We start from the raw sequence: 71,687 nt of genomic DNA on the forward strand, positions 1-71,687 counted from the left end.
TATGGAGTTGGGCTGACATTTCCTACAGCTTCAAGTATTAGGCTTAGTAGTTGGCAGGTACATAGAGGACAGAAAGAAATACTTGTAGGCTCTTTAAGTTATTCATTTTCCACAAAAGTTAAATAAAAGACAGAATGAATTAGCTGAACAGGAGCACACGCTAGTGAATAACTTATTTTCTCTCTTAATTCATTTGGTTGACTTATTAGTGGTGTTTTTCAGCATCGGACACACAAATTACTGTTGATGGAAATCATTATTTCAGGGTCTACACTGCCTTTTGGTGAAAACAGCTATTAAGACCTAAGTGTCTACAGAACTAAAGCTTTTAACCTCCCCCTGCTGTGATAGTTTATCATTATGGATTCCATTTCAACATAGTGAGCTGAAAAAGGTGCACAGATGAAGTGGGATACAATTTACTTTTACACAGCTAATACATTGCTAATTATACCCAAGTAAATATTGAAACAGAAATTTCTGACAACATTAATCATTACTCTCTTTTAAATGTGCTTTGCTGGAGGACTTTTAAGAACTGTAATCACAATTTCAAGTATAATGAGGCATAAATAAAAGGAGTTTTTACTATTTTTAGCTTTCAGTAGCGATGTGAAAATAATAAGCATTTTTTTAGCTGTTTGCCTACTTGAGGCCAATGCTAACATTCAGTAATATGGAGGTTTCTGTCATTAATAACAAATAAAGTCATCATAGACTTGAATTAACTTTTTGTTGTTGTTGCTCAGGGAAAGCTATAGAAAATAGAAAATCTCTCCAGAGGCTTTCTATATAGCTGTATAGAAAACCTACAGAGATCTCAACCTGTCTGTTCATTGTGAGAGCTGGAAAAGAATGACCTTTCTTAAACAAGAAAATTTTGCCATAGCTATGTATGCTAGCCCCAAGCTAGGACCTCTTGTCCATGTTGCAGCTACCTGCTGCTGTCAGCCTTCCCTGGCCAGTCCCTCTCCTACCTCCTTAAGATGGAACACCCCATGCATTCCCCAAGTGATTCTTCATTCCCACATCGACACATTTCCTCAGCTGGGGCTCTCCTTCTGCAGCTGTTTGCCCTCAGCCAAACTCCCCACTGCCAGGAACAATATTTAGAGCTTTTATTTTCTCCAAAGGGGAATTTGCAGCTGAGGATAGTGGGAGGGAGAGCAGACCTCTTTCCATCACCACATAGGTCAGAGGGGAGGAAAGTTATATCCTTCTGATTCCATGCTAGAGTAACTTGGTTATGTTAAGCCACCCTGGCTTGTAGCAAAAGTGCATTGCTCCTGGACATCTCTCTCCTCTGGCTAGTAGGATGCAGAGCACCCTGGAGCCTGACCCGTTGCCTGTGCAGATGTGCTAACACCAGGCATGTTTTGGATGGCATGTTCCAGCAGGGCATCTCCAGCTGTATTATAGGGAGGGCAAGAAAATCTTGTCCTGAGAGCAGCTGAGGCGATCCTTGACATAAATAGTGAACTGTTAGCCTGTAATGCTTTGGCATTACTTTATCTCCCTGCCGCTACCTTCCTGGGCAAGGCCACAAATACAGAGAAACTTTTTCTAGAATGCAGCACATAGACCTGTGAGAGAATGAAATAAGGGGATGAGTTACCTATCCATGCTAGAACAGCTTCTGAAAAAGTCTTCATATATGCTGTGCTATACAGTCTATTGGCAATGCAGACACAGCTGGTAAAGCTCCTTCACATCATCACAAGAAGTTTGGAAGTAAAATAGTTCTCAGTGGGCTTGTGTTCTCTTTGGAAAATAAAACAGTAGCATCACTAAGATGATAAAGAGCTGCTCATTTGTGTCGGGGTTTGTGGCCCAAGGGCTGTTGTATCTGCATACAGATTGATGCATGCATACCCTGAAGGTTATCTAGTAGTTTTAAAAAAGGCTTCAAAATGCCATGTCCTAATTTATGACAGCAAAACTCCAGGGGAAATGACTACAGCCTTAAGTACAGTATAATCTAATATTTTGTACAGCTTCGGTAAATCAGAGACTTTTTTTTTTTTTTTTTTTTTATAATTCAGATTCAAGTTCTTGTGATAAATACCACAATCTTTCAATACACTTAAGCTGACAAGGTGGGAATGTCAATGCTGCTGGCACAAAAGTCCTGCTTCAAATTTCTTGTCAAGACACAGACACACAGAGAGCAAGTACTCCAGGTATAATTCTTCTGAGTAATTATCAGATATGGTCTTGATTGTATTAAACATTAATTAGGGCCAGCAGAAGGAGAATGGAAGGGAGTGGAAAGGGAACGTTGCGTTTAAAAAAGTAACTGCGGACCTTAGGGTGTTTCCCTGGCTCTGGCTGCCATCTAGTGTTTTGTCAGGCACGGTGAAGCACAGCTTAGTTTGAGACTGCGTGAATCTTCTGAGCCTGAACTCCATTCGTGTACGCAGACAGGATAAATAGTACAGATCCACCTCTCCAAGGGACAGCAGAGGAGGAAGATTTAACACAGCAAGTGAAGGAAGAGCTTCTATGACATTAGTTGCCAAGTATTTAAGGTAGCATCACTTCCTCTGAGTTAGCTGCCTTACATGATTGCAGTCATGGTTTGACTGAGCTAAGGCCAGACATACCAAAACGTAAAGTTTGATCTTCCACTGCTTAAAAACAGGGCAGGTTTCTATTCTTCACTACTGCTGTTGTGCAGTAGTTGCTGTTGCATTTTGTGCTTCCTTTCCTCTTACTTAAATGGGAGTACCAATGGCCTGATTCCTAACTGAAGAAATGTTGGTGTAGAAAAAAAAAATAGTGTAAAATTCTTGACCACTACTGTGCAAACCAAGTCCAAGTATGACACACAATGTGCAGCCTCAACTTAATGTAGTAGTAGCATTCATCGGCATAAGCATTAAGCTTCTGGAACAGGATGGACATACACCATCATTTTTAGCATCTTACCAGCCTTAATTGTGGTAGGAAATGATTTTTGCTCTACCGTGGGAGACAACCATCTTCCTCCAACAGGCAAGAGTTTGTAGCTCTTTAATACAATGGCACAATGTTCTTTCAGCAGAGCATGCTCCTCCAGTTTGTTTGTTCTGGAGGCTGCACATGGCTTTGAAGTGTGGCAGCTTTTGTTTGCCCTGTTGTTGCAGCAGGCAGACAGCAGACAGCAGGCGCAGAGGACATTTCCGAAGCTCCTGCTGATCTGAAGCCACAGAACCGTGCGTGAAGATTGTGCAAACTGAGGAGTGATGTGACAGACTGCATTCACCGTCACTTCTGGTGCAGGACAGGCACTAAGCCAGAAGCCGAATGGATTATGTTGTCCTGGAGATGTGGCTGGCTCTGGCAGAGGCTCTTGAGGTGTCACATCACCAACAATAACCTTCTGATGCCTGGAGCTTGCACAAACAATGGAAGCCATGCCAACTTCTGTAAATCCAATGGCAATGTGCTGCTGGAGAGTTGCCTGTCAGCACTGTAACAGCAGGGTCAGACTTGTGAAGCAATTACTTCACTCACAGGTAATGAATAGAGCTGAATTAGCAGCTGTGTTTGAGAGGATGGGAAGAAGTTCAGGAAAAGAAAGAGATCTGTACTTAAGTTGCTTCATACTGAGTTCACAGGTTGACATTTTGTGTCTGGTCAGAGTGTCTATCTAGGTCAGCTGTAGGCATTAGACTCTGCAGAAGCTCTGCAAAACCATAGCTTTTGGTCACAGATATTAGGAATAATGATCCATATTTGATTTGTTAGTGAAGGGAAAAAAGCAGTTCTTTGGAGCTGCTTAACAGGGCTGGAAAAAAGCCTGAAGCATCTTTTGCTTTGGCAACATTTTACACTGGGAAAAGCTCTGAAGGATTAAATTTACCAGAACTCCCTGCTTTGAAGAAGCAGAGAAGCTCTGTGGTTTGTCATAGACAATTATCACAATCTCCCCCTCTACTCTGGTCTTGTGAGATGCCCACCTGGAGTGCCGTGCTCAGCTCTGGGGCCCCAGTGTAAGGACATGAACGTGTTGGAGCACCTCTCCTATGAAGACAGGCTGTGAGAGCTGGGGTTTACCCTAGACAAGAGAAGGCTCTGGGGAGACCTTACAGTGGCCTTCCAGTACCTAAAGGGGGCCCTACAGGAAAGCTGGGGAGGGACTCTGTGTCAGGGGGTGTCGTGATAGGACAAGGGGGAATGGCTTTAAACTAAAAGAGGGGGGACTTAGACTAGATATAGGGAAGAAATTCTTCACTCAGAGGGTGGTGAGGCCCTGGCACAGGCTGCCCAGAAGCTGTGGATGCCCCATCCCTGGAGGTGTTCAAGGCCAGGCTGGATAGGGCTTTGGGCAACCTGGTCTGGTGGGAGGTGTCCCTGCCCATGGCAGGGGAGGTTGGAACCAATTCATCTTTAAAGTCCCTTCCAACCCAAACCATTCTATGATTCTATACATGGTGACTGGCTTTCCTTTCTGATTGATATGAATTGCTCAGCAAAAGCTACGTTGTAGGTATATAACCTTATATTAAATTTTTAAACGATTACCAATTTCAAAATTATTAACTTTGTCACTCTTTCAGAACAAAATAGGTGCTTTATTGTTTTGCAGATTCTGGGAATACCTCATATATAATATCTCAAAAGCATTTTGATTACACAGTGATCATAACTTCTCCACGTTACTACAACTTTTGTCAAAATTGCACACTAGCACAGATCTAAAAAGATAATGCCTCTACACAACTACATTCAGGTGTCCTTTCATGTGACTAAAAGAAGTGGTCACATTAGATGAAGACTTATTTGAGAGAATTACACTTTACCAAAGTAGCAAACAGGGATTTCTGATCCCCCTGTAAGGGAGATTGAAATTAAAAAGAAAGCAGACAATTCATAAAAGTTGACTTTTATGGAGTCCACAAATAAATAAATAGATTGATCATGTTGAAGACCAGGGTACAGTGAGAAAGCAAAGATTGAAAATGGCACTTCAAAAATTCTCCCTCAAAGAGCATTAGGAAAGCTAATGATGAGAAAGCTACGTGCTTCAACCAGCTGAGGGCCTCAGAAACAAATCATAAGCAACGTATCTGCAGTTTGAGCTCTGAGGACTGACATCATTACTGTTATCTCATAGGAAGATGTTGGAATAGCCTCCCTAAAAACCTAGTGCAGGTGTATACACAACCCCACTTCTGTAAAGGCTCCACAGCTTACGATCTTTGTGCATCAGAGCCTAAGAAGAGGAAGTGTTGAATTCAAAGAAAGCTTTAAGCCCACAAGACCAGCTTGTTGGGACCCTGCACCAAACTACAAGTCATACTTTTCTTCCTAGTAGCTGGTATGGTGCTGTGTTCTGGATTTCAGAAGAGAATGCTGATAACACCCTGATCTTTTAGTTGTTGCTGAGCAGCGCTTACACAGACCCAAGGACTGGCTTCTCACACTGCCCTGCCAGAAAGGAGGCTAGGGGTGCACGAGGAGCTGGGAGGGGACACAGCCAGGGCAGCAGACGCCAACTGGCCACAGGGGTGTCCCATAACATATGGTGACATGCTGAACAATGAAACCGAGAATGAGGGCCACTGCTTAGGATCTAACAGGACATCAGTCAGCAGGTGGATAACAACTGCATTACACATCAGTTGTTCAGTGTATTTCTTTAGCATGATTATTTTCCCTTCCATTGTTGTTCTAGTGAACTGACTTTATCCAACACGTAAGTTCTACCTTTTTACTTCTCAATTCTCTCCCCAACCCCCATGTGAGCAAACAGCCGCATGGGGCTTAGCTGCTTGCTCGGTTAAACTACATCACCACCTCATTTTTCTTCTCATTTATTTATTTTTTTAAGGTATGCCTCCATTTCACAAATTATTAGTTTAAAAAAAAAAGTTCTGCAGGATTTGCTCTACCACAGAAACGGTATAATAAACATACTTCAAGAAATAATGATGATCCCACATCATTTACAGCAATAAAGTTACAGTGAAACGTTCAAGCAGTTCCTTTCCTTGTCAAATAGGTACTTTTAAAAGTAAAATTAAGGTGTGTTTTTTTTTGACAAGACCTTCAAGTATCAGGCAATTGCTGATCTCATTCATATTAGTAAATTGGCATTAGATACTATTTCAAATTAAATATTTCTGCAAAATCTGCAAGAAAAAAATCAACACATATAGGAGACTCAAATTTACAACAATAGAGCCGTTGGAACTTACAAGACAGAGAATATTTTCCGAAATAAAAATAGTGGGACAGCAGTACAAAAAGCCAGGTTTTCTAAAGCATTGCTGTGATTTCACTGGACCATCACTATAAGATAATTTTCTTTTGGAAACCTCAGACACAAAAATCAGTCTAAAAATTGAGCTAAGTTAAATAATTTTTAAAGTGCATTAAATAACCAGTAGACAGATATTTTTAAATACAAAAATGAAAAGAATCAGTTTTAGAAGTTTAGAACAATGAACATAAAGTATTAAATTACTAACACCTCTAGATTTATAAACACTTTAGGTTTATATACACTTCTTTTGTGCCTGTACACAATGGAAACCCGATACTGCTTGGTCACTGCTTTTATAACTTACAAAAAGATGCAAAAAACCTGGACTATTGACTTACTTTTTGCCAGATGAGTTGCTGCAAATTCTCTTGAACTTTAAGGATTCCTTAGGTTTTTAAACACATTCATCCATGGAGAAACCCAAACAAGAATAATGACTGTTATAACTGCCAAGAATGAGCTATTTCAAAGGCCAAATGCAAATCATACTTCATCGTAATTTGGAGGAAGTCCATTTGTCGAGAGGAGATATGCTCTGAACTTATTCCTGGGAGAATCCTGTGTTTTTTGGCACAATATTATTTTTCCAACTGTAACGAATTTGCAAGTATACTGGCCACATACGAGGCAGAAGAATATATTGCGTTTATCTACCATAAGAAAGGTAGAACAATGACTACTAAAACAAAGACAGGCAACAAAGGCTTTAAATTAAGAGTCAAAACTACACGCAACTAAAAAGGTCTGGAAACGCGTGAACTACCTCTAGAAAATACATAACAACACTGATAACACTGAAGAAAGCAACAAACAGGAGAAGGAGGGATAGAGACTGGAAAACAGTACTGCCTTGATCTTTTTGGGTTCGGGGTCAGGTGTCATTACGTGGTGTTTAGCCAGTGAATTTTGTTTTGTCACTTATGGAACTATACATCAAAGAGTTTCTTGCTATGTCTTCCAGTGTAGTATAAAACTTGAAAACTGTAGCTTTATCTATATGTTTCTTTTCATAACTCTATGTGTGATTGTGATGTGAAATAGAATACCTACCAATAAAAGCTTACTTAGATGTTGGTCCAATCCCAAAACACTACTTCACAGTCACATCATGAACTACCAGTACTGAAAGACTACCGTCTATTTATCTACCTTTTTATCAGGTTTAAGGTGTAGAACAGCCACCACATAACAGAGACAACCATTGCATAATTACATTTAAGGCATAGTTTTGGTATTCAATTAGTTGCATCATCCCTTTTCAGAGGAATTATTTGAAGTGCTTTGGCTATTCTCTCAGCAATAGCTCGACTACTTGCTGCAATTATTCTTCGAGACATCAAGTCAAACGGTCCACCTAAAAATAAAAACAAGCAAAGTAACTATCTTATGGCTGGAGAAAAGTTAGAAGTTGGTAAGAAAATAAGCATTAAAAAAAATGTGAATGATTCAGGACCAAGTTCTGCTCCTGGATAAAAATGCATTTAACTCTACAGATACAGCATATGAACTATATTTAAGTTTTCTTCATTGTGTGTTTACTGCCTTTTTCTTCCAGGTACTTAGCCAAGAGGGTAAAAGGTTGCATTGCAGATTAAGAAAATTAAATTGACTCTCTCCATTAACTGGATGAGAACTCTGTTCAGTAGTGGTAACTCAGAGGATTGAAAAACCTCTCTGCCATTTCAGCTATCTTTTGCTCCAAATTAGCTATTTAAAGGGATGACAGAGTATCATGCATTCCCCTGTATTTACCTGATACATCTAGGAGCACACCACCTGCTTCAGTAATAATGATTCCAGCCCCTGCCATATCCCAGCAGTGAATCCCCATTTCATAATAGGCATCAGCTCCACCCGTTGCCACAAGGCACATGTTCACAGCTGCTGTACCAACAGCTCTAATCCTAAAGGAAACATAGTTGGTTTTTAGTTGAGAACAGTTTGTAAGAAAGTCACAATGTCTGTGTACACAGCACAGAGAACACAAAAGCATCATACACAAATGAATTGAGATAGAGAAAGCATCATGGAATGCTGCAGTGAAGCAAGTATGTGCAACTAAATTCCCAATTATTTTTTTAGTAGCTTGAACAGCTCTGTGAGTATAGAAAATTTCTGGAAGTAACATTTATAAATTTCATTAAATAATTTGGTTTACAGTGAAAATATATTTTGAATAATTTCTTAACCTAAAAAAAAATATTATGGAAGATACCTACCCATGAAACAGTAAGAGATATTGTACTTCACTTTTTGAATACAAGAATTCAAGTAGCATGTATATTGTTCTCAAACTGCAAAAGCAGTTACTTCAGTTTTTCTGGAGATGGTCAGTAAGCGTCTCTGACTTGCAAAATACACTAACAGCAGTAATCACAAAAAATAAATTACATAGTATAAATTCAGTCTGGATAGCGATCAAAGCATTTTTGGTGTTCCAAATACCAATTTCTTTTGGAAATGTTGATGTAATTAATAACTGGCTTGTACAAATAATTATAATTTAATTACCAGTAAAATTTACATTAAAATGTAACTGTACAGCTTCTTGCTGCAACTTGCTAAGCAACTTAAATTGACTTTAATCTACTTGACTTTACTCTTTAGAAGTAAAATACCAAAGTTGAACTGAAAACACACCTAAAATACATTCCCTACTTACAATTTAGCATAAATTCTTTAATGACATCAGAAAGCTTTCTGAAAGTACAACGCATCCAAATGTTAGATGTCAAAACAAGAATCCTGAGAATCTCAGCATAAAACTACAATTGCTTTTAGATTAGAAATGAGAGTAGAAACGTGGTTGAACAACAGAAAACCGTCTACTGAAATCACCTTTGTACAAAATAATTTGTGGAAATATAGGCTTCAGCTTATCCGTAAAAGAGCAAACAGAATACACTGAAGTAAGACCAGTTTGTAGCTAATTTAAATTACTTCAACAAATTCAAAAAATTGGTACAGCACTGAAAGACAAAAGGGAGATCTACTTTTGTCTTCTATATTAGAAAATTCAAAAATGACTATCATTACTACAGGGAAAGGGAACTAGAACTTAATACAGCTGCTTTAATCTAACTTAGCTGCTCCAGTTTTACTCCATGTGTCTTTCTCAAAAGAATGTGTAGAATTTTTTTTAACCTACAAAATACAATACTTTTTACTCCTACAAACCCAAACATGCTTCAATTCTCACTACTATCTGATTGTTAGGGTTTTCTTATCTATGTCCCAGTCTGAAAAAAGTTGCAACACACTTGGATAGTTTCTCTGCAGAAGCTACTAGACAATAACATTTAGATCACATTTCACTTTTATGTTATATGGAATGTAACTGACCCATCCTAAAAATGCCAGTATATAGCACTATCAGTAAAGATCAAAAATAAACAGTATCTTACCCATGAATAGGAATACTGAGAAGTCTTTCCATGTTAGAAAGAATTATTTTTATAGTCTCCGGATCACGATTAGATCCCAATTCTGTTACTAAAAGGGATTTTGTAATGTCTGGAAAAGAAATAAAACCTCACTTTTCCAACAGTACAACTTAGATACCTAATTACAGTTATTATGCAAGTTGAATTTGAACAGAGTTTACCTCATTAATCTCTTATACAACTAAATAACAGTAAGGTATTTTAGTGTTAATATTCCATATACTGGATGTAAGTATCTTTTCTTGCAGGGACAATGGCAGGATAAAATAAAATAAAGCCAACAAATCTTGAGATTGTTCAACTGAGTATATCCATTAATTTATGTCACTTACTGAATTAAATTCTACTGCTAGAAAAATTGTAACAGTTTTCAGATTCTTAAAAGCCTCCCACTTTACATGTGGATTTTGTTTTGCATAGGGTATAGTATACTAGAGTGATACTGATTTACACCCATGCTAGTTCACACCTGGAAGAAGTCAGATTTTTTTTGATAGATTTGTTACAGTTTCTAAAGAACAAATGGAGAGGGATTACAGACATATAGGGAATAAAATAAATAATAAAAAAAACACAGACACACAAGGAATAAAATCTTCAACTCCTGAGTGCTGATCTTGCAAAGATCATAAGCACATTAAATGCATAAAAGAGAACATAAAAGCCGTTTCTGAAACCTGAACAACCCACAGTCATAAAAGCCTATCTTTGCAAAGAAAAACATGGATATATTCCAGTTTTTTAGCACAAGCCCAAAAGTGTGGACGCATCACTTTCAAAATAAATTGAATTATTATAAAAAAACTACTTTGTTCCACTTACCTTCTTGGCCTGATACTTGCAGTTTCTGACCATTGCAAAATGCACCTTTTCCTTTTCTGGCAGTATACATCTTGTCTTCTACACAACTATACACAATTCCAAACTCTATCTGCAGAATAAAGATACCTTAAGGTTGGTGGTTTTTTCCCCCTCTTTTCTTCCTATTTACTATGAAAATACAAACCTTAGTAATAACTAGAAACAATAAACTATTCGGTTTTGTTTGATCAGATAAAAAGTAATAAAAAGTATACCTTTTTGTTTACAACAAAGCCAATTGAAACTGCCACAAATGGAAACCTACAAAACAAAACATTTCACTAATTTATAGTGAGATACTATACTTCTTTAATTACCATGCTTATGCTTAACAAAAATGATGTTCACTTAAATGTAACATATTTGAAAAAGAAACACGAGAAACGTAAGAAACACTGGTTTTCTGGGATTTGCACCATTTACTACAAAAATAGACCCAACAACACTATTTACCACTGCAAATACCAACTTTTCCACCCACTGAAGTAAGGCATGTTACATCTGGGCTTAGGGACTGTCACTATTTTACAGCCAAAGAACACAAGGAAGCCTCTATGCTACTAACAGTTGTTTTCAAAGGGAACAAACTGTCTGGCCAAAACGGTTTCATAAGAATAACCAAGTCATCTCCCCTTCCTCCCCCCTCCATCAAAGCAATACAGAAGATATTGAAATGTGAAGCGAGAATGCAGAAGGAAGAGGGAAGGTGGTACAAGTGTATACAACATACTGGGCTCCATCCCAGTTTTGCTAAGTCTTTTAACGATCAACCAACTTTTAAATTTTATTTTATTTTACAATTTACAGTTCTAAAGAATTTGCTTTAATTAACCTCTGCAAAAATTACAGACTTAAGTTCTTTTCTTGCAGCTTGTTAAACGTGTTATTTAGCAGGATTCAAGAGCTGTTTAAAGCTGTGGCCCAGATAGTAACAGTCGTTTCAAAACTAGAATCAAGTGTGTTCAGAAAAGCTCACCGGTGCCAAAATGTATCATGTTTCAATGATGAGGGAATAGGCAATTGTCATTACCCTGAAAGTACCATCATCACCCTGATGAAAAATACCACTAGGCAGTCACTGGTGATAATTCTGCTTTCTTTCATGGCAGCAGATCATAGATCTCAGTGAATTTGAGATTTGTTAGAAATCAGCACTGGGAGCTGTTAGTGCCTTTCACCAAAACCTCTCTGAAGACATAACCCAGAATTCTGACTCATGCCGCTTTACTTTTAAAAATCTGTCCATTTATCTTTGACGCCTGTGCCAGCACAGTACAGGCCTCACATGGAATTTCTGCTCTTGGTTACAGTGAGACTACCATAATCGTTACAGAATTACGAAGATGATAATGAGAGGTTTGCCCAATGTCGCTCAGTTAAATTCCAACAACAATTTGTAACCATTAAGATTTACACAGTATCTCTTTTAAAACTATTTAGAAGTGAAAAAGCCTTACTTTCCTGAAATTGAAGAAAGAAAACAGTTTATCAGTTAAGCAGCTAACACATCTTCAGCAGCTAACATAAAAAAGAAAGGTAAACCTGTGTACGAAGTTGGTAGTTCCATCAATAGGGTCTATAATCCATGTGGGGTTATCTGTTAAAATGCTGCCCTCCCCAGCAGCAACAGATTCTTCTCCGATGAAGCTGAAGTAGCAAATTCATTAAAAAGATACAAAGAAATTGTTTTAGAAGTCTGAATCACAGTATTGTCCTTGAAATTAAAATTCTTAAAGCGAGATGGAGGTTTCTGCACCATCAGTGCAATATGTAAGAAGTTGAGAAATGCAGAACTTAGCTGGAAAGCATCAACTGCATCTGATCAAGCTTGCATTGAAATTTATAACGTCAGAAATGAACCCCAAATATGGGGAAATAAACATTACGTTTTAATATCCCTTACCAGAATTTACCATTAAGAACACTGAAGTTTTCATATTTTTTCCAGTAACGACATCATTCATTTTTGGCTAGAACACTTGCATCTATTTATACCTCTCAGTTTATTTGTACCATAAAGCATGGGTTTTTGCCTGTATTTTAACTGAAGAAAGCTACTGTGGTCAGGTACTGTTGGTTAGACCGCTGCTGTAACTGCTAGTCTGATTTCAACCCAAATACGACAAAGTTATAAAGTCTCAGAACTGTTTATTTTTACAAGTGCTATGAAAAAAGGTAACTTGGTAAAGGTATGAATTCCAAATCAGAGCTCTTCCTGAACAAGGGCATAGTGCACGATCAAACTAAAATATTTTTAAATGTTTACGAATGTCATAGAAGCTTATTTCATGGTCATTACGCACATCTGTACGCTTACACTGATTTGGTCAGGTTACTGACATCTTTCATCACTTTAGTTCTTCTAGCCCTATACATATTATGTTTCACATATACTGCTACATTAAGAAAATTTCCAGGAAAATGCAAGAAAAATTAGCAAGTCTGGTTAAAAAAATAATACAGAAATTAGTATTTTGTAGAACAGACTCCCAGCTACGCAGAATCAGAAGAGCCTGCCTTCTTTCAGGGACACTTGATGTTCTTACACTATAGGAGATTTGCCAGAGGTACACCCAGTACCACGGAAGCCATCCAGCTTAGACAGTGAATGCATGCTAGTTTCAACAAACAAGAAATTTGGTACCCTGGGGCCACCCTTGATTCTCCAACACAAACGATCAAGAAGTTATTTACAGCTGGCTCAGTCTGATGTGTCTTTCAGCACAAGCCTTGAGCAGGACTAAACTTACATCACTAGACTCCGTGGAGGCCCTGTTTTGTTACTACAGCTCTCTAACTTAATGATAAAATTAGTGAGCAATTAATTTAGAAGAATTTGGGAAAAACTACTTCTTTAAAACATTCAATGTACTAAGACTAAGGGAGATTTCTATAATTTTCCAGCATGACAATGATAATGAAATTTTACCAAGCAAAGTCTAAGTTTTCCATTTTGTCACCTCTTCAACACTAACAAAAGTGTACTACTGATGAGAAGCCGTACCTGTGAGAAGGATACTTTTCTTTTATCAAAGAAATAATGAAGCTTTCTACTTTTTGATCAGTTTCAGTCACTAGATCTACAGGTGAACTTTTAGTCATAATGGATTTTTCTTCTTTGAGTGCTCCACAGATTATCTGTTAACAAATGGGGAGAAGGAAAAAAAAAAAGCTTTCTTCATTAACAGTACGGAAAATTAGTTTGCACAAGAATTTAAGCATCATTTTTACCATAACATTCTATACTACACATACAAAACACAAACAGTGACAAAACCTGGATTTAATTGCAGGAGCTGAGACTCATCATTGCATTTTTCTCCAGTCCCTATTCTGCACAAACTTTTACATGACCTTTACAATGGTACATGAAATTGAGCTTTATTTTATTAGGACAAGTGGTGAATTTACAAACTTAAGTACCACAGTGTTGAATGAAACACTTAGGACTGAGCTTATGTCATGCATTTTTAACTAGGCCTTGCATTTACGATCTTAAAATTGTCAGAATCAGCTTGAATAAGTATCCATGCCTCACAGCCCACAAAATTATTTTACTGTAACTTAGAAAGTTTTTCTGGAGGAAGACTTTAATGGGACAACGTTCTGCAGAGTTTACACCTGCAGGGGACAGAATTAATATATGTGCCATCTCCTCTGGCTGCAAACAGATGTACCAAACAGAACCACCACGAATAACTGAACATTTGCTAACCACTCTTACGACAAGGGTCTGTTGAAATGGGCAAGCTTTTTCTTGTTCTAAGCCCTCTTAGATTGCGAAACAGTACAGTACTGCCACCATAAGAGATACTTCTTTCTTGCAGATGCAAAGCAGTCTTCATAAAGAGAAAACAATATGATATCTTGTGCCAACAGAACAAGACACCGCTGTGTAAAGTTGACTGAGGTGCTCACGAAAAAGACTGTCAACAGCTTTTAGGTGCTCAAAAGGTAAGGTGGGCAGGTATGGCTTAAGAGAAAAAACAGATGCTCTTTGTTTACCCCTATTCAGAAACCTTTTTTTTTTTTTTTAAATACGTATTTAAGAAATAAAAGATACTCCTTAGCCTTTATCAGACTGGTCCAAAGGAAGATGCAAAGTTGTCTTCTTGAATTAACCAAGCTGAAAACATGACAGATAATCTTGAACTTGAATATCATTGAACAATTGTTTTTTTTTTTTTTAAAAAGAAAAAACTCCTCAGAAGAATATCTCAACAACAAAGCTCACTCAAAAGCTACATACATAGCCTCAATAAATAACATTAGTAGTTATACATAGTTTGTCCTTACCTCCCCAGCTTTTCTTGCTAAAGTAACTGCATAATCCATACATTCTTGCCAAGGATCCGCCATGTTTTCCTTGATGGATAGCCTACCAAAAGGACATATTTACACAAAAATTAGTATGACTTTAAATATATATATTTTTTTTAATAAATTCCACTTCTTTTACTCCACCTGTTCTGGGCTGCAATGTTTTCTCCTGACTGGAATACAGAAGTCTGTTCTAGTCTTCACCCTAGAAAAATTAATTTCAAAAGTATGAAAACTTTTGTCTAAGTTACACAATGTTTTCTACGCTTTGTGATTATAAAGGTATAACATAAAAACATTATCAAGTACAGAACCTCAGTCTCAAAAGACAGATGTATATACAGGATTCTACATTTAGATACTGACCTCAATGCATATGAATGCTTTGCAAAGTAAGTGTGGTTACAGACAAGCACATTTTTAGATGCAGTATACAACCCAGGGTCTGTTTGTTTAAAAATAGAATCTTCACTGTAATTTACTACAAGACTGTTGACATACAGCTTGGTCTATTTTTAAGTATGGTTTAAATGAATTTATCTATCCTAAATTAGAAGGGAACAACCCCCCAATTTATTTTTTGATGTTTATTCTGCTATGCTTTTAGGGTTTTATTCCAAACACAAATATGAAACGGTTTTGATTCTACATAAAAATGCAGCATCCCACAGTCATTTTAAAGTATCATCTGTATTCTCGAGTATTATTAAATAATACAAGCTACCAATACCTAATTTATGCATGTCTATTTGGCAGAAACCATGTGAAATACAAATCAGAATATCATACATTATGTCTGACACACCCACCACAGAACCACAAGTTCATTCAATGCCACAACGGTATTCTGAACTTCGCAGGTTTGTTTCCTTTTTGCAACCTAGCCCTTTCGTAAGCCTTCCAGATAACTTCCTACTTGAGTGGTTTCATCTTTGAGATGGGATGACCCGGACAATAGTTGTGTAACTCGCTGCAGACGTGCTCATAAAAAACAGCACTGGGAAGTGTCAAAAAAAATGAAATGCAATCACCACAACCCATGAGCCCCCAGTACAACCATCCTGATCTAGACGCCCTTGCTTCTTTTAGTCTTGGTCCTAAGCACCTGGAGAAGGCAAAACCAACCAAACAGATAGTTAAAAAATGCAAACAGGAGGATGGTTCCACTGCATCGATAATGCACTTAAATCACACGGGGGCATTCCTGCCTGTGACAGGGGGCTGGAACTAGCTGATTTTTAAGGTCCCTTCCAAGCCGAGCCACTGCATGGCTCCACACAGCCCTCTAAGCACAGGGTCTGTCGCGACAGGCACCCTCGAGTGCCTCCACACCCAGCACCACAGCCTCACGCACCGGAGGGAAAATAGTCATTTACACGTAAAAACTTGTCAGAACAGCAAGCCTACACACATTCTAACTAAACATCGACACTTGCAGTTACAAAAAGAAGCGTATTTTCTCCCAGCTCACTCTCGCCCCGTGACCGCTGTGTCCCGCAAGCTCAGACCCGCACGGAGGGCGGAGGTGCGGCGGCGGAGCAGCCACGGGTCCCAGCAGGGCACAGGGCACCGGCACCCAGCCTCCCCGAAGGCTCACAGGGCTCCGAAGGGCTCCGAAGGGTCCCACCGGGCCGGCAGGGCTGGAAGCGCAAAGCGCCGCTCAGCCGCAGGGGCGGCAGCGCGCCCACAAAATGGCGGCCGGGGGGCTCGTGGCTCACCTGGCCTGGCAGCGCGCCCCGAAATGGCGGCCGGGGGAGTCGGGGCTCACCGCACCTCAGGGCACCTCCGCTCCCTGTCAGCGCGCTGCCGGGGCAGCACTGCGCCTGCGCGCATGGCGGAGGCGGGGCTAGTCCTTCCCCTGCACGGCGGGAGCCGGGTTCTGCTGCGCATGCGCGGTGGGGTGTGGGACCTGCCCTGAGGCGGGTGTGAGGAGGGGCGCGGTGCCCGCCGCTGGGGCGGTGCGAGTCACAGCAACTGCAAAGAGCCGAGTCAGCCAGTTGCCTGCGGGGCTTGTTCTTCTTCCTTACGTCTTGCTTTTTCCCTAAAAGCCGTGAAACGGCCTCTTTTGCTTCCTCACTGGCTCCCCCTGCTGCCAGGTCTGGTGGTCAGGTTAACATCAAACCAGCAAACTGAAAGACCACTAGTACTGTACATTTCTAAAACGCACAGTAAATACTAACTTATTTTCCAGAAAAATAGCTTTCAAACAATGATTTTTTTAAAAAAAATTGCAGTTCAAAGTCTGCATTTTCACAGTGACTATAATAAAAGTGGTATAGAGGGGGAAACAAAGATCATCGCTTTCCGTTGTAAGGTTGCATGAACACAGTCTCATTTTTCTGTGAAGTCTTTCGACCCTGTTGTCCTTCATCAAGTAAAGATAAAACAATGAGGTGTTCTTTTCATAGAATCACCGGATCATACAATCACAGGATGGTTTGGGTTGCAAGGGACCTTGATCTCATCTGCTTCTAACCCCCCTGCCATGGGCAGGGACACCTCCCGCCAGACCAGGTTGCCATAATGGCCCTAGTCACTTCACCTTTCCGTGTTTCATCCTTCCCATTTTGTAAACAGGCATAGTCATAGAGAACTTTATCAGTATATAACAGTCTTTAAAGAACTGCATAAATACCATTCTTTCTTTTTTTTTGTAACTATTTTGCACATCATTCTCTGCAAGATTATAGTAAAAGCATAGAGCCAACTCAAAGAGTTACTTTGGCTGTGATTCAGCTTTTGTTGAGACAAGCTTCCAAACAAGCGTCAGTACACACTATACAGAACTGCAGCAGTATTTTTAAAGTGGCTTTTTTTTTTTTTTTTTTTAAGTGTTAATGGCATACTGACCATCACAGCAAGTTTTACCAGCTCCATAAGGGTATTTCAGAATCTGCATTGATACAGAAATCACCATAATTAAAACAAAAATGCTTGAAATTATCTCCTTGTGAGTTTAGGAATTTACCTAATCCATATCACAGCAAAATGGTAATTTCCATTCCACATGAAAGAAAATCTTGTTGTTCATGCAAGAGACTGCTAAGAGAATTGAGCTGCAGGGCTATGTATTTTTACGTGACATCTGATAAGCAAGATGAACAGAGGTGATCTGTTGACAAAAGTCTTCACACCAGACAGATCACACTCCAGGGCACACACATTTGTGTCTTTCTAAAAGACATGCAAAAGGAAAGTGATGCAAATAAAAGTATGAGAGGTAACTTTCTGCTTTCTCAGTGTGATGTGGTATTGTTTGCTTTGGCATTGCCCAGCTGATCTAACAGGTAATGTACCCAAGCAGAGTTTAAAAATAAATTTAGGTCTTTCCAAACTTTGTTCTGTATGTCACCAATACATGCAAGGAGATTTTGTGTGTGAAATGGCACAAGGCCTGGATATGCGACCAACAGCACCCTCAGTGGTGTAACATTTGCAAAGCCCCGACCTGCATTCGCTAAAAGTATATAGCTAAATAACAAACAACAAGCTTGATGTTCATCTATTTAACTTTGAGCAAAAGTACTGTTAATTATAAATTCATTAAATATTTTTCTTGACAAATTCGTTTGCTCAACTGAGTAATTTTGAGTAGATCCTCAGTATAGAAAATGTATGCAAAGTGTTTTACATCTTATTTATTAATTTTCAAGCAAGAGCTAGTGATGTAAAACTGGGAGGAGTAGCTGATACTCCAGAGGGCTGTGCTGCCATTCACAGGGACCTGAACAGGCTGGAGAGTTGGGCAGTGAGGAACCTCCTCAAGTTAACCAAGGCAAGTGGGTCCTTCACCTAGGGAAAAATAAGCCCATGAACTAGTATAGGCTGGGGGCTGATCTGTTGGAGTGCTGCATTCCCAACTAAATGAAATCTGTTCTTGCAGATTTAGAAAAGATGCTGCAAGAGTGTAATATGTTTCCTTCCTTTGCAGAACCAACACACTCTTTTACAGAAACCAACATACTCTTTCAAAGAACCAAAATACTGTAAGTTTCCATTTTCACTATTTGTTTTTAATATACACTTTTCCCATAATTTACACAAATATAAATAAAAATTTAGGAAAATATTATTGACATCTTACAGTTAAATAAAGCGCAAATTTATTCTAGATAGTATCTGTAGTATTAGTTAATATAATAACTAATATTCCTTTTAGGACATAGTTCTTCTGCCAGTTATGCAACTGAGGAATTGATGGGACCTGTGTCTTCACAAGTGAGGGCATATTCTGGCATACTAGTGATTTAAAAGGAAAATGGCCTTGGTTTTAATACCAGAATTCTTAAAAAAAAAAAAATCTTTTTGTTGTTTGCAATAATTTACTAATTAACTTAAGTATGACTCTGTATCTTCTATAAATAGAACATCATTATCAAGATACTCCAAAATTATATTTCCACCATTGAATAATGGACATTCTTTATCAGATAGCCATTTTTCCAATGCGTCCTCAAATGGCAAGGCTTCTCCAGAGGTAGTATGGCATAACCTCAATTTCTGCAAGACAGATAACGCAGAAATTAACATCAGGATTTGCCTAAGATGCAAGAAGTGGAGGAAGAGGGAAGAAGGGTTAAAAAAAAAGAAAAAAACAACCTGGAAAATGTTTATCATCATCACTGATTTACCTGGGCTGTTGATCTGTTGTTGTCATTTTTAAGGCTTGCTAAGGAAGCTGCGAAGTCTACTACTTTGCCAATACTCCACTTACTGCAAAAGAACATGGGCTTGCTTTTCTCTTTGTTTCCCTTTGGTAAAAATACTTGAAAGTAAATTCTTTCCGTCTAGAAAAACATAAAAAATTAAGCAAAACAAAAGTTACAGAAGAAACACATAACTACAGACATATGCATTTTTCAGTTAAAGGTAAATTTCAACCCCCCAAATTCTAAACTTTAGTTGTTCTATTCCATCAGGACAAAGGCCCCATTCCTATGCAGAACAGAAGAAATAGCTCAGAATGTCAAGTCCAATCTCCTCCAACTGCAGGCACGTATATGATGGACAGTAAGTTCAGAAAATTGTAAAGAATATCTTTCAGACTTCAAGAGGTATAGAGTATTATATACAGGCAGATATGAAAAATGTCTGTCCTGTGTTTATTAGATAGAAGTGACTGCTTTGAGGACAAAAAGGTGAATTTAAACAGGCAGTGCTGGCTTCCGGCAGCAGTACAATCTGTCTCAATTTGGAATGCAGAGCCTATTAAAACAGAATAATTCACTGTTCTAGAAATGTCTGTTTCACAAATGAACACTTCAGTCAGGGCCACCTACTCATTTATCCTGTTTTTTATCCTTTTATCTACTAATAGTTCTTTCAATATCTGCTAGGCTGAACCATTTGTTTAAGAAATTTCAAGGGTAACCTATAAGAATGATTCTGAATGGGACCGGGACAACCCCTTCTTCAGGTTTATTTCTTCTTGACACTCATGCATAGACACAAGTACAACTGGTATATCCATCAGTTGACTGCCCTTTATGAGTCCAAGCCAGACAGTATCAAACAAGAAAGTCGTATTTTTTTTAAGATTTTTGCCTTCCCTAGAAAAATATGGATCTATCCTCCTCCCAGTTGTGTTCATAAAACTAAGAATGAATTTCAATCTGTGAATTTTCCCAAGAACTTAAGTGCTCTCCACACACAAAAATCTGTAACACCCAGGAATATTACAAAGGGGCAAGGGAAGCAGGACATGAATTTTCCTAAATTGTAAACAACCACAGCTTTTGAAACAGGTAGCACAGACATCCTATTACAGACACACGCTAACAACTCATCTGCTAACAGTGCACTGGTACCTTCCTCCAGTTCTAAGGAGGATGAGACAGTCTCCCACAGCTCACTGGAACATAATTCACAAAACTGCTCATTCTACTGTTGCACCCCTAAGATGGGATATGCCTCCTGGAATTTCTGTGCAATACTCAAGAGATTATCAGTCAATCAAGGACACAGTAACTAACACTACTTTGCAGCATGGCCCTCCTGTTTTGAGCCAGTCAGTCTTGAAAAGGTATACCCGAAGGAAGCAATTAGCAGCAGAAAACTAATCGCAACAGAAGAGGTCAGAGAAAAGATGTATCCAATATAGCCTGATTCTCCTGATCACAGAGTAAGAAAGGTCAGGAAGCACTTCTGGGGTCATGTGGTCCAAACCACGCTCAAAGTAGGCCAAATTTAAAGCTGGACCTAACTACAAATCAGGTTGCTTCAAGTCAGATTCAGTCAAGTTTTGAACATCCCAAAGATACCACGTATTTTCAGAGCAGCTTATTCAAAAGTCTGACCACCCACACTGCAAATGTTTTTCCTAGTATCTAATTGGAATTTCACGTATTACAGCTTGTGCACATTGCCCTCTGTCCTTTCGTTGGGTGCACCTCCAAGAAACATTTATCCATCTTCACTATATAGTGATGAGAGAGCTAATGTGCCTAAGAGGCATTCCAGAAACTTCCTATTAAAAAAAAAAATCTGTTAAACTGGAACAAGCTGGGCAACAGAAGACAGTAAAAAATGATAGCCAGAAGGAGTCTAGGAAGCAATTTAAATAGAGAGAGGTGCTGGAGGATAACAGGCTTATTTATCAGTGTTAAAATTATCACCGTTCTACATGGTTGAAGAATTAACATCCACATAAAAGAAAATTAATGAGAGAAATTAGCATATAGTAATTTCTGCTACACTTGTTAGAGCTTACTGGCTTTGGAATTAGGAAGTAACTTTTTTAATTTTCTTGTAAATACTAAGGGCAGATTTTTTTATTATGCTCCGCAATGTTTGAAATGAATCACTCTCCCTCCAGCATACATTTATTTAAATGGCACTATCTGTGATGAGTGGTACAAGCAGGTCTTTGTATTATGTCATCTGCCTAAGTAGAATTATCTAATTTTTCAGGATGACAAAGTATAGAAAAGAGAAATTCATAAGAGGTCTCGGTAATTGAATAGCTGTAGTTGTTGTAAAAACAATTAAATGTACCTAACAATAAAATTATCACGTAGAATGTTTTCAATATTATAAATTTAATATAAGAGGCCTAAATTCGGTGTGCTCCAGCCCAACAGCATGGTCTAAAGTAATTTAAAATAGTTATTTTAAGAGAATGCCTAAGTAAAGATCTAAAGTGGAACTCTAGATGAAGGAATTAAGTTGTTTCCAAACCAAACATAATCCGCAAAAAAGATCTAAACACCATATTCAACTGGCCACTGTAGTGAAAAACACTAAGGAATCTCTGAAATACTTCAAGATTCAGAGAAGTTAAAGGCATAAGATATACGTAAAGCAACTGTCAAGACCCTCTTCCAATACAAAGGCAGGAACAACTGACTTCAGATCCCTTCCTACCTCAACCAGAAACATAATAAATGTGGCTTCAATCTGAGCAGCAGAAATAAGAACGAAGCTTTGCAGAACGCAGAGCTCAGTTTAGTATGAGACAAGTTCAATCTGACTGGTACAGAGCTGTGCAAACTGTATCCTGTGTGAGTCAGAAGCCTCTCAGTACCCATCACAAAAAGTATCTCACGAAATGGGTTTGCTGTGTGGCAGGCAAACACGTTTCTGCTATAAAGGAATTTGTCTTGAATGCTCTGAACTCTACATAGGTATCTTATAAAGGACATGAGACTAGTGAGATTGATTTTGGATGCCAGCCTGAGATCTATGTATAAATGACCAAGGGCTTAGAGAATTAAATCCAAAACCAAACTGAGGGAACTAGATGAAGAACCAGAAATTTAGAAAGCTTCTCTTTCTTTTGAGAAGTCAATCACTGAAAGCAAGTACAACTGACCTGAGGCAAGGACTTGTCCCCAGACGCGTGCATTTTCAGTTTCATTAATGCCACTTTTGCTGCTGTTTCACTGTTTTTTGCTCCTTTACGTTTTTTGCTTTTTGCTTCTTCATTTTTTTTAGAATCTGAGAACAATATTATTCCTGTTAGCATGAGTCACATTTCTCCTGAACATATTTTGGAGTAAGTCTATTGGGCCTCACTATATTTCTAAGGTGTCAACCCCTGTCATGCCCTCCTGAGGCCATGATATTAGGTACTCCCATTCAAGAATATCTGGAATGGCTACAGTCCTAACAGAACTCCTTTGCACAGAAAAGCAGATGAGCACCGGAACCAGGTAAACAGGTTGCAAAAGCCTATGCTTCCAATGCTTCTGTACCTGTGGCGATCATGGTATTCCTATGGCAACAGGTTCAGGTCCTCCCTTCTACACTTAATACCTAATGTCCAGCTGTTCTCTTTCCTGCCCCAAATCTTGCTTAAAAGTACAAAACATTACATCACGGAGTCACATTTTTTTGCCAGTTTGGTTACATATGTATAAACTCAGCACACTGGCATGTGCACCCAATACAACTACATTATTTGCATATGAATTAATATGCAAATATAAATGACTAGCTACAATTATAGTACTTGTAGAACAAGAACAAGACAATCATTCTGAAACTAAGCCCCATTTAATCTTCAAAGACTCTCTTCCTAGACATCTGCTCCTGCTGTCTTATGTGAGTCTTGATGAACACAATTACATGTTGACAGGGGAATTTAGGGCTGTTAAAACAAAGAACTGTCACCCTTTCTCTTCTTTTGGTCAAAGCTAGACCCTTACAGAAGGTCATGAGGCTTCTGAAGAAAATTCTAAGATATATATCCCATTGTACTTGCCTATAATATGTGTAACTAACTGTTGGGTGGCAGCCATTCGGGGTTTTGGTGTGTCCAGTTTCTCACACTCATGGTCTGATTGATGCCGGTGTCTGTAAACAACAGTGAAAAATTTGTATTAATTTTTTCCCCTATGCATTAATGAACAAATATTTATGTTTAAACACTTTGTTTAAACCTAAACACCTTAGGCAAACACCTCACCTTAGGCAAAAATGTTTTTCACAGTAGGGACAGAGAACTGGTAAAAGCTCCTTTGCATTGCAGTCCTTATATGAGCATGGGTAAGATCTGTGCTGATCTGGTTTCACAGAATTGTTTCTTATATTCACCTAAGAATTAGCACAAAATATTCTGTCTAAATAAACAGCTATTACAGACAAATCACCACCACAGTGTCCCAAAAGAACTGTGCTTGCTCTCCATTCTATGGGAGAAAGTAGTTCAGTAACTCTCTCCTACTTTTCTTGCTCTGGTTAAGTTTAGCTCAGATAGAAAAAGAACCATCCCCCTCCTCAAACTTAATTAAATTCTGACACACAGTAAAAGAGTACATTAATTTCTTAAGCTTGTCACAGTCTAAGTTGAATAATTCATACTTATATACTGTGCATATAAGTCTAATAGCTAGTTAAGCTGCATGGAAATTTAAGGTAGTCATTTATTATTACATTACCTCAGAACACCCATGAGCATCCCGGCTCCTGTGCTGAAGGCTTAGTGGCAAAAGAAGAAAATACCACACCATCATCAACATTTCAAGAGAAAAAAACATTTAAGTGTCTTAAGAGCCATCTGACAAGTTTTATCATGGCAACACAGTTAAATTTTCTTAGAATTTGTTCTAATCTATTGATTTCGCAACTTGAATGGATTGGTTACGCTATTCCTCATTATATAATTTATCTCTTAGGATTTCTGCCCCATGCCAACAAAGCATTTCAAAAGAATAAGGTCATTAGCATGCTTATGAATTCATCTCAAAGCAACTGAAATTCGTCCATTTTAATGGTTTTTGGATCACCTTCCACAGGATCAGAAATGCCTTCTAACATTTTAAAGAGACATTTCAGATCTGCTCTCAACTTTAGGCTGCTAATTTTAAGTGTAAATCACAGTGCAGGCTCTGATTTGAGACTGTGGAAGAAATTTAGGTTTTCTTCCTACACGGAAACAACAAAAGCAAAACAACCAAACACAAATCAGTACAAACCAAGCTCCCATACACAACTTCCATAATAAGTTATCTGTATTCTAGATATTCCCTCTGATTTCAAACCTCCACAACAGCCGCTTGCGAGCAAAGCTGCGAGGTCAGTAAACAAACTATTTTTTTAACTGAATGTATCTACATTGAATTACAGTATATTTCATACAACATTTAGGTCTAAAAAAAACTGCCACACTAAACTCTCAACAGGAAAACTCACCAAAAGACACCTGAACAGCCATCACATACAAAGGGGAGAAAGTCTGAAAGAAGAAGAGGTTTGTATTAGTTGGGCATCATGGTTGTTGTTTTGCCCATAGTTTTTAATTTTTACATGGTTAACTTTTGCTTTACATGATTTACTTTTCCATGGGGCAGTTATCTTTACAAAGACACTTAGCAACTGCATCTGCACAGTACTTAGGCTTTTGTAACACAGTTACACCGCTAACTCCTCTAGCTAGTATTACTGAAAAATACACCAGGAGGTAAACTATATACATTCTGGAATTATGCTTTAAATTCCTAAAGAAGTGCTTCTTTCCCCCCTCCCAGTATCAAATTTAGAAACTAGAACATTTAGCTAGCCATCAAACATTTATTACTTACACTAAAAACTTAATTTGTCTTGAGACCACTCAGAATACTGTTTACTGAATGCAGATGCACTGGACAATTTACATTTTTATTATACGGCTTGCCAACTGGAGAAGACACCAACCCTTCTAAAAGGCAGCATCTCCTCCATTTGATGGTCCTGATTGTCCTACTCCTTCCTATCTTTTACACCATACATACTGTTCTTGTGTATTTAAATTGCATGTAACTTCTTAAGTTTGCACGTTCCCCATCTACTGTATTAACTGTTACAGATAAAACCACTTCACCATCTGCTGAACTCAGCCATGTCAACTATGACAACAAATGCCCACTTTTAGGCCATTACTCGAGTCTTCCATCCTTCAGATTTGAACTTGATGAACCGGCATGCAACTGGACTACAAAGCTCGGGTCACAAAAACTTTGGTCACTTTATCTGTGAGACTGACTACCTGCCTCAGAAAACCTTCAATAGGAGTACTTTTGCTGCCAAGTTAAAAAACAAACAAAGAAACCCAGCATTTTAGTGGTTACATTTTCATTAACATCATCTCCTGAAAGCAACAAAGGCTGGTGAGAGTGAAGAATGGAAAAAATGAGCAATAACGATTAGCAAAAATAGGGATTAAACAACTAGTGATGGCACTGAAATAGCAGGCAATGGCAATGTATCATGTAGGGCTGCTGCACGTTGTACCAACAAGACCTGGCTTTGGGAAATCAACCCTAACAAATAAAACCGGATTTTTTATTTTTATTTATTTTTTATTATGCAGCTTTTCTCATCTTTTTGACTGTTCCTCTCAATAAAACCCCTCTCAGACCCGCTGCCCAGCAGCAAAACGACCTCTTGGCTGTATACCTGCCCACTACAAGCATTAACACCAGGAGCCAAGACACAGCACGAAAAAAACCGCGAAACCCGTGTGAAAACCCCAAAACCAAGAGAAGCGAGGCCCGGAGCCAGCGCCGGAGACACCCCGACAGGGAACTCTCGCATGGAGGCCCTCACAGCTGCTCCACTCCTCCCTCTGCCAGCAGGGGGAAGCCGTGCCGTGCCGTGCCGAGCCGAGCCGAGCCATGCCATGCCGAGCCGAGCCACCCCAGCCGCCCTTACCGAGCTGCCGGCAGCCCTCCGCCTGGCAGTGCCGCCCGACCTCCAGCTCCGCCATTTTCTTCCCGGACGGGCGGGCGGGGACAGGCGGGGCACAGCATGCAGACGAACCGGGTGTCCCCGCCCCGGGGCGGTGCTGCTACCGGTGCCGTTACCGGCCTCGGTCCCACCGCCTGCTCGTCCCTAACCCAGCCCCTAACCCGCCCCGCCCCGCTCCGCCGCCAGGTGCGGAGCTCCGGAAGCGCCGTGGCGGCAGCGGGGAGCCCCGGTCCTCTCCGACCCGACCCGAGGCCGCCGAGATGAGCAAGATCTCCAAGTTCTTCAAGGGGGGCGGCTCTGCGGCCCACAAGGGCCGCGGGGGACCCACCCCGCAGGAGGCCTTGGCCCGGCTGCGGGAGACGGAGGAGATGCTGAGCAAGAAGCAGCAGTACCTGGAGACGCGCATCGAGAGGGAGCTGGAGGCGGCCCGGCAGCACGGCACCAAGAACAAGCGAGGTGAGGGAGCCCCGGGAGAGGGGAGCCTCTCTGCTGGCCTGAGAGCCCGGGTTGTGCCATTCAGGAGAGACCTTGGTGGCTTACGAGGCTTTAAATCGTGGGTGTCACGGGCATCTATTAGTGCCTGATGCACTGTGGATGTGTTATGGCAGGCTGATAACAGGACCCTTTACTCGTAACTAACTTCAGGTCTGCGGTTCGCTGTGCGATGCTTGTGTCCGTGCTTTGCACCGCACTCGCCGCAGGTGCCAGCTGGATAAATGGTGCTGCAAGGTGCTGTTCGGCACAGCAAGGGGAGCACAGCGGGGATGCTGAGCGCTGGTAGTGTGGATATGTGGGAAATTGAGGCACGCGAGGATCTCGTGTAAATTCGTGGTGGTGTTCACGTTATCCCCACTGGGAGAGCTGGAGAATGGACTGCTGGCAACTGAGGAACACAGTGAATAAATGTTTTGGCTCAAGTTACATGTGATAAAACTGAAAAACAAACAAAGGTTCAGAGTATTTGTAGTTGCTGCTGGTCCTGTGCTTCTGAGGAGAGGGTACTAAGGGATAATAAGGTTTGGATCTTGCTTACACCGATATTGTCATCTCTGGGAAGCAAATGATTGAAACTGCAGGTAGGCAGTGTCTTAGGGGCATACAGGCCTTTGCGAAGCAGGATAATTACTTCCTAAAGTCACCTGGAATCCTGTTTGTCTACTCTGAGATTTATTGTCCCTTGAATGCTTCAAAACAGAGGCAAAATGTTTTGAATTCAAGATTCACAATGTAACAAGAAACTAGCTCCTTCATGCCTTCTTTCTATTGCCGGATACTTTAAAAAAGTTAATGGCATGTAATTTAGAGCTTGTGAGGAGCTGCACTTTAAAGGTGTTCCGGTTAGCCCTTTAAGGTATTTGTAATACTTTAGCACTTACTAATCATTAGCAAAAAGCATTTAGTTAGGATTTAAAAACATCAGTAGGGATTTTAAGGCACAAACAGTGTGAGGGAGTAAAGCCAGTTCAGCAACCGACCCTGCCAGTCTGCAGCACGTGAGCTGTCGGGTTGTCGCGTTTTGGGTTGTCGTGGCCCCAAACTCCTTACTTCTCTGGCTTCAGCTCAAGCGTCTCTTGTCCCTTTGTGCAGGCACTGGCACTTGTGAGCTGGCCCAGCAATTTAGATCAGGGAGGTGACGCAGCTGCAGCTCTACTGCAGGACTAAGTGACCGGATGGCTCCCGGAGCTGGGTCACCCTGCAGTTGCACGAGTGGCGGGCTGACTCAAGAGATCAGGCTCCTTCTGGTGTTTGTAGCAACTCCTACTGAGGTCCAGACACGCTACTGTAGAACTTGATGCCAAGTCTGCCCTTTCAGGCTGGTGTTGCTGCAGGAAGAAGCAGTGTTTCCTGCCTCATTCCTGCCCCATGCTACTCCCTTCTGTTGACAGAGCTCCCTGAAGGGTGTGTTCTAGAAAGCTGAGATGCAGAGTTAAAATGGCTTGGTTTTTCAGCTACGTTATTTTTACCCAGAGTAGGTTAAGTTTCTCTGGCTCCACAGCTGCCAAAGAGCTTGGACACCTGTGAAGGTGCAGAGGCTGCAATGAGGACCCATTACTGGGAGAAGGTGGATCTGCTTTAGGATTCCCCTTTAACCTGGCTGGCCTATGCTGGTTCCAGGTGTTAACCTATCACCTTGTGCTTCAAGCATGCAGCATTTGACACGTGACGTTTTTCGCCCAGGTGTTTGTGTCCACTGCTATGCCCAGTATGCAATACCCCTAGTTTTATCTATATAGCTTTTTGCAGAGTTGTGCTACAAACTGGATCGTTGGGCTGATTGTGGTTAAAAATAACTCCCTTTTTTTTTTCCTTTCTTGTCATTTGCACAGTGACCTACAGTTAAGGACAGTAAAGAGACAGCCAAGCAATAAGTACAGAGTGGGAATTTTTTAATGAAAAAATTGGCTTTGACGCCAAAACTGGATGATGAAACTACAATCATGAGAAACAAGAGAAACTCACCTTGCCATGCTGAAATGATTGAATTTGGCAGGCTAGTGAGTGAGCTTAATTCCCCAAGGATACCCCTCATTTGATACGACATTTGTGCTAGTTTAATCACTGTTGATTAATGTATTAGCAGCTTTACCATGCTGTAGTTCAGAAGAAAGCTGTACTAGCCTTAAGTATCATTATGTAAACATACATGCAAATGAGAGAATAAAAGTTTTAACTTAACACTGCTTTGTTAAAACAAATATTTCAAAAGGACCTGGTGATTAATCTTTGATATGTTCTTTCCATAATTGCATCTGTGGAGAGAAGCTTGTGGAACCTAAAATGGGAGTGTCTGGGACAGAACAGGATGTATCCAGGTATAGAAAATGCACCAAATTAGTATGATCTCATTTGATTTTTAGGCGCATGAGTGTGAGTCAGTTACACTGACACAAGTGAAATTATCTTCAAGGACTAGCAAGTTTTCATGAGCTCAAATGATTCTTGGATGGGTTCATGTGACATCAGAAGACTTGACTTAAAGCTGTAACATATTAGCTATGCAAGTACACATGAAACATCACTTAAATATCTTTGGCTCCTCCTTTGTGGAGTGTGCATCTCTGTAGTTCCTGTGCCTAATTTGAAATTAGCTATGCTTTGGGGGTGATACATTTCCAGTTTTCCCTATTAATATTTTACGGTAGCTAGACTACCTCAGGATTTTCTGAAGAGTGATTTGTGTTGGAATTCCCCTTGCAGAGGTTATACCATGATAAGCAGTATTTATTTTTTTTTATATCTCTTGCTGTATTTTTTGGGGTATCTCTTGATTGATTTTGTCAAGTGCATAGCTGCTAACTCCAGCAGCAAATTGGCCTTTCATCTTCACTACTGTGAAGGTCGTGCAGGAAACCTTAAAAGACAAAGTGATCCCAAATATCAAAATTGATGAGGCTTGAAGCAAGAAATTGGGGCTAGTGCTAGGTAGATGCAGGCTCTTATGTTTTCTTTGTGCTTCTACAGAACACCATATCCAGGTTAGTAATGACAATAGCAGGTTTCTTTATGGCTGTGGGTTAGGACAATAGCCATCACAATGCAGATCACCATGTAGAGAAGTGTTTTCATCCAAAACTTCCCACCTTCATGGTGGTCATTCACTTAGCGTGTGGAAGGGTACTGCCTCCACGTGCTGACTGAACAATGACCATAGTGGCTCTTTGCTTATTTGTTTAAAGCAAGTTTATCAGCAATGCTGCATTTATGGGTAAGCACAAAGTACAAGAAAATATTACTACAGGGTAGTCCTGGGAAATGTTTTTCCTCTGTTCTTCAAAAGCTGCCTTATTTTTATTTCTTACTCTCTCCTACAATAATCCCTATGCTTTTGAATCTTCCTTCCCGTCCCATCTCACACCCCATACACACGCACTAAGCCTTTGATTCCTAGTTTGCTGTGTGAGAACTCTGTTTAAAAGGAAATAAAGGAAATGGGTTTCCTGAAGTGCATCTGTGCTTGTGAAAATAGCATAAATGTGCGTGTTGTCTCAGCCTGGCATCTTTCACAGATCCTAAAAAAAAAAAAAAAAAAAGGCTAAATGAAGAGAAATTAGAAGTAAGTTAAAAGAAGCCATAGTTTTTGTTTGTTTGTTTTTCCCATCCAGAGTAGGAATAAAGCTTAACCATGGAGAGCCACATAATACTACTGAGGACAAAACCTATGCAAAAAGTTGGGATAACAGTAGGTTTTCGCAAGTAGGTGCTGTAAGTATGCTGTGTGGTGCATTTGGGCAGGGTTGGTGTAGCCGTGTAGCATTCCTTTTCAATGAGCTAGTTGTACCCAGAACATTACTGAAACTAAAGAGTGATGCAGTAGTTGCGTGGTGACACAGACAGGGCTGTCATCCCTGTAGCGGGGTGTGTGACAGGTAGGGACTGAAGGCAGGGAGATATGGGGAAGCCTTTAAGCACATCTTTGTTCTGTGAGTTACAGCCATTGTTCTCTGCTCTTCTTGATCGCATTTAAAGTGTCTTGCTGCCAGCCGGAATGGTTAAAATGAGTCAAGAGCATCGTTATTAATGAATTACTGCCTCAGTTTTAACTGTATATGCCTTCCCCCACGAGTTTTTAAGGATTATGAATGCTGATAATGTAAGGTGGTATGATTTTTGTGGCCTCAGCAGCATTTCTTCTGGTTGTTGCTAGTGTGAGATCAGATTCTGTAATCCGTCAGTCCTTTACAGGGACTGAAGGAGAGGTTTTGTGAACTGTATCCAAGGATGAGATCCAGTATTTTCAGTGATGTTATGTCTTCTGAATACGTAACCAGTTTTTCCCTGGGAATTTTAAGGTCTGTTGGATAACATTCTTATTTCTACTTCATAATATGAGATGAGCAATTCCTGTGCTGATGGATAGTGGTGGTGGTGGGCTTGACAGGTAAAGGTGTTAATTATCACTGTGCTTTCTCATTTTATTCTGATCTGTCATGAGACCGTGATGAAGGTGCCCAACTCTTTCTGTCACTATTTTTGTTCTTTGTTTTAGAAACCTGGATATTCAGTGTGGTCAGAATTACTATTGCCATTGCCAGGAATGGCCAGGATTGGTCATTTCTCCTTCCTTACTAAAGCATAAGTATAGTGGTGACTCTGGAAATGTGTTTGTAAGTTAATAACAGTGGTTCTTTAATACATGTGCTTAAACTGACATCATAGTCTACTGTTGTTCCAGCCGCTTAACTTGAAGATAAAATAAAAATTCAGTTTAAAAACAGTGGCTCCTAATCTATGAGCTCTATCCTGCTTGCTGGAGTTGGAAGTAGAGCACAAGAAAAGTGCTAAAGCTCAAGCAATTGCTGACTGCTCAATTATGGAATGCAGGAGTTGAATCTGCTTCTTTGTAGCACAACGTTGGGAATGTCTGAGATGACTTGTTTTCCTGGGGAAGACCTCTACCTCTTCTTGGTTAAATCGGTATTCCTCTTGCTTCCTCAGACTCTGCCCCTGCTTAGACTCTTCCTACCTGGGCTGTCTTCCTTTTCTGAAATCTTGGAAATGGGCATACCTTCTTTCAGTGCCATTCTTAGACGTTCAGTGAAGTAAGTTGATGTTCTCCCCTCAGTTTTTTTTTTTTTTTTTTTTTTTAATAATATGCTGTCTTTCAGTGTGGTTATTCTGTGATAATTTTTCTGTAGCATTTAGATGTAGTTCTTCTGAGAATTGGCACACACTTTAAAATGAGTGTATACACAGTAGAAAAGCACTTATAATGAAATTCACTTTGATTCTGTACAACAACAAAAAAAGCAGACTGCAAGTAACAAGGAAATTCTCCTTTCTCACCTGTGGGAGCTATGATTGCAATAGACCATGCAAGGAAAGGGATTCCTTTAATATAAATGAAAAAATCATATAAGATATTCCTACACCACACTATACTTTGCTTGATAAGAAAGGAGTATGAATTGATTTGCTACCAAGTGCTTTGTTCTATAAGTCACTGGTAAGACTCAAGAGAACTAAGTAAAATGATGTTGCAGTACAATAATTAGGAAAAGCTGTTTATGAATAGGGGAAGTCTCATAGTTGACCTTCTTCTGAGGTTTCTTAATTTGGGTGTGGTTTAATTAAATATTTATACAGGAACCTTCAGGATTTTGAAAACAACTGCTGTGCATGTAACTGAGGAAGTCCATTTTCTCTTTGAGCAGTTGATAAGAACAGCACCATCACAGAGCCCCATTCCTGAAAAAGACTGGCTGGAAATATTTTTCCATGGTAGCTGTTTCTTTCAGTTGAAGCCTTTCTGCACCACCCAGTTAGAGTTCCTCTGTCCACAGGGTGTTGCAGTCCTCTCTGGTACAGCCACTCTTATGCAAATTCATAACATTAAGTTTACCTAGAATATCTGGCCTAATCTAAGAATACAGGATCAAATTTTGATTGAATTGAAGCTGAGGAAGGAAGTGTCTGGTGTCATAACAGTACCAATAATAACCATATATAAGGAGGGAAGATAAGTAGGTAGAAAGACTATTTGGGATTAAGTCAAATTGATATACTTTGGAATTGCCACAACAATTAGAATTTTTACATTTGCCATTTGCATGACTTCGTCTGGGGTTCAGGCATATTTTCATAGTATAAATGTTCACAGAATCATAGAATGCCTTTGGTTGGAAGGGACCTTAAAGACCACCTACTTCCAACCCCCTGCCATGGGCAGGGACACCTCCCACCAGACCAGGTTGCCCAAAGCCCCACCCAGCCTGGCCTTGAGCACCTCCAGGGATGGGGCATCCACAGCTTCTGGGCAGCCTGTGCCAGGGCCTCACCACCCTCTGAGTGAAGAATTTCCTCCTTATATCTAATCTAAGCCTACCCTCTTTTAGTTTAAATCCACTCCCCCTTATCCTATCACTGCACTCCCTGACAAAGAGTCCCTCCCCAGCTTTCCTGTAGGCCCCCTTTAGGCACTGGAAGGCCGCTGTAAGGTCTCCCCAGAGCCTTCTCTTCTCCAGGCTGGACAACCCCAACTCCCTCAGCCTGTCTTCACAGGAGAGGTGCTCCAGCCCTCTGAGCATCTTTGTGGTCCTCCCCTGGACTCACTCCAACAGGTTGCGGTTGGCTTTCTCAGCTGGAAGCATGCACTGCTGGCTCATGTTCAGTTTTTCATCAACCGATACCCCCAGGTCCTTCTCCTCAGGGCTGCTCTCAGTCCACTCACTGCCCAGACTGTATTTGGTGCTTAGGACTGCAAATCTTGAGAGCATGCCCCAAAAGCTCGGAAAACGTTCAATTTGAATACCGTTTTATCTATTGGGGTTGTGGTTTGCTGTCACTACAGGTGCTAAAGACATTCTGTATTTCAAAGTCTCTGCAAATATCTGCCCTTGTGTGACTAATGAGCAGCAACTGTGACCTTATTGATTCAAACACTTGTCAGAAAAGCAGTCAGTATTTTAGTATGTAGCTACATACTGTAAGTCAGTGTCCCCTCTTTGGAGGGATCCTAGCTTCATTTGGAAACCCTGTTGTCTAGATTCAGTGTTACTGCATTTGGGTAATTGTTTAAACAGGACACTCACAGTAATTGCTGCTATCTGTTTTTCAAGTATGGGGGGCTGCAGTTGCTTCCTGGCTCTGAACCTGATTAAAAAATTAAAGCAAGAGATAGGAAGAAAGATCCAGGTATTAATTAGCATTGAAAAAACCATGGGTTAACTCAGTCTCTCTTTTTTTTTTTTTTTGCCTGGCACGTGTACAGTTTGGAAAGAACAGAGGTCAGGAAATACTTGTGGCAAGATTGTGTGTTCCACACACAGAGACAGTGAAAGCCTTTCTCCTTCTGCTTGTCACATGCATTTATGCTGGTAATGATTTACTCTGGGCAAAGTATTCTGCTTATAACTTATCAAATACAAAACAGTAATCTCGCTGATTTACAGAGGTAATCGAGAGTTGCTAGATTTTATTGTGGCCCTTTACAAAGGCTATGTATCTTCTATATATTTTCAACTTCTAAGGATTAAAGATCATGCTCCTCAGTGACTGTTATGGAAAATACAACTGAAAGCCAGAGGAGTCCTTCCTCTGATCTAACCCACCTGCGAGGTTAGGTCATTTGGGCTTTCCATTATACTTGACACTCTGCTGCTGCAACAAAACTTAGAAAGCAGTATTCATGGAGATGTGGTCATCATGACAGATCTTCTTGCTCTGTCTTTCTTAGTTTTTACTCAGGTTTTGCAACCTCTTCCTTTGATTCTCTCTCACGTCCTCCTTTCCGATTTCTCTTTGATGTTTTTCTTTTCCTTTCCTGTCTTCCCTGTTTTGTCCATGTGCACAGGATGGAATTCAAGATCTCCTGTAGTGGAGGAAGAAGCTGCTCTTCCCTGTGGTTCTAAAAGGAGCTAATCTAAACGAGGTTCCCTGTTCATGCAAACTGCATGTTGGTGGTCTGGTGTGGTCAAAGTTTGCCTTTCTACTAGTAAGGTAGGAGGGTGAGAATTATAACTTCTCCAGGTTGTATTGTTAATGAAGTACTTGTACTTGTGTTTTGCTATGAAAATACACAGTGTACTGTGCTCCTCTGCATTACAGCTGCCTTACAAGCACTGAAGAGGAAAAAGAGATATGAGAAACAATTGAATCAAATTGATGGGACGCTCTCAACCATCGAGTTCCAGAGAGAGGCGCTGGAAAATTCACACACAAACACAGAAGTGCTCAGGAATATGGGTTATGCTGCACAAGCTATGAAAAAAGTACATGAAAATATGTAAGTCCTTTCTACTAGCTTTCAAGATGAGCTTGGCAATAGCTTTTAAACTATTTCATTGCTATGTACCAAGTCAGCCAGTTTTGACTTCATTTTGGTTCAGGCATTTAATGTCAGGAATGCTATTGGTGCTGTAATGTTGTATTTGGCAGAAAAATACCTTTTCTTAACAGCAAGTCTAGAAGGAAGTCCAACTACCTTAGGAGATCCAGCTGGTACTAGTTTTTATTAAATCTGCCTTGGCTTCTGCCCTCAATTTTTACAGAAGAAAACTTAGTTGAGGAAACTGTGTACTTCTTCAAAATCCATAAGCTAGACTGTGATTCAAAGTACCAACTGGACTTGAATAAAAGGGAAGGTAATTTTTTTGCGTGAGTGTATTATTTTTAATGTCCTATATTGTTTCATGGGGCATTTTCCTGCCTGAATAAACAGAGTTAAATCAGAAAGGTTGTTCTGGCAGAAGTAAACAGGAATTGAAACAATACTGTAGTTAACAATAAGGGGAAGCATTTAAATGGGGTCCTGTTAAGCTCCCCCTAGTTCTGATGAATGCTTAACATCAGAAAAGATCCATCTAACAAAGATGCTGACCTTGGGAAGGAGATATGGTCTGCCTAGAGAATGTGACTGTTGGCCGATGGATCTGTGAGAAGCACAGAGGTGGGGAGAGGCACAGGCTGCTGCATTATGACTTTTGTTATAATCCCAAAGTGGAAGAAATTGGAGTGGCTAAAACATACAGAAGCTTGCCAGGAAATATTAAGGTTTAGGTAAGGGAAATTATTCCATGTGAGTTCTATCACTTAAACATCCATGGGCTTAAAATAAAATAGGGTCTGTTCAGCTGTTTCTGAGCCTCTTCTGTAGGATTTGATTTACGTACCTTTAAAAACTTTGTTATTTTGCCAGGGACTTGAACAAAATTGATGATTTGATGCAAGATATCACTGACCAGCAAAATGTTGCTCAGGAAATTTCAGAAGCTATCTCAAACCGAGCTGGATTTGGTGATGAGTTTGATGAGGTTAGTACTTTACTAAAGACTGGGAGTTTTGACTATAAAATAGTTATTTTGTGGTGCAGTGGCTTGTTCCAGAGATTGCAATTTCACATCCTCACCTTTTGAGAAATCATTGTTCTAGCTTACCGTATCTAGCACATTTTATATTTATTTATATATTTATAAAAAAAAAAAAGAATTAAATATATAAAATGAAAATGAGGGGTTTAGCTGTATTCCTGTAGTTAGTATTCTCAATTGTAGTATTTTCCATTGTACCATGGAAGGAGGTCACTAAAGCATATAATTTGTACTTCTCCAAAGGGACACTGCAACATATAATTTGTTGTACTCAAAACAGGCATAGTGATATTCCTTTCACTACACTGTGAACTGGCTACCATTCACAATTTTGAATATATGGGCCAAATTTAAGGGGTTTTATTTTGTGCTTGGAGATGCTGGTCCTTTCATTATTTTCCAAATTTTCCACAGAAATAAATTAATGAGGTAGAAGTAATTGCTGTTAGAAGCAACAAGAATTCTGTCCTCAAACACTTTTCTTCTGAAAATCTCTCAAAAATGGTATCTAGGACCTTCTGGAAACTTGTTGCAGTAGCTTTCATCCAATATTGCTGGACTTGATTTTGTGTATCTAAGGAGGACATAGTGTTCAAGGACAGAGTACATGCAAAGAGACTTTATATGAGTATACGAGACTGTACATCCTACAGTCTGTGGGATGCAGAGCTGAGGTTCGAACCCACTATCACAAACAGTTTGGTTTTGTATTTTAACTGTGTGTTAAAATGACCAAGCGCTAGGAATCATATGAATAATGCCTTAAAGAATCAAACAGTTCCCACCCTTCCCAATTAATTTATTCTTACATACCCAAATGGACAATAGAGAAAAATACATATGCTATATATTTGTGCTTGATTAATATTTTGCCTTTTCATTCACAAGTTATCCTTTGGAGTTTTTGAAAATAGTAGTGATTCTTTGTATTTTTCTCCCTATTATCTGCTTTTCTATTTTTGTACTTTGAATGAAAATCAACTTTTCAAGAAACATTTAATCAATACTGACATAAGGAATGGGATTTATCTGGTATAAACTGGTCTTCAGACAACTGAAAAAACATACTGCCATCCTGAACAGTGTCACTTTCTTTTCATCCATGCTTAACTTATTGAGTCTAGACTCAGTAATGATGTTGCAGATTGACCTGAAAGTTTCTAAGAGATGCTTGTTTGTCCAAGTTAACGGACGTGTTTCCTGTTCTGGGAAAATAAGCCACTATCACATGGGCTATCACTGTACCAGCACCTACTTTTGCATGAGAGCCTAATAGTTACCGTACTTGTTCGGTCATTGGGAAGCCTGGATTGCATACCACTTCAGTTTAAGAGTGCCAGAATTTGTGACTTAATCCCTAGTTTTTGAGGTCACTTGTGTTGGAGGAGGATGCTTAGTTTTTATTTATTTTGAAGAATTTTTTGACCACGCACTTGATTGCCTCTTTACATGTGTGCCATGGGTGTAAGGAGGTCATTGAAACATGTAATTTATACTGCTCAAAACAGACATGTAAACACGGGGTTCTTTCTCCCTGGGATGACATGGTATATGTAAGGAAGAATGCAAAAAAAAAAAAAAAAAAAAAAAAAAAAAAGCTCCATCCTACCTAAGTAGGATGCTCTTGGGTGAATCCTTGCCTGGAGACATGTTTTCTGATACTCAGATGTGAAATACACACATTCCAGTGGGTGAAGTCTAGACCCTGAGAGTTTTGATCCTCTCCACATGGTATCTGCCCTCTGCTTCCTTTTTGGCCTAAGTTCAAGAGGAGAAAGGGGATTATTTATTGTAGCTACTACAATACTCCACAGCCTAGTTGTACAGCAGTTCCTGAGTTATGGGAAACACAAGTTAGATCTATGGTTGAGGAGGAGGAGAACTTAAAACTTGAGTCTCCCACTTTGAGAACTAATGTTCTAGCCATTGCATCACTATGTTAAAGACCATGGCCACTGTTTATTCCGCTATTCCATCTCTCTCTCTCTCTCCCTCTCTCTATATTTTTTATTTTTTAATTTATTTTTTTTATTTAATAAAGAGCCTGTCATGGCCGATACTACCTCCTTGATATTTTATGTATTCAGCAGAGGCTGCTGAGGCTTAATTTGGTGTTGGAAAGGGTTAGATGGTCGTCTAGAGGTCTTCAGGAGTACTCGTTTCCATTGACTACAACAGCTTGGACACTACCTTCTGAAGATGATATTCACACCACTGACTGAAGTACTTAAAGTACAGATACCTTTGCACCTAACTAAATGTGTTAGACAGCCATGGGGCCCCACCCTGCACGTCTCTGAGAGAGCTGCCATCGATTGAACATCTTCAGGTGCAGACCTGATGCTGAAATTTTTAGATGATATTCTAGAGCTTGCATTGTGAACTAGGTCAGACTTGTGAACTGTAGCATTTTTTGGCCTTGTATATATAAAAGAAAAACTTAGGTAGGCCTGTGCTGGCTACATAATCATCATTTTAACGTCTACATTGGTGATAAGCAAGGTATAAATGGGTAGGCAAAGCCCATTTTGAACCGTAGATCTCACTTTGTTCCAGCCACTCTTTTGCCCAGCCACATTTGCCCAACAGTGGTTCTTTCTGAACCATTTTATCAATGTGGCAAAGATCTATTTCTCTACACTGTGATTGATATTTAGCTTCCTTTCTTTGGGAAACTCCGACTAAGGAATAAGTCCTTGGTTTTTTAAAAAATGTAAAGCATTTTTATTTTTAGTATTATACAATGAGATTTGATCGTATGTCCAAGTTAGCTTCTGCAGCTAAAAGCCCAAGAGTGTTACGTGCTTCAAGAGTGAGTAACAGGGCTCACGAGATCAGTGCTGCTTTGAAATTAGATGTAATCCAGGACTTAGTGTGATAGAGCTGAAGCACAACACTTAATGACAGTCTGTCTTATACCCAGTGGAAGTTGTATGGTTTTTAAAATGGGAGAAGTCACACACTATAATTAGAATCTGCTTAAAATGTACAGACTTTAGATTTGGAAAAAAAATGATGAAGGCAGTTGGACTTTTTCCTCTGTTTGATTTTGACATGAATACTAACTACACTGGCATTTTTCTTTCTAATTTTAATCCTTGTCCTGTTTCTAGCTTTCGTTGTCCTTGTTTAAACTTTCGGCTAAGTTTTACTGTTTTTCCCCACAGTTGGTGAAAATTATACTTGCAATATGCTGACTTTTGATATGACTGACTTCTAACTTTGTTTTCAAGCATAAGCTGTTATTTCAGTAATGCTTTGCTTTATAGTGGTTACAAGTGCTCTTGACTCAAATTGCTGTCAGGACAATGAATTTATTAACATTTTCCTTGAATTTAGGATGAGTTGATGGCAGAATTAGAAGAACTGGAGCAAGAAGAAATGAACAAGAGGATGGCAGATGTCAGACTGCCAAGTGTTCCATCCACCTCGCTACCTTCTCGCCCTGGTAAACTGCTTACTTTCCATTTCAAGTTTCTCTTTACTAAGCCATGCTGTGAGTAGGAGGAGGGGAAGAATGAATCATAGATATGTATTTAGCTCTTTTAATTTTTAAAGCATTATAGAATTCTTATCCTAATTTTTGCGTATGTGTATTATAAAAAGCAAAGTGGAATTCCAATTTGCTGTATGAAAGTATTTAGGACCAAATTTTCTGTAGATTAGAGGAAGCAAATTCAGGGGACTTGAACTTTCATGTACTGTGATGTGGATCAGATAGGTCGCTGGGGAATGGGAAGATCTTTTTTGTCTTCTGGCAATTTAAATCCTCAGTCTTTTTTAATTAGAGCCTGACCTAGATTCAAAATGTTTGCATGAGGAAGTTTCAGCTTTATAGAGTAGTAATTTGATACTTGCCACTGGTATTTTAAGTAGAGATGAATGAGGTAGCAGGAAGTACAAATTTAAAGAAATACTGTCTGTCATTCCTTTACTTTCTTTCTATAGAACAGACATTCCTGGCATTAAGCAGTAGTCTTGATTTGCTGTAGTTCTGCCCTGTTTGTTTTGAATTAAGCCAGAGACAGTCAACTTTTAATTCTATCTCTCACTGTGTCCCTGTTGCTCTTTATCAACTGAAAGACTTGCTGTATACGGATGCTTGTAAAAAGAGTATAAATATTTGGTGGCAAGGATAGCACGCACGCAGCATGAGCTCCGTGGTGCATTCTGCTGCAGAACAGGTTACCTAGATCAGCTCATCCTGAAGACTCTTATGCGTGTTTTGGCAGTCAACACTTAAATCCCTGAGAAGCAGTTTAAAATGTTCCTGGGACATTTAAAATGTTCTCAAACTGGGACCGTGGCCTCATCTACTTATGTAAACTGTAGAACAGCTAGTAAAAAGTGGATTTAGGAAAACTCAGTGCAAATTGCAGTCTGGGCACTTACGGCTTGTTCATGCATTCTTTTCCAGAGCCAGCTGTGCCAGCTAACATTTTTATTAAACCCAGGCCATCTCCGTGTGCTTCTCACTATCTCAGATTTGCTACCTCATCTCTCTATATGACTGCTTCAGGCAAAATTAGTTAGCTACGTTTATGCAGTTTAAGGCCTTGTAAAACTGGCTAATCTTTTCTGTAACTGTATGCTTACAGAACACAGAAATGACAAAATATGAACAGTTAATGGTTCTGTAATGCTTCTAATCGGACATGCACGTTAATCTCCTGATTTTAGAGATGGGGAAAACTGAGGTGGAACAAGGCACAAATGACCTTCTCCAGCTGCACAGTAAGCCAGTGGCACTTGCAGAGTAGGGACTGGACCCAGGGTCTCCCATGTCCTTCTCCCATCTTTAGCCCCAAGAAGTGGTACTCTGTCTCCCTGGAGATGGTGGTTCCCAGCAGTGGGGCTGCCACAGGCAGGAGCCAACTGGCTGCTGTAAAACATACACACAAGGGTGGTGCCACCCAGTAACGCAAATCCTGACGCACACAGCACAAAGCTGGGGAGAGCCAAAGGCTGAACCTGGGCAGTAGGGCACGTAGTTTGTAGGTTGCTGAATGAAGGCTGTTTATATGAGGTTTTAGTTCAAGTAACATGAAGATGTGCGATAGGAGATTTGGATTAAAAAAAAAAAAGTGAGAAAGCATGTGTGGGACCTAGAACGGAGCTGGGCATTGCTGCTGCTGTGACCATAGCAGTTATCTGAGTAGTCACAGATACTACCCGAGCAATGTAAGTTCAGGATTTTTTTCCCTTTTAATAAATGGTAACTCTTGCTAAAATGTGTTGATTCTATGTTGAGACTGGACCTGCACGCGCAGAACCCTTTGGCACTATTTGGAAAGGTAGCAGGATGCACAGCTGGCAAGGGGCAGGTCATTCATGCCTGCTTGAATGAATCACAGAATTGTAGCAGTTGGAAGGGACCTGGATGTGAGAGAAATGGCGATGTTGTGGTGTGTGCTTACTCTCTGTGTACAGGTTAAATAAATTTTCTGTGGGAGTCTTTCAGTAGGAGGTAAATCAGGCCTATAATTGTTAACATCAGGGTTATGTGTGAGCTAACGGTGGGAGCTAACGGTGAGCTAACGGTAGTCACAGCATCATCACTGTTACCTACATTTAGCTTGCTACTCAGTAAAGTGACTTGAGATCTTCAAACTGAGCACTATACAAGTCCTAATGTTAACAAATAAAATGTTTCTGTTTCTGCTGCTATTAGTTGATGATTATTGTTAATCTCTTTCTGTGCAGCATCAACCAGGAAGAGAGCGGAGGATGAAGATGATATGAAACATCTAGCTGCCTGGGCTTCATAAGAGCATGGTGCTTTTATGGCATGGAACATTACAGTAAAGATGCAAAGAGCTGCAATGCTGTTGTTAATTTGTAATAGTTACAAATTTAGTGTGGTTGTGTTTCATATGGACTTTTTTTAATGGCCAATCTTGCTAAAAGTGTGACTTCCATATTTCAAAATTAGTTTAAACACAAACAAAAATAATAGTTGCCAAAACCTCCATAGTGTTTTTTTTCTTTTTTTTTTTTTTTTTTTTCCAGCATAGGCCGGAGATTTGTTTTGCTGTCAGTATCAGGTTTTATTATGTTACGTCTTGTGGTTTTGGTGAGACCTGTGTCTCACTTGTGCACAAAACTGGATGCATCGTCGAAATGAAAAAGTTAAATAATTGATCAAAGCCCTATCCTTAGAGGGTCCAAAACAGCTTTATACGCGTCCTTTGCACCCAAGAGCTAACGGCCATTCATTTGGGCATGGAGATTTATCCAGTTTGCCTGGAGCACCTTGTGGTGTCCTAGATATTAAGCGGAGACTCTTCTGTAGATCTTCTGAAGTGCGATAATTTATTAATTTTTTGTTATTGTTTTAACTTTGGCAACACTATCCTATGCACATGTATATGGTCTACTTGAATCATGTGTCAAACTATTTCCAACTTGGTTAAATAACAGCTTTGCTATGACAATGACTATGATTTTATAGATCCCTGACAAACAAAATTGATTTCCACTAACCCTGTCAAAAAGCCAGAAGAGATCTAGCTTTTCTGTCTTCCACCATGACTTTCTGGGGTGAGTCTTTACTTTGTATGAAAATACCCATTCTCAAAGGAATTAATAACACAATTTTTAATTCTGCATTTTCAAAATAATTTTCATTTCTGAGCATTTGGTTTCTGAGTGGAAACTATCAATGTGTTGTCTTTGAAATGCCTTTTTAGCTCTGTTTAAAAGCTGATTCTAAATTATTTGTAAATTTGTAATATTATTGTCCAACTGATGGCTTTTTAGCTTAAGGAACAAATGCCACTGAGTGCTGAACTACTATATGTAGGGAGAAATCACTGTTCACATATAAAAAAAAATGATATGCTGCTTTGTACAAAGAAATTTTATTAAGTAAGACTTAAGCTCTATGCTAGTAGCTTGCTATAAATCACAAGGATGTAGTAAAACACTGGAGTTCCAAGGAAAGTGGGAAGCAGAGTCACATTGATCTTAATTTCTTATTTTCAAATTAATTTATATATATATGATTGAACCACTTGGGGAATGATGGGAGACTTGGTTTCTGTAGATCTACAGCATCAGAAGACTGATCTGTGGGGCTTTAGCCTGTGATTTGCTGGGTGTTCATAGCCTACAATAGGCTCTAGCCTATCGTATTTTAGGTTAAGCATAAGCTAACGTGTGTTTATGGACATGGTATTCTGGTGTGCTCAGCCTGTTGAGTTGAGTTCTGTGAATGAAACACAAAATTTACTAGCACATTGTAAAACTTTTAGGACTTCATTCTTTGTAGTGGAATTGCTTTTTGTTTACATCTATTTGAAAGAAGAACTAAGCCTTGTCACTTGTGGAGAAAAAAAGTTTCTGATTCTACTACAGAGTTTGGGGGTACCAGGAAAATTATCCCTTTCTGTTGGGAGTCAAGTAAAAACTGGAAGTATTCCATTTTTGTTTAAAACAAAAATTAAAGCACTTCCTTAAATTTGAAAATGTATTTTGAATTCTCAGTAGGAAACCAAACACTAACAAAATGTCATTCAGTTTTAATGCTTACTGAAATTCAGGATAAGATGCCAGCTGAAAACTTCCTTGATGGGCATATTTAATAAAATAATAAATATTCAGAGTTATCTAGAATCAATTCCCTAGTCCTGTTGGCTGAAATCCCATTTTCAAGGTTGAAGCAGTGTATACAATTCTGAATTTGGTACAGAAAGTGTTAGTATACACTGATTTAGGAAGTCTGCAAGGCTGACTGGCAGTGTACTTCTGGACACATCTTGTATTTCTTAATATAAGTCCACGCCAACATAGTCCTGTGCTTAGCTCTGGAAAACTGTATTATAGCATCTGTTCTTGGTCGCATTAGTAGTTTTCCAATGCTTAGCATACTTAAAGGGTTCTATAGCCTAACCAAAATAGGTGTCTAGGCTTCCATTTTAAAGTGATTTTTTCAGTCTGCTCTGGAAAATGTGTACCTGCAGGATTTTATGCAAGAACTTTCCATGTGAACATCCTGCAGGGGAGAAGAAATTCTAGGGAAGGCCTTCTCCTTTGCAAACGAGTGTCAGACTGCTAACCTCTGGCAGTGTTTTGGCCACATGTTGATCCTTCTGCTTATTGACTTCGGACCAGGCACTTAAAGAACAAAGTTTGTGGAGGATGAGGAATAAAAAACATGGTCATTCAGGTGAGCTTCTCTAAAAGCTGGCATGTAGTGGCTGCCGATTCTGGAGGACAGTCACATACCAGTTCACGGGCTAGGACGTGTCTGGTCTAACCTTCATGGTGAAGCTATTCTCAGAAATACTGTAGTCATGTACACAAATCAAAATACAGTATAAACCCCCAAAACTGGAGTGTTTCTTGTATTTGTTTGAGAGACAGTAGATGACTGATTTTCTTCAAAAGCAAAGGAGTTTTAGGGATTTAATTCAGCTGAGGAGGTGGCTCTTTCCTGTGTAAATTCAGATGAAGCTGTGACAAATGCTTCTTTCATTTTTTGAACATATGTCTCTCTTCATGCCAAGATGGTATTTGTTTAGCACATAAGCAGACTAGAGTGAATAGTGTCAATGTGTTATTGTAAATGCAATTAACTACTAACTCAAACACATTTTTACAAGAGGACTGTGGAAGCAGATGGTGTACTGTAGCTGACTTTATTTCCTGATTCTTATTTATTTTGAGAATGTTTTCTTCTCTTAACAGGCTTGGGCATTTTAAACCTGGATAGCTTTACAAAGGGGAAATATTAAATAAAGAATAAAAATTAATATATACATATCCTGTAAATAAACATTTTTCGTCACACTTGTGCTACCTGTATTATTTTCCTATTAGGGAAAACTTTACATGCTCTTCTTACACCATCATTAGGATGCAGTACTCTCTTTAGCGAGTGCAAAGATTGTTGGAAACACTTTTTGATGTATTAGTCTTTCAACACCAGCTTAGAATTCAATAATTCTTCAAAGGTAATCTGGCTTTAATTTAGAAAAAAAAGGGGGGGGGGGAGAGAGGATAGAAAGCAGAGTGTATGCAACAGTGTTTGAGCTTCATTCATTTGCACACAGCATTTGTGTTACAAGAGATTATTTTATTTCAGTGTGTCCAAAAATTCTACTTTTTTTTCCTTTGCAAAAGATCTCTTCAACGTTTCAGAATTGTGTATTTCTCGTTTTCTAGATCTCAGTTAAAAGGTGAAAGGGTTGAGTCTTTGTAAAAAGAAAAAATACTATAGGAAATGATGAATTTAAGTAAATAAAATGTTTTATTTTCTTATGAATATGAGAATCTCCTTTAAACTAAGTTCGTGTATAGTATCTTGCATTTCATGTATACACATGTACACACGTACATATAAAGTGTTGGTGCAGTACTTAAGACCATTGCTCATTATCTGGTCTGGAAAGACTTCCATTGCTTGGGCAGCTGATCATGTCAGTTTGTAAAGCGTAAGGCTTCATCATGTAATACCAAGGAATTGCTCAGTATGTACGCATGCCCCATGTATGTATAGCCATCAGGAGAGAAGGACATAGGCATGTATAGGGAATAGATTACTAAAGAGCAGGGACTAGCTTGGACATCTGAAGTAATGCCAAGTATCCCAAGTCTAATCTTACGTAGCTGTCATATTTTCTCACATCTGTCCCGATTGCAGAGACTTGCAAAGGCTGCCAATGCAGCACTGTTCAGTCTGGTGTATATTGCAGGCAAAACCTGCCTAGTTCATGTGATTTAAATCAAATTGGGATCTGAGTGATTTACTGGCTTATCAACAAGTAAGTAACTGGCAATTCATGATACACTTGGGACCAGTGCTGGCAGTGCAACAGATAAACTAGCTTTTACCAGAAGTCTCCTGGTAATCTCTTTGCTGCTGTCTAATCCAGTTGATGGTTGTCTTTGCTTTACCAAGACGAGTTTGGGGCAAACACCCTCTCACCCCACCCTTACCCCTGCTGTGCTGTCTGACCTGGTGCTGCCCCAGCCCAATTTGAGGCTGTGCCGTGCTGGCGCCCCCACAGCTGGCCTTCTCAAAGAGCAGCCACCGGCCTCTCCTACATTTTAGTGGATTTTAACGTGTTTAAACTGAGGAGCTGAGCTTTGTGAGCAAGTAAATATAAGAAAACCAGTGGAGGTGTAATCGTTCCGAGCTAGAGGTCTGTTCCCACACAGGTGACAGATCTCGATACCTCTCACTAGTATGACATCAGCTTGCAAAAAAATAAAATGTACACTTCATATACATCTATACAAAGATATATACATCATATTCTGTATATACCCAGGCATATGTGTGTATTTGGGTTGGACTCAGCACACCAAAGGGCACAGCCGCTGAAGGAGCCGCAGTCGGCCGGGCCTGCCCCTGTGCCGCCCATGGCAGGCGACGAGCTGCGCCTCAGCGGCCTCCAGGCGGAGCTCTGGGCTCGGCGTTCAGCGAGACGCCACCGAAGGCTCAAAGGCTGCGAGTCTCACACAAGACCCGGCTTCAGGCTTTCTTATTGCTCGTAGTGGAAGGAAAAAGGCCTGCTAGAAAGTGATGCTTGAAAAGGAGACACCGCCTCCTCCTCCCCACCCCCCGCCCACTTCTCCCCCCCCCCCCCCAGTTCGGCAGATTGGCCCCATCTTCAAAACTGGCTACACAGTAGAGCTGGACTGGGTTTGGGCTCTTTGACCACTAGGAACGAATTCTGCAGTTTGAAATCTAGTTCTAGTGCAAGAACTATGTGCAATTAAGGTCATTTACAGGCTTCTCCAGAAAAAGCTTCTCTAGGCTTAAAGAAGTATTGCTATGCCCTGAAGCATCTTAAGTATCCCAATTCAGGTACCACAGGAGTAGCTGAAGTAGGGCACTACACAACATTCATCCTGAAGGATTATAATAGTCTGGAAAGAGGAACTCATAATAGGAGAATACCAACAAGGAGAATAAATCATACATATAGTGCTTTAATTCTTTCGCTGTGCATTACAAGCGTACTTTTTACACTATATCCGCAAGAGTTTGAGAGAACAAGCCCTTCATCTGCAACAAAAGGCTGTTGGAGTGTCTTGCTGTCATGGTTTAACCCAGCAGGCAGCTAAGCACCACACAGCCATTCACTCACTGCCTCCCAGTGAGATGGGGGAGAGAATCATGGAAACAGTAAAACTTGTGGGTTGAGATAAAGACAGTTTAATAGGACAACAAAGGAAAGGAAAATAATAATAATTATGATAAAGGAATATACAGAACAACTGATGCACACTGCAATTGCTTACCACCCGCTGACTGATGCCCAGCCAGACCCCAAGCAGTGGGCCTCATCCCCAGCCAACCTTTTCCCCCCATTGTTCAGCATGTCAACATATGTTATGGGACACCCCTTTGGCCCAGCTGGGGTCAGCTGCCCTGGCTGTGTCCCCTCCCAGCTCCTCATGCACCCTCAGCCTCCTCTCTGGCAGGGTGCTGTGAGAAGCCAAACAGTCCTTTGGAGTGTGTAAGCGCTGCTCAGCAACAATTAAAACATTGGGGTGTTATCACCATTATTCTCATCCTAAATCCAAAACACAGCACCATACCAGCTACTAGGAAGAAAATTAACTCTATCCCAGACAAAACCAAGGCACTTAACTAAGGTAGGAATCATGGCTGTTGCAAATTTGGTGGCAAGAGCAGGTAGCTCGGGGCTCCTCAGCAATGCTCTGAAACCACCACCCTGTTTACTTTAATCCCTGTGCTTGACTTTCTTCAGTAGTATTATGAAGGCAAAGAGTTAGAGCGCTCCAAAAAATGATGCCCTTGGTTTAGGTCATTTCCTGTAATACAAACAAAGGAGACCATGTATGGATGACCTAGTTAAATGGGTTGTGTTATTAATGACTTTCCTATGGCTGTAATAACACTTCAAAAGTTAATAGCTGAATGTAGGTAGCAGAGATCACCTCATATTTCATGGGTTAAAACCTTCAGCTCCTAATGCCTTGGAAGCTCTGCCAGAAAACAAAACAAAACAAAACCCACCACCAACAACAATCAAACAAAAAAACACATCTAATTGAATAAGCTTCCTGAGCTGGGAGAAACAATCCTACTTTGTGGACTGAGAAATTCTAGAAAATGTTGGTAATATGGGATTAGCTTGACTGTGGATCTTATCTCTGTGTTGTATCAGATACTTGCGGTTGAACACAAAGGGTTTTGTTTCACAAAAGACAGGAGAAAAAAATGATGGGGGAAAATGATAAGTAGTCAGGACATTAATTTATGTAAACTGAGAATCTGTCTAGAGCACATATTGTGTCTGAGTAAACTGAAATCTGAGCCAACATTTGCTTCACCAGAGGCAGAACAGAGAAGTCCCTTTGTTGAGAGAAGAGATCTTGCGCTCTGACCTTTGGATTATCATGAGTCTTTTGTAACTCGTCATTTGGGAAGTGAATATATTGGCCTTGTCATGGATTTCTAGATGCAGAACTGAAACATTCGCGGGGCACACAGAAGGTGACTCCAGCATCCCAGGAGCAAAAGATAAAAGTAGTCATTTGCACATGCTGTCTTTCAACTAACATCAAGATTGAACTTTTTTTTTGTTAATACTCCTCCTTAACACATCAGCTTGCCATTAATTTTGCAACACTCACCTTATTTTTTTAATTGCTCCTTTAAGTAGGGATGATTAAGCTGGATCTCACTGGTGACTGAAAAAGAAATGATTACCACAAGAGGCTTGCTTATCTGGGCCCTACTTGCACATGCAAGCAGAAACACCACCTCTATAGACACCGTCACCATTTTACTGATTGTCTGGTTTTGATTTTTCTTTCAAAAGATTACACACAATGACACAGTTTTCTCATCTGCTTGTTACCATGGAAGTTATTATCCCCTTACTCAACTCAAAGAAGAATTGCATAATGGTTTAATCAAGTTAACATTATCCTACAAGCTAAGTTTTCTATAATTAACACATCAACACACAAAAAAAAATAAACTCAGGGCAAGACTCTCTCTAAATGTACAGAGTAACTGCCATAATAAGGCAGATTCCTTACCTGATGCCTCTGCTTATCTCTGTAACAAAAGTATAGGTACTACAGAATGAGGGAGCCGTTCCCATTATGAGCTATCCAGTAAGACGGTTATTAAAACCGCTGAGGTCTTCTAGGGAAGAGTCACAGGAAATCTGAAAACATAGATTCTGTAGGACGTTTGCCATATAGTGCAGATCCTTCCTAAACTGCATTGTTAAATTTACTTATTTATTGTCAAACATGCAAAGCTGCGATGAGATCTTGAAAGGTCAATGTGCAACCTTCTCCCATTAGGCACTTGCTAGATGAGCAATACCTGACAGAACAACATTAATTGCAAACCAAATGACCGAGAAGCACTTCATAGTCATCCTCAATATTTCCATAAAACAGCTGCGATTTCTTCTAGATGAAAGGCATTAATTCCTAGGGGATTCAGAGAGCAGAGGCTTCTTTCTCCACCACATTAAAGCAAATTCCCTAGCGTCCTGTTTAATGTGATGGAAGAAAAGAGTATTATAAAATCTAGAACAGGCTAATAATTTATGATCTGGGATATTTAGATTTACTTGAAATTCAGTCAAGACATCCCAAGACACAGTTCCTTTATACAGACAGTAGACTCACCAGATCAGCGAATCATCTAATTTTAACCTGCTGACAGGTCTACGGGATCAGCAGTAACACGAGGACAACACCAACTGGCTTACTATGCAATTAGAGTGAATCATGTAATTGTTTTCTTCCTCATTTTCAAAGTAGAGGTAATACAATACCTCCCAGATACAGAGCTGGGACAAATTCCTGTTTTGAAGAGCACTTTGATGACTCTTGAGTCACAGGAGTGCTGAGCATGAAACAACAAGCATTTAAGATCTCCATGAAGATTTTAAAATGGGCAAAAGGGTAAAGGCCTCCTTGAAGATTGTGCTGAAAAACATGAAAACAGCTCAAAATACTACTCCTGAAGGCTCAACAACAGCTTGTGCAGAACCTACCAAACTTTCAACATAGCTGAGACTCAGCCAGCACTGGGAGTTGAGCCCAGAGTCCCATTTATTAGGCCAGTGCTTTCATCAGGTGAGCCACGGCACAGTGCCAGGTGAAACCCACCCTGACGGTTTCTGCACTGAGGGGGTGAATTTCTTCTCTGATGTTACAATGACCCACGTTGGAAGGGACCCACAAGGGCCATTGAGTTACCCATTCTCAAAGTTCAAACAAAGAAACATGGATGTGAGGACACAGTTCAATACCCTAGCATCCCTTAAAGTATGACTTATACTTTATAGCAATAATACTTATCTGGTTTTCCATGTTGCCCATGTTGCATCTGCCCAGAAATCTGAATGCTTTCACTCTGGGACAAAGATTTAACTGAAATGAAGAAAGGAATGATAGGAATAAAGATCCCCTAGACCTAGTATTCTATGAAGGGATGGTCTCTTGCATCTTTCTTCCCTTCCTTGGTGGTTCATGACTGTGGACTAGTTCACAAAACAAACAATTATAAAAAATTAAAAAAAAATCCCCAAAACAACTGCAATAGCAGCAACTTCAGAGCTCAAATCTTCAAAATTACTCCCTGCTTATTAGTGTTTGCTGTACATAGAAAAACAAAAACATCTAAAACTTCTATAGAAAGTTTCTCGTTATCAGTGCTACTACTAGAAACTCATATCTGCTAGGATAATTGCTATTTCTTCACAGTTGTATTTCAGCAAAGAAATAGAAGCCACATATAGAAAAAATCAAGCTGCAGTTTAATGAAGATTTACAAAGTAGAAACAATTTGGGACAGACATACTCATAGAATACTAGCTTTCCACATCCCTTTCTTCTGCAACCATGAATCCCCAGAGCAACAAAGAGATGCTTAACACCAAAAGATGAGGACAGCAGCATACTGGAAAACAGACTGGATAGGCTATTCTGTCTTCCAACTGTCAGGTGTGATTTTGAGAAGTAGCGAATTTGCTTCCTTCCTTAAGCTGGTTCAATGAGAGTATTATACTCACAGTAACGCATGGGAACAGTGGGAAAGGTATGAAGTGGGAGTTTTACAGGGACTCATTCTTGACTGAATACAGTCAGCATTTTTATTAATTTGGGAGTATACAAATCAAAAGCAGAGAAGTGGTGTGGGCAGGCTGCAAGTGCTGTGGAAGAACAAAAATGCTGCAGGATTATTAAATTTTACTAGTAACAAAAAATAAAATGCCCAGTTTAAGACAATCACCTTTGGAACGGAACAGTGTTACTGCTTGCAACCCTTGTAATTAGTTCACTCTGCTGCAATTTCAGCTTGAGCACTCCTTTGCTCCTTGTAAAGACCACAATTCCACTGTTACATTCTAATGAATGAAATGATTGAAAGCTGGCTTCTGTTGTACTAAAATCATGAGGAAATGGGTGGGAAATAGTGCCAAAAGAGGCACTAGAAATAGGACATTAGAAAAAAAAACATCAGTACAAGACAGAGTTGGAAACCATCCCCATCAGAACGTTAGAGGCTGCCATGGATCGCACGCCTCAAAGAAAGAATTCTGCATTTCCCTTACTGGGATAACCATTCAGTAACCAATAACATAGGCTAAGCACTATGACAGACTACTAAGCAGAATCACATTTTCCACCTCAGGTTAGGGAAACCTTGATTTTTAACTGAACAGAAATGTCTACATATGTGATAATAAATGTTTTGAGACAGCAAAATATCTTATAAGCTTTAACAACAGCGCAACAAAATGCACGTTGCTTTGTCTTCTCATGACTAAACTGTAAGACGTTTATGTTGTTTTATCCTTAGTGACTAGATTTGCGTGTTTACCTGCAGTACTTTAGAACAGCCTAACATATACGATCCAAGCAACTTTTCAAGATTTTTTGAAACATTTATAGTTGTAAAGCTAACGCTACTTTAATATACAGAGTTCAATTACCATCTCAAATATACAAGTGACATCTGACAAAAGATAACATGAATTTTCGATATGGTGATATAACTTTATTGAGTTCACTCAACGTCTCTGAGGATTCAGGTAGACTATAAAAACGATTAGTTCCTTTTATATTTTAATCTTCAACAGAAATACAGTACGTTTTTTGGTGTCTTGTTACAACATTCTCATTCATTTTCACGCAAATGATTTTTGGTACAAACAGAACTCAGACTTAAAGCTGAGTAACTGTACGAAATTATGTGAGGTAAGAAATGTCTCTTTCTAATAATATTTTTATTCTTTTACCAGGCAAAGCATTGAACATTTTTTCTACAATGGAAAAGAGAAGACAGGTGTTTTGTCCATAGTTTTATTTCACCAGGAAGGTTCATACAGTTCTGCATAAAGGTCATTGTATGCACAGTCTGATGTACAAAGCTCCCTTTGAAAACTCCAGCACAAAGACACTGCATATTAACAACATTAAACAACAATGTGGGTGGTATGGGGGGGGGGGATTAAAACAAAACAGCATTCTTCCTATCGGAAAAGCAGAATAAAACAAGGCACTTTCAGTAAATAAGTGAAGAACAGAAACAATCTGTATCAAATATTCCACAAAGCTGAGCAAGAGCACTGTAACAAAATTCTGCAGTAATGAACAAGTAAAATACAAAAAGGCACTACATAATCCTCTCCCTGCAACTCCCCTTTCTCAACCAATTAGCCAACTGAACTTGGCACAATGGAGTCTTAATTATAAAGTGCATCTCCTGTCTCAATGTTTTGAAAAATAGGCTTTAGAACACATGTAGCGATATCCCCACATGTACAATACATTGAAACAAAAACACATTGCAACTAGACTCAATCTAGTACTGAACTGTGCAGAGAAAAATATGGCTTCTATACAAGTCTTTCATTTATCTCCATATAATCTGGAATATTTTTAAACAAACATGAATGCATTAGCAAGATGATAAGAGGTAGTATTCCAAGTAAAAGGCAAACTCACCGATTTTATTGTTACATGGATATACGGCAAAGGTATCCCAGGTTTTAAAAGCAGCATTATCAAACTAAAAGTATTACAGCATGCTATCTTGGGATGAAAATACACAGTGTTTTGGGGGTCTCGTATTAGTTCCTTCAGCAAAAATGACCGTTTCTTTTTTTTTTTTTTCTTAAAATGTCATACTATAATGTTGTTTCGTAAGTATTTTTCTCTTGGTTAAGTTTTCCTATTGCATTGCATTAAAATTTCCAGAGAAATATTCTTCAACTTTAGAATTTAAAAACAACATATGCTACAATCTTATTAAACGTAAGATGAGTCCATCTTTACTTTAACAATCATTAATGTATGGCTATTAAGAATATGAAAACACAAACACCAAACAGATGAACACATTGAATGTGTCACATCAGTGGCAACGTATGACATGCTAATTAAATGTGTTTGGTGATTTAAAGTTTATGCCACTCAGCTATGAAAGTCAGCCAAATTGTGTAGGTACACTATCTAAATTTTAGCTGATTTTAGCCCTTATTAGACTTTAATATATTAAATACATAAAGGCTAGATAAAAACTGAACTCAAAGCAGCACTGGGTATATTTCTTATGTTAACAATTTGTAAGGATTTATGTAAACATTCAATATGTGCATTCTTGCTCTTTGCTGTAAATTCTTTACAGCTACTATACGCCCCTACCCACAGAGTATGTCCCAAGCACGAAACTTTCCCAGATAACAGCAGATGCTACTGATCTATTCTTCTTCATCAGCAGTATATGCTACTTCAGCGACTTCAATTTCTGGTACAGAATTTTCAGGCAGAGAGCCACTCCAGCATGCCTCGTGGTTCTCTTTATCCGAGCTGCAACAACAGATCAATAAGCTTTGTCAAATGGAAACTAATAGCACTCTCTACAGTCATTTTATGCCTGCAATCCACCAAACATTTACAAAGCTTGTTCAGCTTATCACTTACACTAGATCTAAGAACTAAAATCATCCATCCTGATGGCCTTTATGAAACATGGGATAGCTACAGAGAGGTGCAAAAAAATGCTGAATTCCTCAGCTGTGCAGAATAAGACCAACCATTTAAAAACATACTTTAAGAAAAATTAAAAACACATTTTAAGTAAAGTAATAGTATTTACCAGCCATTCTCACCCAGGGTACCCTGGTCTGCTTCTACTGCAGAAGACTCCACCTCACCACTGCACTCACTTTCTTCTCCTGATATTTGACGAGTCATTTTTCCTGAAGATAAATCCCTGTAACAAATAACAACAGAGTGCCACCAATCTATTTATAACAAGCATTCATCAGCAAAAAGCTGTTTGTTTCATTTTAAACTTTACAGTTTCTGGAAACCTATCAATCTCACTCCTAACATGACCCATATTCTTTTTATTACTACAGAGGTGCAGGGTTTGCACTGGATAGCTATTTAAACAAAATTCAATCCTCTTCTTGTATCTCAATTTGGTAGCTGTACAAAATAATTCAGGTCCCGGAGAAGTGACTATGACTTTAGGTATGAAATTAGAAGCATATGATCTAAGCCATGTTCATCTTGCTTCAATGGCAGAAGGAACAAAGCCAAAACACAGAAGGAAGACAGACAAGATGATAAAAAGATGTCTTCAACAATTTCACAAGTTTCTCCATTGTAACTTTAGATGCAAGTTTGCCAGAGTAATACAACCTCCTATTAAAGTGATAGGTAATACTTTTTTTCTTAACAGCAACGTAAATTGATGGTCCAACTAACCTGACTAGAAATGGAAACTTGGTCATGTAAAATTATCTACAAAAAACAAAACCAATAGAACCCTAGTCTCCAAAATATTTATCTGTATGGAAAACAAACAAATTTAGTGTTGAAATCCATCACTTGAATTGGAAAGTGTTGTGAACAATTTCACGTTGAAAATAATTTTACTATATTCACTTTTAAAATACATATATATATTTGAACAAGTATTGTTTCGATACCTTTAACATGATTTTTAAGTAATACTTCAGCATTAATTATCTAATTAATTATTGGTCTATCTTTGGGCCAAACCCAGCACGGTATGTAAAAGCCTGTAAGTCTGATACTTCATCCAGTTTTTCACAAGCGTTTTAGGCACCTGGCCTTTAGAGTGTAAAGGCAGAAGATGCTTAATTGTTGTTGGGCCATCAGATCAAAACATTTCAACAAGGCAGAAGTAATGTTCATTCCTTTTGGGTTCCACTCCTATCAGACGAACTGATTATTGTTTTTTAAACAAAGTCACAGCATTACTTGGTATCTTACTTTTACAGCTAAAAATCACAGGTGTTATTTTCCATCAGCACTTCAGCTACTACTTGGCTGATTTTCAATACTTTTAAAGCATCTTGAAAACAGACAGGGTATATCCGTATTAAAATAAAAAAAAGAACAATGAAACAAAACATCTGTCTTCCAGGAAAACAATAAAGAAGAGAAGTACTTCTTGTTACTCATGGTTTCTTATTTTAGTTTTAATCATACAAAATTTCTTTCCACAATGTTTTGGCCAAATACAAGTTACTTAGTTTTCATTGGCTATTTCAGCATTTTTGCCAGTACTAAATCATGATTTTCTTAAAAAAGAGGAAAAGCATCCTTTAAACTCTCACACAGTTACTTGTCTTCAGGAGTAGAGTTACAAACTAAATATAGTATCAGAAATCTCAATAAAATACACCAATTCCATTTAAATCCTTTTCCAAATCTAGCCCACTTAAACCATATATTCAAAAATGTAACTTGTTAGTCAACCTGGAAATGCCAGAATCAGCAACCTAAGCAATATTGAATTACACATACTAAAGCATCCATGGGAATTTAGTCCTTTGCTAAGGAAACCCCACAAAGACTGGCTCAGCAGGCCTAGCAGGACACTGAGTATTAACTCCCCTGCACCTGCTGCAAAATTTAGCAGACATGCGCCACGAAGCTTTCCTATGAAAGGCCACTGATTTTTTTCTTTGGATTGAAACGGACAATCTCCAGTGATATTTAAAAGCTATCTGTGGCAAGATTCCAGGCAATTCAGAACTAAGTTAGACATTAAAACAGGCATATAGTCGCTTTATCATGATGTTCTGTCAAAGCTTTGAGTACAGGGGAAATACTATAACTCAAAGCAATTTTTCCACTGCTCTCACCTCTATCACGGAACTTCACATATCCAACATTTCAAAAGCAGAATAGAATCTTTACCTTTTCTTTACAAGATTTAAAGGATTAACAAACATAGTCCTAGTTACTTTAGAGGGAGAAGACAGGACAACACTTTTGCAGTTATTTGTATTGAACAAAAGCTTTTAGCCAGAGAAAGATTACTGAAAATACTGCCTTGTGTGCAGTTATGTGGGAAAATTGTTTTCAAGAATACATTTAAAGCTGGTACTTCCAACTATCCAGAGAAAGTGCCTTCATGTCAAAAAACTCCTAAAAGTCCTACAGTTTCTACATACCTAATTCTTCTTTCAATAGCATCTATATGAAGTTGTTTTTCATTTAACAATTTCTTCAGTGATTCCACCTCCCTTTGTTTTTCAAGCAGTTCTTTTTGTAGACGGTAATTTGTTTCCTCCAGAGTTTCACAGAAAGCCTAAGAGAGATTTAAGAACATCTTCAATTTTACTTCAGTGGACTGCCTTTGTTGATTTTTCTTTTATAAATATCAAACTGCAACAGAATTGTAGCTGCTTTTCTTTGTATTGATTACCATAAAAAGCAACATACTTTAAAAAAAAAAAAGTGTCTTTAATAAAACATGCCACTTTGCTTTGAGCAATGAATTTATTATACTATATTGCAATACAAATACTTTACTGCATCCTTTGTTTGTGTCACAATAAAATAAAAGGTTTTAGAGAAAGAGGTTTCCCTCTTCTGAATTGCACTCCCTAATATTGAACCTTTTTGCCTATACAGAACATCAGCTGAAATCACTTACTCCCTTTGTCCTTCATATAAGCTTTGGTTTCACATAACTTTGAAGTCAGTTTCCTAGATCTAAGTAACAGCGATGCTAAAAATATTCGGAAAAAGTGAATATTCTTCACTTATACCAGATAAAGATAGAAAGTTACAGTTGGGAACCAAATAGCTGTTGCAAATATGACAATCATAAAAACCCTAAGACCAATAATTTTTTTTTTTTAAGAAGCTTAAAGAAACGTTAAGAGTGCTACTGACTCAGTCATAGCAGGTATTTTGCATTACTCCGCCGAGGATGACATGTACATAGCACACCCTGAAGAATTTGACAGTAAGCAGTCTCAAGACTTCACATGAAGAGCTAACATATAGTGCAATATTCACTGAATGCAGGAAACAAAGTGTTGGCACAGAGCCTAGTGATCTACTACTGGTAAAAGTGAGCCTACCGACAGTCATGTGCAATTCTGATTTAATAATTTACATGTTCTTGCTAAATAAGGAAACCCATTTCAGAGGCTCTTTTGGATTAAGATTACATGCAACTAAACACTAATTCATAAAATTCACTATATATAAACATTTTATATGACGTTAACTGATTCTCACTTAAAAATGCTGCTACGACTGCATTCCTAAAAGTGCGGTGTTTTTCAACCCAATAACCATTTCTAATTTTTTTTTGTATTGAGTTTTCATTTCTTTTATTGACAGAGATAGCAAATTTATCTTAGATGACAAGCATTTAAGACCAATCATCAGTTAAGACACAGCTTTATCCACATCTTCTAGAGCCAAGAACACATTACACACAATTCAATCTTCACGCAGCATTTTAGGTGAACCCTAGTAATCATTTCCATTAAGCATTACTCCTGTTTCATCCAGGCTAATTAAATGAATTTTAGTGCATGTTGTAGAACTGCTTGGGTTGCTGCTGGCCTAACTGAAAGTTGGCCATCGTCTCCTTAAGAATATCATTAAGTTATATAATTTCTACCTTTGTATTATGTACATACAAATTTCCCTATTCACAGAAAAAATAAAAATATTCTATAAAATATTTATAAAAAATAAAAATTTCAGGAGATCAGACTTCAAGCTCTTCAAAAAAAACTGCTTAGAAGAAAGAATCCATGGGATACCAGCCTGGAAAGAAGATAGGTCCAGGAGAGCTCGTTGATATTCAGTGACTACCCCCTCCAAGCTCGAGACAGGTTCATCCCGACAAGTAGGAAATCAAGCAAAGGCGACGGGAAACATGCATGAATGAGCAAGGAAGTGCACAAGCAGTGGAAACATAGAAAGATGACCCAGGAAGAGCTGCTCTCTGATCTTGCACTGATAAGAATTAGGAAAGTAAAAGCCCAACTGGAACTTAATCTGGATGTGAAAAGAAAGAAGGAAGTACTCTGTACATGTACATATTCAACAAAAGGAAGACTAGGGAAACTGTGGACCTGCTGCTGAATGGAGTGTGAACTGGTGACAGATGGCACTGAACAGGTTGAGGTACCTGATGCCATCTTCTCCTCAGTTTTGACCGGTAATGCTGGTCTTCAGAAATGCAGGCCTCTGTGACCAGAGGAAAAGACAAAGAAGGGCAAGCAGCCCTTGGTAGAAGAGGATCAAGTTAGGGAGCACAAACTGGACATATGTAAATCCATTGGGCCTTACAGTTTGCACCCATGAGTGTTGAGGGAACTAGCTGATTTTTAGCTTAGTGTCCAACAGGACCCCAGAGACCAGGATTCAAAGATCATCATCAAAAGATAATTAAGGGACTGGAATATCCTTCACATGAGGAGAGGCTGAGAGAGCTGATACTCTTCAGTCTGGAAAGAGAAGGCTCAGGGTGATCTTATCAATATGTATAAATACCTGACAGGAGGGAATGAAGAAGAGCGAGCGACACTGCTCAGCAGAGCCCACTGACAGGAGGCAATGGGCACAAATTTAAAAAAAGAGGAGACTCAATCTGAACACAAGAAAACACTTTTTTTTTTAAAAAAAAAAGGCAAACAGAAAACAAACAAAAAAACCCTCTCCCATTGTGAAAGTGATCAAAAACTGGAGCAGGTTACCCAGAGAAGTCATGAAGTCTCTGCCTGTGGAGATGCTCAAAACCTGACCGGACATTGGTCCTGGGCAACCTGCAGCAGCTGACCCTGCTGAAGCAGGGTGTTTGGACTAGGTGATCTCCTGCAGGTCCCTTCCAACCCCAACCACTCTGTAACAAGATGTACTAACCCCAGAGACCAGAACTTCGTGACAGCTACGTCTGATAAATTTCTAGAAATGGTTAATGGACAAAACTACAGCAGCACAACTATTTTAATAGTTTGTCTAAATTTGTATGGTGGAAGAATATCCCTGACACTTCACCACAGTATGCATAATTAAAATTTCTAGAGAAGGTACATTAATTATCTTAATTATCTGAACAAGTAATTCCTGTAATTTTAATCTTAGCTATTTAATGGTAAGTTACTTAAGATGAAAAGTAACCGTGTAGAAAATCAAACAGGAGTCCAATACACAAAATATACCAAATCCTTCAGACATACATAGCAATGGAACAAAAGCCAAAGCACTCCCACTTGCACACAAAACAACAAAATGGAAAGTATAAATTTAATTGCAGGAGCTTCACTTAACATTCATAATTCTGCAGTATTAACAACGTACAAGCAATTCCGAAGCACTTTTATTTTATTAAGTAGGAAAACTAAGATGACCAGTTCTAGACACGCTTCATATAGCTAAGCGTGCCAGTGAAACGTACTTCTAACAAAACGGACTGCAGCATACAGTATTTATTAGTTGTCCACTGTGCTCACATGCATGTTGTAAGTCTGCTGCCTTACAAACTACTTGACGCTTACTTGCCACTACTCGGTTATCTGCAAGAATACTATTTTCAGTGGTAACAATTACTCCCTTCATTACATCTCATAGGAAGAATATTTTACAGCAAGGCTTGAAGTTTATGGTGTACACATTGTGACAATGTGTTGAGTAAGCCTTAAAAAAACACCTCTACTTATATTCAGAACAGGACTACTTCTACCACTAGTAGTTGCCTTTAAACAAACAAACAAATTTTATACACTATTCATAAGGGCAAAAAGGAAGCGACTGTATCTTGGGACAGGGATCAAGTATAGCAGTCAAAGATCATCAGTGTGCACCAACTATCAGCAAACTCTTGTCAGTTTTAGAAATACATACATTTGCAAATGTTTGTGAAAGGATGGAAATGTTCCATTTGCAACATCCCAGCGTATTTTACAATATTTCAACAACTACTGCTTTCTACTGCCTATCATATTACATAGCACTTACCCTGCTCTCTTCTAGACTATCAAAAGGACCTGGAGGATCATCCAGACAAAGAAATTCTCTCACTGCAAGGCTTTAACAGATAAAATAGAGTGAATTACTTAAAGTACAAAAAAGCAACGATACTTACAGATGATGATACAAGGTCATATTACTTTAAGGATGCAAACATACAACCTCGTATTACTCTCAAGTATTCAAAATAATGTCAATAAACTAGTAAGTCTCACTGGTATGTGTTAACTAGGGACAGTATTTAAAATAAAACTTAAGAAGTTGCACAAGTACACTGAAAAGTTTTCAAACAAAAGTAGTATTCAATTTAGGACAGTTTTTTCAAATCTTCACAAACTGTATCTTCAGAATACTACAATTAATTACCAAGTAATCTATTAGCAATCTGTGCTTGCACTCACTGCTTACAAATCCCTAAATCATTTCTTATTGCAATGAATGAAAAGAAAAAAAAAGAGGATCCAAACTAATTCCCTGTCTCTTCCTCCTATCTAAGTCAAAAGGTGAAGGCAAGAGGAAGAAGTTTTCTGCCCTGTTCTCATTCTCTACAATTGAGGCAAATGCGAAGTTCAAACACAAGAAAGAAAACTTCTATCTAGCTACCAATCTGATCAAACAGCTTCAGATTCAGCAAGGAGAATGGAAAGTGACACATTTTTTCAGCTAACATTGGTTATGACATCACTTTCAGTTTTACAAAGACTCTGAAGAGTATTGATCTAAAATGAATCCTGTACTGAACCTTTATTTTGTTGTTGGATTTGTGTAAGCCTGTTTCAATTGCTTTTTACAGATCTGAAGATGCAGGGGTTTATTCAGCCAATGGTTGGTGAAAATTTTTGTCTTCATATCCACTTTCACCCAAGCAGCTCTTACACCAACATGAAAAATTCCTCCTATAATAATGATCCATTCCTTTCTCCACTTAAACTATGTGAAAATTTTTTTTTTTTTTTTTTTTTTTTTTTTAAGTCCTCTCCACTGGCTTACATAAATCATTCCATGACTTGTGCAAGCCACGGCCTGAACTTTCTTCCACATAAATTAATAAAATTCTACTACTAAAACTAACATTATCACTCCAACTAGCTCAGAAAGTGATCGATGGTAAAAGTCAATAAAACTGTTAAATTATTAGAAAAATAATCCCAAACCAACTGAAAAGTTATTCAGCCATATGAAGTGCATTTTCAAGGAAGTTTTTTTTTTTTTTTTTCCATCCAGATAGTTTCATCAGCTTGTTTGAAGTGACCCTTCTCTACCATGGTGCTCAAACCCATTTTTTAATGGTTGAATCGCTCTTTTCATAAAGATGAAAGTTGTGCTGCATGAACTCACATGTGCCTAATGCAGAAGAATTCATTATATGGAAACACTTGTGCTCATCATTCCTCTCCAGTATCTTCATGCTTGACTCATACAGCTCAGTTCAAATATTTTAAAGTATTTAATTTCTACATGTCATTAGTAATTTTATTTTGAAGTGTAATATCAGAATGACAGAACATACAGTAATGTTTGTGCATGAAAAAGCAAATACGCAGAAGATAAATGTGCAAAAATATTCAATCTACAATCTACTTCTGAAAAGCCATACCCATTTTTTGTTCTCCCTACAGCTGCTGGCAGAACGTTGTCTTTTTATATTGCCTTGGAAACTTCTCGAAAGCTGTAGATTCACTATTTAATGTATGTCAAGAAACTGAAAGCCACAGGTCACTGCAACGTAAGACTACTGAATTTTTATTTTTTTTTTAACTAACATATCCATCTGATGGCATAAATATCCACTTGCAGCCTAGCTTTACTCTGAGAGCCCGCTTTCCCCTCCATGTGTTATACCTCTTCCTTTCATTTAGCAAAAAGAAGAAAATTCTGCCTCTAGAGTGACAGTTCACAGAAACCTTCCACATCACATAACAGAGACTGCTGTACATGGCTTCCTTTCCTTTATGCTGCTAAACCAGCTGACATCCTTCTCAATGGAGGCAGCAACGCCAGCGCACACCCGTACTGAAAAGGGCAGGAAGGAGCAGGAAGGACAGTGCTGCACGAGAGATCTGTGACAAGACTCAGCAGCCGGGTTTCTCCCTTTCAAACTACTTCTTGTACAGGGTGGGGGCAGAGGAGAGCCATGCCATTTATAAAGCCTGGTGATACTTATGTTTAGCAGGTTAAACTTTTTTCTCACACTTTGTGGAATTTTCTTGAACACATTAAACTCTGTATGCGGATTTCAATTTGATCTTCCACTGAATTCTCAATATAAGGCAAAAGATAAGAAATCTGCAGAATGCAGAGACTCTAAATTTACTCCTCTGCATGCCAACCTAATATTTTATCTTTAAGCCGCTTGGTATATCTATTTTAAATAGAAATAGATTCACGAAATGACTTCCTTATCTGGAGTGCAGATTTTCCTCAGTCAATACACCTCAATGATAATACAGTGCATAAAGAGAAACGAAAGAGACTTTTCTTCAAAGAGAAAAGGTCCTTCACTTTTGGTATGACCTAAACAGTTTGATGTATTTGCAAAATCAGAGAAGGGTGAGATTTTAAAGAGGAAGCAGGGTCAGATTCTCACCACTGCTCATGTAAGGTGTAAATAATAATTGAACAGTAACTATTACTCTCCGGTAAGTGGATAAGAAATGAGACAGATCAAATTTATCTAATTTTAATCATATCATGAGGAATCCAGATTTTCCACTGATACAAACATTATATCCTATCAGGATATCTTATGTTTCAGAGTTTATATTCTTCATACAGAGCCTTACACAGCCAAGAGCCAGGTTTTCTTCAAAGTCACGTTACAGTTAACTACCTGCTCATTAATCAAAGTAAAAACAGATTCCACAAACGTTTAAATTCCCTTCTGCATCTGATGAGTGAGTTGCCTTCACAACTTTTTTTTTATATAATTATTACAGACTATTTTATCCAGCATACACCACCATCAAGATATAAACAAGCTACCGCAAATACCTAGCTAGCTGCAACAACATGAAGCTCAGTACAAACCCTTCAGAACTATTCAAGAAGACTAAAAGCCCATCCAGCTCACTGGGTTATCACACAGCAGCATAACATAACTGACATTTACAGAATTCCTTTTCTTGGCACACCTATCACTGTGCAACTTAAAAACCAGGAAGTTCTTAAACTTCACAGCCATATATCTGATCCAGATGATCATGTTTAATAGCTACTGACAGAGAAACCCAGACGTTGATGTTTCTGTTTTGAATTGAACCCATTTATGTTTTGAACCAGTTTCTGTTTGAATCCATTTATGTTTCCTGTCTCAAACATCTCACAACAAACCTTCACCCGGTAGCGTGACTTACTGAGAGATGACTATGAATCATCCGAAAAATTAGCATCATTTACTCAGCCTTCTCTATCCCCCTGATGATTTCACGTGCCTTGTGTAGCCAAGCCTTTCCCAAGATGACAAAGTAGAGCTGAACTTTTCTGTGGATGTTTTTCTGTAGTTTTCTCAATATTTCTAGCAGACCATCTTTTGAAACTGAATACTGTGTTTTACTACTGTACTATGTGGAAGTTCAATTCAGATTCCCACAGCAATAAAGTACATTTTTGTTTACTTTCAAGTTCCTCTTCATCAATTTTTATTTATCCTTTTGACTATTTCTGGATACTGAATTGATTGAGAAAACTATTTATATCAGTGCAAATGATTCTCTTCAATGTTGTAAAATCCAATTGAGTTTATGATTCTGTATGTATATGCTTACTGCCATTTTGCACTTGTAACATGTTATTTCATCTGTTAGTCATTCAGTGCCTAACAATCCTTCCACAATACTTCACCATCTCTTTGCTCACTTCCAGATATTCTGAACATTGGTGTCTAGAACTGTGATCCAGGATTCCATATGTAATATCCCTAAATTTCCAAAAACCCTTTTTCCCTTACCTTTCAACTATTTTATATGATTTCTCTCCTAACTACTTGTAAGACAGATTTTCCTCTGCAAAAGATATTACTTTTCCAAATATTAGTTGTTAATCTGCTTACAATATGTATTTTTTTTAAATCGCAAGCAGTACCACAAGTGAAACTTACTTACTGATCTATAGTTCCCAGACTTGACACTCAAATTCCTTATGAAAAGTGCCAAATGTAGTAACAGCCATTCTTCCAAAAACCTAAAATAGATGTGGGCAGTAGATACTCTCATACAACAGCCTAGCTATTTTATGTTTTAGTTTACCTAAAATTAAGGGAACGCTGTTTGCTCTACACAGTTTCTTACTCCTCATTTTTTAATGAAGTTTCAGTTAAAGGCAGTTCCTCAGACTGATTCCTCAAAGAATGGTTTTGATACAGTAACCTCAGAACTTTAAATCTGAAAACCTTCTCCAACATCAGAAATAACTGCTCTGCCTCTAGCAACTTACTTACTAAATTCCTCTTTTGGCCTATACTAGTATGATTTTACATTTCATTTGCCAAAATTATATTCTTCTCATCCTCCAGCTTTGGGAGGATCTTCCAGCTGGTATGAAAAATCACGTTGTTCAAAGAGACCTCTGCACTTTGTTGCTTAAACACATTATGATTTTTAGACTTACATCTTTTTTTTCTGTTTTGTCATTTACATTTACTCATGTAAAGCAATCCGTAAAGGTATTTCTATTACTATCATGTCATGTAAATTAAAAAACTTTACTTTAATGCACATTTTAAGAATTTATTGCATAACAGTGTAGGTACTTAGCACTGTGCAAGCCTAACACTTAATCTTAGTATAGTTTTCAGTTAACTATGTGCAACTCCTCTTTTTTGCTTAGATTAAAATGTGATTAAATTAATAGGAAACCAAATAATTAATATTACGAACAACATCAATGCTAACAAAAATCCATTACTTTGTAGCTCAAAGATACATTGTTAGAATCTAGTAGCCTATATGACGGGTTGGAACACAAAACACCAAATGCATAGGAAAATTTAATCACATACCAGTTAGCAATATCTTTGTGAGCTACTAGGTTCTGGAGGAATGCTTGTAGTCCCAACTGTCGATCTTCCAAGAAGTCAGGATTATAATTATCCTTGAACCAGCGCTTTGGTGGAAGGGCCAATCGAAAGCCAGGAAACATATCTTTTAACTAAAATAGAAATCAAAGATGAATGAAAATAAGAAGTCTATATGAAATACTGAATCTGATAAAGGCATTGACTTTATTGAGAATCACAGGTTCCTTCTGTCTTCTGTTAAGTTCAAGCACTAGGTAAGTTTCACAACAGTAAATAAATTTAAATTATATACAGTATAAGTTTTGGGCACAGTTCTGTCACTTTACCTTAGGCAATCAAATGACCTCTCAAATTTAGCCTATAAAAAACAGGACTGAAAAGCTTTGCTTTGTTATGTAATGTCTTTGAGTCAGTAAATGTAAGAAAACTACGTAAGTAAAAAGTAGCAAATGAGTAAGCATTTCAGTGGTGCTTCTTCTATTGTACGCAGTGATAGCAAATACTACATAAATAAAATGTATAAAGCTCACTACAGACCTGTAACCCTGCAACTCATCTTTTCTTGAGGACTTTAAGAATGAATGACGACATATGCATGGGATCCTTCTAGTAAAGAGTAGCTCTTTGTACACGGAGAATATTAAAGTTTCAATATGCATGGATGTGGCATAAACCTTAGTACTGAGACACGCAAAAGTATATTTTTGGCTTACTTTATTTTTAATGATCTTTACTAAAATGGCAGAAATATCTAGAGTTTTTCTGTGAATTCAAAATTGAGATATGCGAGTGGAAGATGAAATTTATATAACGATTGAGCCATCCAAGCCTGCCTGTTACCTATTTTTCTAATATGCATGAAAACCAAAAAACATTAAAACTTTAAAAGAAAATTTCTAGATGCCTTTTCTTAGAAGGCATGCTTCAGACACAAAACCTCAAGCAGGATTTAGAATCAACAGAAAAAGCAAACAGCTTTTTACAAAAATAGCTTTCCCTCAATTGCCTCAAGAACAGTTTAATCTTTTTGCGAAGATGGGATCAAAGAAATTTCCGCCAGAGATACTGGCATATAAAGCAAATACATTCATATGTATCTTCCAGTGATAGGAATTCCACAAACTGTCTTGAAAACAGTTTAGTGTTCCATGTTTACAGAGCTCCAAAATAATTCTTCACTGGGTATCTTGATTCTTGCATGGAAAAATTTTAGCCTTCTGACAATAAGCTTTATTTTTGTATTTTTTAATTACATTTTATAGACTCTTGGAAGAGGTACCGGGTGGTTCAGTTAAAAAGAGATACTGTATTCCAGCTAGAATCTCCCTACAGCTTAACACGTGGGTCACTGATGCTTACAGAAGTACTATCTCATAGCATGCAAAGGATGCTTTTTTAAAAACCACATAATTGCATATTTAATTTGTAGCCCACGATAACTACTAGTTTCTTATTTATAGAATGGCTTATTCTCAAAGCCTTGGTTCTTATTTGTGCATTTAAATCTTCCCACTTTCCTGTTTGCTTACTGAATTTTATCTTCGTATTAGACTCTTCTTGATATTTTTATCTTTGGTCATCCAAAGTTCCTTCATCTCTACCAATTTAATACGACACACGTAAGTATCCTTCGTGATCCATAAGCCCTCTTAGTTAATGAAATACTGAACAGAACCAAACTCAGAAAAGATTACAAAAGGAGTTCCTGTGTTATCTTAGTTGTACAGATGACCACTGCCGGGAAAGCTTTTCAAGCAGATGGATTTCTGCTTTAATGACTTCATTTGTCTGGTTACATAGATCACACCATTTATTTCTGAGGAAAGAGTGTGCCTACACACAGATTACTCCTGTGAACAAACATGGTATGAGAAAGCTAGCAGCTATCAGCATACCGATTTTCAATGGCAAGTCCTGAGGTGTTCTTTCTTGAATGCTACTTGGATGCATAAGGAAAAACCATGGGGTCAAACAAGTTATGCTAGGTGTGGCTTCTTGCTTGGATCCAGCATCTTTTCTAGACATCTCTCCCCTACATTGTCATGTGATAGCTCATGCGTGTCACATGAGGCAGTGTCTCAGGGAAAATTAGCTAACTTCTTTGTTCTTAAGATGGGTCATTTCATTCTTCGCCCAGTAGCTCTCCAGGCAGAGTGATAACCTTGACAAAGCTACTCTTCCCACCGTTTTTGGGAGAGAACAGCACTTCCCATACACTTCTTCGATCCACTACATGTTCATAAGAGATAAAACTTACACATCTAGCCAAATTTTAGCCTTTGCCCCTAACATGTCAAGTTCTGTCATGTTCAACATACTCTCCGATTTTGTTATTACAGCGAGAGACAGAATATTTCAGTCTTCGTTGTATCATTTGCTTTCTGCAGTTTGTTCTCAAGTATTGGCTTTTTATTTTCCTGCCTTCTTCCCTTACTTCTGTTTCTAATGATTTATATTAGTTTACCTATTGCTCTTGGCTTCCTGTGACAGCTTATCTTGCACCTCAGCATTTCTGCCTTAGTCTTTACAAGTTTAGTACAAACTTCTTGTACTGATCTGTATGTGTACATGGGTTTTTTTTTTTTTGATCTTTTTGACTTATTCTTTTCAAGTCTTAACCTTCTGCTGCACTTATTTATTTTGTTCCTAACAGGAGAGTTCATGGTTTTCAGCTCTTTCACTTCCATTCATTTTTATTTTATTAGCTGCTCTGTACTAAAAATATTTCAGAAACTAGTGGAAATTATGTCCAAAACGCTTTCCAGGGTCCTACTGCTATCTGTTTTGCTCATTTATTTCTCACAGAGGTCAGGACAAATAAAGAATGATATTACTAAATTCACTAGCTGCTTCTATAGTTAGCCAAGTTGCATTCATTTTACCTAGTCCTTCCGAGTTTATCTACACACATCTGAGTTCTTTCCACCTTTTCCTCATTTTAGTCACTGCTGAAGTTTAACTCTCAGTTCAGTTTGGACATCTGAATACACATACGTCTTATATGTGTCAGGCATATACTTTACCTGGTCCTCCTGAAAAGCCCTTCCCCCTCAGTTAATACTTCAAATCAGGATTCTCATTGCTATCAGTTATTTAATTCTGCTGTCATTTAATGCCAAGCTTCTAATATAATTTCAGGGAAAAAATAATTTGCCACCAACCTCAAGAAAGATGGTAGTTATTTGTTTCTTCTACTTTTTTGCTCTATATAAATGATAGTAACTGAATTACTAAACTTTATTTACCAATTCAAAGACTTTTTGCTTTTTATATAATTTCTTTTTACTTTTTTGAATATTGTAAAAAAATTAATGTTGCTCACCCAGAACTTTTTAGTAGGAGTCTGTATCTTCAGCTTTAAAGATCTAATATTTCACAATTAATGTCCAAGACACTAAAACCAACTGAAAACTGACCAACATAATTAGAATTTTCAGTATTCACTAAAGATAAGTTTTATCAGCCTGTGCCCCTAGAAAAAACAGTTTGTTGCACTGATGAAGAATAAATAATTATTGGATCATTCCTGCAAAAGTATACAGGCTCCTAGTTCTTTTTCCACACAGGGGATGCAACTAGTGAATGTTATTTCTAATCCATCCAATAAAGGAAATTAGATATAAAGTATGAAGTACACTAACAGACGGAGATGAAAAAAATATCTTCTTTACACTAAACATATGTTTATATGTGTCATACATGTTTGTATGTCTATTCACATATGTAGTCTTCGCAAAAATGAGATACTGTTTGTCTTTCATTAAGACAGTATATTTTATGTGCAGTGAAGAAGCAAGGAAAGAAAACAAGTGACAAAAAAAAAAAGTAAGACAAGGAAAACAAAACAAGAAATAAGAGTAAAGTAAGTCAGATGAGAATTTACCAGCGTGTAGTTCTCACCTTGTCATTAAGCCTGGAGAAGTCGGTGTACCGTCTGAAAACCACCCAGCTTTCCTCTGGACTTCTTTTTACTAGTATTTTGTACACCTGTGTGGAAAAACAGGCATATCAGAAAAACATGCAGAACTTCAAAATGCATTGGCTGTAAGGCTGAAATTACCCTTCACTTCTTAATGAAAAAGAACTCTCAGAAAAAAAAATGATCAGTATAAACACTATGAATGAATTTTAGATTTATAAAAGGACTTTCCATAAACCCCGAACATCTTTAACCACTTTCTGTCTGAAAGAAATGGTTTGTGAAACTGCATCTGGATTTCTTCTCCAGAAAGAAGAAAGCTATCAGCTTTCTTCTGTAGTCTCAGCTATCAAAGAGATAACTGACCTACTTTAACTATTGCTGAATTATCGTTTTACTTCATAATCCTTAAAGCCAATCTGCCTTTAAGATGACTGTAATAATCACTTACTGAGTGTTGTATTATTTGAAAAGGTCTCATCTGACTTGACTCACAATCAAAAGTGACGCAGGATAAAAATAAGATGCTGCTTTGGTCCATTTATCGTGCACGTTACTCTGCCTGGAAAGACAGGAACTATGACCACTTCCTCTGTTAGCAGTGTCAGAATTATGATACTAGCACTGTAGAACTGAAGTAATGGAACCTTAGAAACAGATTTAGCAAAACAGCAGCACAGCAGTTAACACTGTTTAAAAGCCAATGGATAAAAACAAAAGACCCTTTAGAAGGGCGATCTACAAGTCAAACAGATTAATAATTAAACGCAATGAATCTAACAAACACAACTTTATCTAGAAAATATTAAACCATGTCTAGGAAAAAGAATTCTCATGTCACAACCTTACTTTTTCCAACATAAGGAAAAGGACTTTGCACTTGCTCTGGATTAGCTTTTCCAGAAGGTGTTCTCTAATTAAAACTGATAAAATACAAGGAAGAAAGAGGTATTTTTTGGAATTGTAATGATAGACATTTCACTTAATTACTTTTTAAACACTTTCTAATCTGTTTCATAAAATCTTTCATTTTTTTCCACAGCAGGTTAACTAATAAATATATTTTTATTGTTGCAGTCCCAACATATAGCCATATAGCTACCCAGCTTCTATACACCAGACACTTAACCGTTTTCAACATTTCTTCTTTAAAATCTTGTAACTGTTTGCAGTTTAATACATTACACAGGCTACACATAACTACAGTGAAAAATAAAAGCATTCCTTGAGCAAATACTTCTCTTATCTACTTTTTAAACACAGAACTCTACTTTCAAGCAGCAGCATATGTAGACGTCATGGACTATGGTACAGACACTATTGCAGTCATGAGCAAAAGGTTATTAGCTTTTCAAATTTATTCTGTAAGAGATGCCTCCAAAGATAGCATGAAAACGTAACTCTTCTTTCTTGCATTTTCTGTGCTTGCCCAAATGTTTTAGCTTTCCTGTGGTAGCAAGAGTATAAACACTTTTATGTTACAAAAAATACATGAAGCGTAACTGCTAAATAAAATTGTGAAGACTTATTGCTAGTACGCAGGAAAACACAGAACAAGCGGCTTTGCAGTAGTTTTTCTGATTTACAGGATGTTCAGCTAAAAGTTCTGCAAATACATTGTTTATAAATGCACATAAAAAAACAAGCAAACAAAACCCCACCAAACAGCTGGTCTGGCCCTTGCTTTGAGCGGCTAAATAAATATTAGACAATGTAAAAAAATTCTTTTCAAGTTATGTGTACATAATTGCAATAAAGAGCACAATCAGCTCGTGATTACTGACTAAAAAAATACAGTTAACCTGAATCAAACATTTCTGGTTTTCTTGCCAAAAAAAAAAAAGGCTTCCTTTCAAGATTTGTAATTAATAAACAAACAGGACTAGGCTATTACAAAACCAATTGTCAGTTCCATCACACAATTTTTTGGGAAAAACTACACAACAGAGTGAAGTAATTTCAGTTAATCCTTAATCGCCTTATTCCACAGAGACAAGATATTCAATGAAAATATGCAGTATTCAGTAACAACTTTTTAGCTGATTCAGCATCTCATCGCTTTTTACTTAAACCACCTAGAAATGATAACTGAACAATTCAGGGTTGTTAACAAATGTGAGATCAACTGCTTACA

The 71,687-nt window shown here is 38.5% G+C and overlaps 4 protein-coding genes across 6 annotated transcripts in view; 1 reads left to right on the plus strand and 3 right to left on the minus strand.

The window, feature by feature from the left end:
- Positions 1-4,535: 4,535 nt before the first annotated feature.
- IMPA1 (inositol monophosphatase 1) lies at positions 4,536-16,716 on the minus strand. 2 transcript variants are annotated; one of them, XM_035546119.2, is made up of 10 exons: positions 16,593-16,716; positions 15,019-15,079; positions 14,851-14,932; positions 13,559-13,692; positions 12,097-12,201; positions 10,770-10,815; positions 10,516-10,624; positions 9,655-9,763; positions 8,003-8,154; positions 4,536-7,604 (listed from the first exon to the last, which is right to left on the minus strand). In XM_035546119.2, exons 3-10 carry the CDS (start codon positions 14,911-14,913, stop codon positions 7,486-7,488), a joined length of 837 nt encoding a protein of 278 aa, XP_035402012.1. In that variant the 5' UTR covers positions 14,914-14,932; positions 15,019-15,079; positions 16,593-16,716; the 3' UTR covers positions 4,536-7,485. The 2 variants fall into 2 exon arrangements, with proteins under 2 accessions (XP_035402012.1, XP_050564487.1); XM_050708530.1 differs by lacking the exon at positions 15,019-15,079 and having other exon boundaries at positions 16,593-16,644.
- A 1,137-nt stretch (positions 16,717-17,853) lies between these two features.
- ZFAND1 (zinc finger AN1-type containing 1) lies at positions 17,854-26,594 on the minus strand. Its single transcript, XM_035546120.2, has 8 exons — positions 26,503-26,594; positions 25,006-25,048; positions 24,252-24,291; positions 23,780-23,907; positions 23,576-23,667; positions 22,685-22,809; positions 19,506-19,661; positions 17,854-19,374 (listed from the first exon to the last, which is right to left on the minus strand). The coding sequence occupies exons 1-8, from the start codon at positions 26,555-26,557 to the stop codon at positions 19,204-19,206; spliced, it is 810 nt and encodes a 269-aa protein (XP_035402013.1). The 5' UTR covers positions 26,558-26,594; the 3' UTR covers positions 17,854-19,203.
- On the plus strand, positions 26,589-45,134 carry CHMP4C (charged multivesicular body protein 4C). Its single transcript, XM_035546121.2, has 5 exons — positions 26,589-26,994; positions 35,083-35,260; positions 36,173-36,287; positions 39,684-39,792; positions 42,048-45,134. Exons 1-5 carry the CDS (start codon positions 26,799-26,801, stop codon positions 42,110-42,112), a joined length of 663 nt encoding a protein of 220 aa, XP_035402014.1. The 5' UTR covers positions 26,589-26,798; the 3' UTR covers positions 42,113-45,134.
- A 7,201-nt stretch (positions 45,135-52,335) lies between these two features.
- SNX16 (sorting nexin 16) overlaps positions 52,336-71,687 on the minus strand; it is a 25,770-nt gene continuing 6,418 nt past the window's right edge. Inside the window, exons 3-8 of one of the 2 annotated variants that reach the window (XM_035546443.2) lie at positions 69,535-69,621; positions 65,617-65,765; positions 60,609-60,678; positions 56,795-56,931; positions 54,457-54,573; positions 52,336-54,167 (exon numbers count right to left, since the gene is read on the minus strand). In XM_035546443.2, the coding sequence (XP_035402336.1) occupies positions 54,059-54,167; positions 54,457-54,573; positions 56,795-56,931; positions 60,609-60,678; positions 65,617-65,765; positions 69,535-69,621 (669 nt within the window). In that variant the 3' untranslated portion in view covers positions 52,336-54,058. The remainder of the gene's footprint in view (positions 54,168-54,456; positions 54,574-56,794; positions 56,932-60,608; positions 60,679-65,616; positions 65,766-69,534; positions 69,622-71,687) is intronic. The other variant, XM_035546445.2, reaches the window with a different exon arrangement.

The sequence above is a fragment of the Cygnus atratus genome, chromosome 2 (assembly GCF_013377495.2).
Source record: "Cygnus atratus isolate AKBS03 ecotype Queensland, Australia chromosome 2, CAtr_DNAZoo_HiC_assembly, whole genome shotgun sequence".
Taxonomy (NCBI): domain Eukaryota; kingdom Metazoa; phylum Chordata; class Aves; order Anseriformes; family Anatidae; genus Cygnus; species Cygnus atratus.

Coding starts and splice junctions, on each gene's coding strand:
- IMPA1 (XM_035546119.2), bottom strand. CDS start 14,913: ATGGCGGATCCTTGGCAAGAATGTATGGATTATGCAGTTACTTTAGCA. Junction 12,202..13,558: donor GAAAAGTATCCTTCTCACAG/GTACGGCTTCTC, acceptor TTGCTACTTCAG/CTTCATCGGAGAAGAATCTG. Junction 10,816..12,096: donor ACTACCAACTTCGTACACAG/GTTTACCTTTCT, acceptor TTTGTTTTGTAG/GTTTCCATTTGTGGCAGTTT.
- ZFAND1 (XM_035546120.2), bottom strand. CDS start 26,557: ATGGCGGAGCTGGAGGTCGGGCGGCACTGCCAGGCGGAGGGCTGCCGG. Junction 23,908..24,251: donor ATGCTCATGGGTGTTCTGAG/GTAATGTAATAA, acceptor GCTAATTCTTAG/GTGAATATAAGAAACAATTC. Junction 23,668..23,779: donor GAAAAACATTTTTGCCTAAG/GTGAGGTGTTTG, acceptor TGTTGTTTACAG/ACACCGGCATCAATCAGACC.
- CHMP4C (XM_035546121.2), top strand. CDS start 26,799: ATGAGCAAGATCTCCAAGTTCTTCAAGGGGGGCGGCTCTGCGGCCCAC. Junction 26,995..35,082: donor CGGCACCAAGAACAAGCGAG/GTGAGGGAGCCC, acceptor TCTGCATTACAG/CTGCCTTACAAGCACTGAAG. Junction 39,793..42,047: donor CTCGCTACCTTCTCGCCCTG/GTAAACTGCTTA, acceptor CTTTCTGTGCAG/CATCAACCAGGAAGAGAGCG.